The sequence below is a fragment of the Amphibalanus amphitrite genome, unplaced genomic scaffold, assembly GCF_019059575.1.
Source record: "Amphibalanus amphitrite isolate SeventyFive unplaced genomic scaffold, NRLGWU_Aamphi_draft 000435F_arrow, whole genome shotgun sequence".
Taxonomy (NCBI): Eukaryota; Metazoa; Arthropoda; class Thecostraca; order Balanomorpha; family Balanidae; genus Amphibalanus; species Amphibalanus amphitrite.
In genome coordinates, this window is record NW_024881929.1 from 127,474 (window position 1) to 180,414 (window position 52,941).

General features: G+C 47.7%; 6 protein-coding genes across 27 annotated transcripts; 3 read left to right on the forward strand and 3 right to left on the reverse strand.

The window, feature by feature from the left end:
• Positions 1-664: 664 nt before the first annotated feature.
• LOC122391386 (DAZ-associated protein 2-like) lies at positions 665-12,361 on the reverse strand. Of its 11 annotated transcripts, none has more exons than XM_043385206.1 (5): positions 12,286-12,361; positions 4,593-4,625; positions 2,421-2,509; positions 1,979-2,170; positions 665-1,482 (listed from the first exon to the last, which is right to left on the reverse strand). In XM_043385206.1, exons 1-5 carry the CDS (start codon positions 12,344-12,346, stop codon positions 1,300-1,302), a joined length of 558 nt encoding a protein of 185 aa, XP_043241141.1. In that variant the 5' UTR covers positions 12,347-12,361; the 3' UTR covers positions 665-1,299. The 11 variants fall into 11 exon arrangements, with proteins under 11 accessions (XP_043241141.1, XP_043241144.1, XP_043241142.1 ...); XM_043385209.1 differs by lacking the exon at positions 12,286-12,361 and adding an exon at positions 9,174-9,296; XM_043385207.1 differs by lacking the exon at positions 12,286-12,361 and adding an exon at positions 7,745-7,848.
• On the forward strand, positions 6,356-9,145 carry LOC122391387 (protein NATD1-like). Of its 4 annotated transcripts, none has more exons than XR_006258339.1 (5): positions 6,356-6,530; positions 6,862-6,926; positions 7,726-7,944; positions 8,283-8,395; positions 8,647-9,145. XR_006258339.1 is itself a non-coding variant. In XM_043385217.1 (3 exons), the coding sequence occupies exons 1-3, from the start codon at positions 7,794-7,796 to the stop codon at positions 8,761-8,763; spliced, it is 381 nt and encodes a 126-aa protein (XP_043241152.1). In that variant the 3' UTR covers positions 8,764-9,145. The 4 variants fall into 4 exon arrangements, 1 of the variants encoding a protein (XP_043241152.1); XR_006258338.1 differs by having other exon boundaries at positions 6,516-6,530; positions 6,846-6,926; XR_006258337.1 differs by lacking the exon at positions 6,356-6,530 and adding an exon at positions 6,630-6,663 and having other exon boundaries at positions 6,846-6,926.
• An 831-nt stretch (positions 12,362-13,192) lies between the features above and the next one.
• Positions 13,193-18,202, reverse strand: LOC122391382 (smad nuclear interacting protein 1-like). Its single transcript, XM_043385194.1, has 4 exons — positions 17,733-18,202; positions 14,831-15,289; positions 14,489-14,575; positions 13,193-14,232 (listed from the first exon to the last, which is right to left on the reverse strand). The coding sequence occupies exons 2-4, from the start codon at positions 15,286-15,288 to the stop codon at positions 13,392-13,394; spliced, it is 1,386 nt and encodes a 461-aa protein (XP_043241129.1). The 5' UTR covers position 15,289; positions 17,733-18,202; the 3' UTR covers positions 13,193-13,391.
• On the forward strand, positions 16,230-23,474 carry LOC122391383 (ankyrin repeat family A protein 2-like). 9 transcript variants are annotated; one of them, XM_043385198.1, is made up of 7 exons: positions 16,230-16,248; positions 18,952-19,125; positions 19,604-19,736; positions 21,127-21,245; positions 21,626-21,730; positions 21,957-22,104; positions 22,706-23,474. In XM_043385198.1, the coding sequence occupies exons 2-7, from the start codon at positions 18,955-18,957 to the stop codon at positions 22,792-22,794; spliced, it is 765 nt and encodes a 254-aa protein (XP_043241133.1). In that variant the 5' UTR covers positions 16,230-16,248; positions 18,952-18,954; the 3' UTR covers positions 22,795-23,474. The 9 variants fall into 9 exon arrangements, with proteins under 9 accessions (XP_043241133.1, XP_043241134.1, XP_043241135.1 ...); XM_043385199.1 differs by lacking the exon at positions 16,230-16,248 and adding an exon at positions 18,079-18,190; XM_043385200.1 differs by lacking the exon at positions 16,230-16,248 and adding an exon at positions 18,079-18,129.
• LOC122391385 (cancer-related nucleoside-triphosphatase homolog) lies at positions 22,997-25,279 on the reverse strand. Its single transcript, XM_043385205.1, has 2 exons — positions 24,815-25,279; positions 22,997-24,640 (listed from the first exon to the last, which is right to left on the reverse strand). Exons 1-2 carry the CDS (start codon positions 24,894-24,896, stop codon positions 24,144-24,146), a joined length of 579 nt encoding a protein of 192 aa, XP_043241140.1. The 5' UTR covers positions 24,897-25,279; the 3' UTR covers positions 22,997-24,143.
• A 5,186-nt stretch (positions 25,280-30,465) lies between these two features.
• Positions 30,466-51,445, forward strand: LOC122391388 (neuronal acetylcholine receptor subunit alpha-10-like). Its single transcript, XM_043385218.1, has 9 exons — positions 30,466-30,786; positions 39,316-39,476; positions 39,692-39,736; positions 42,419-42,528; positions 42,835-43,015; positions 44,343-44,449; positions 44,661-44,908; positions 45,285-45,414; positions 50,355-51,445. Exons 1-9 carry the CDS (start codon positions 30,711-30,713, stop codon positions 50,821-50,823), a joined length of 1,527 nt encoding a protein of 508 aa, XP_043241153.1. The 5' UTR covers positions 30,466-30,710; the 3' UTR covers positions 50,824-51,445.
• Positions 51,446-52,941: the final 1,496 nt, after the last annotated feature.

Sequence of the window (52,941 nt, forward strand, 5' to 3'; positions counted from 1 at the left end):
GGCTTCAAGCGCATCTCGTACGCTTACACTAAGAACAAGGTCACTGGAAAGTGGACTAAAAAGCCGCTCCCCGAGGAGGACTACCTCAACAAGAGGCTCCGAACGCCCGACGGAGGCTACGTCTTCTTTGACGAGGAGCGGTTGTGCTGGCGCAAGGCCAAGGTGGACGTGCCTGAGGAGAAGAAGCTGTCGTTCTTTGGACGCATACGTGAGTACCTCTTCGGGGAGGACGATGATGACGAGGACGAGCAGACTGAGGTGCGCGCCACGGCGCAGCACTTCCAGACGGGCTCGGCACAGTACAGTGCCTGGCAGCAGCAGCAGCAGATGCAGCAGCCCGTGACGCTGAATCCCCCCGGATCAGGGCCCGGCAGGGGAACGCGCAAGCGGGGCTCCTACAGACCGGGGCTGTGGAGGAGGATAAAGCGCTTCTTCGCCTCGCTGTGCCGCTTCCTCAGGATCTGTTGACTGTGCTTACTTCGTCAGAGGTATCAACCGTACCAGCGTGATCTGTAATACTTTTTGATAAAGCTGGCGAACGGTGTCTGATGAAACTGTATCCGCTGTGTGTCGAGTGCTTTTGTGGTGTGTGGAAACCATGTAATGTGTTTTCCCATCGAATGAACTTTGTCTCTTGTGCGTATAAAAGAAACGATGCCCGAGGTTATTTTCTGGACTTGCCATATATTTATTGAATTTAGCGATCTTCACACAAGTAGTTGATCACAACATCTATGGACATTGGACAAGCTTAATATATCACATAAAAATAGTAGCTCACAAGGTGTAGCACAATGCAGTAAATGACAACACAGAAAGTTTAGGCACCATGCAGCGGACACCGCTGGTTCACCGTATACAGACGCCTACTGCTTGGACGCCGTGCACTGCTTGCCACCAGAATACTGCGGGTGCTGAAGATGTCAGCAGCACGCATGATTATACAATCAGCTAACCATACAGCGACCTAATAAAATGTAAGGAGCATTGATTCGTCAAATGCGGTAACCAATGCCAGTAACCTCCTTCTAACCTTACAGGACCCAAGTCTTTTGGATCAAAGTTTATAATAACTAGGTACTGGCACGAATTACATCAGCTATTAGCTAAAATAATATTAGTTCATTATAAAAATAAATCTGGATCACACTAATCTATTTTCAATCGACGCGATTTATCCGCCCCCTCACACCCCTGCTGGACACAACCTCCATCACCCGGCAGGACTCGGCGCATGCTGCGCATCCCAGTCCGCCGCGGGACACAGCGGCACAGCCGCTGGATACTGAGGCCCGTGCACTACCAGAAAACGGCGCCGCCGCCCGCACCCATGCCCCATTTGTCGTTCTTTTTCTTGGAGGCGACCACATTGGCGCCGCTCATGGCTGCCAGCTGCGCTACGTTGGGCGCCACGCCCGGCGGCGGCGGCGGAATGGAGGGCCGCGTGCGTGCGTCGAACCGGGCACCGGCGTTGAACGCGCCCTGAAACGCCCGAAGTCGATAAACGGTGCCTCGCCTGGCCCAACGTGGGTATCTATTCTGTTGTTGTAACCACTTATGCTAGCTTTGGCAAGAAGTTTCATATCTATATTACACTTTTGCAAAAGCGTTTCGTGTTAGGAATTTCAATGCATTCTTCTCGTCATCAGTTTGAAAGTAAGAATGAATGAGCGTCAAGAACAACCTTTCGTACTGCTCGGCTGGAATGGACCTTAAGGGCCATGCGACCCATACAGTTTATTTGAGTTCCGTCGGACTAAGGAAGCAAGTTGAGAGTAAGAGTGGACAACTACTTAGATATCTGCTGCAAATACAGAATAACGGGCTTAAATCTCAACCCAATCAGCCAGTAACTATTTGATACGTGACATCAGAAACTAGCCATGCTCTCTGAGTTAAAACCTCATATCCCAGAAGAGAGATTTCCATATCACAATTGATTCGTTTGAACCATCGCCCCATCGTCGTTTCTACTCACCATGACGTGAACCTGCGAGCCGGGTCCGACGGGGATCATTCCCGGGGCCAACTGGAACGCCGCCTGGGCCGGGTACGCTCCCTGGCCGGGGTGGGCTCCGCCCTGGGGCGGGTACCCCACCGGCGGCGGGTAGCCGGGAGCGGCCGAGTACGGCGGTGGCGGCTCGTTCCACGGTCCGCCCTGGGCGCCGGGCTGCCAGAAACGACACAGCACGTTGACAGGAGGGACGGCAAAACGGCAAAGACAGATACCGACGTGAGAATTTTGTCGTCGCTGTTTTCTTTTCGGCTATGACGTGAATATAAGTCGAACATTTCAATGTAGTTTCATTTCATCTGTACTCCAGCTCAAAAACAACAAATAAACTGACTATCATCGAATGTAACTGAACAAATGTGATGAGACATATGATAAATCCAGTGACGCCCGTCCATATGCGTACCTGTGGCGGTCCCTGGACACTGTAGGCTGGCGGTGCACTAGGATACATCCCCTGCGACTGTACCGGGTAGGGCACTCCACCAGGCACACCTGAAACCAGCACGACACCGCTGAGTCCGAGTGTCAGAACCTCACACTCCACCAAATGATAGGGTCAGCATTTATTGTGGTCATAGAATAGTGTAGGAACATGCAATATGTTATGTGTGGTCACTAACTACTGGTCAGGTTCATTTTGTGGCCTCTCGCCCTCTCCATTACAACTAAACACAAACAGACAAAATGATCTGCCCCTTATTTGGTTGATAACCATTCTGATTTCTGAACACTAATCAACATCATGTAAAAGGTTAACCCGCGCCCCGTAGGGGGGGGGCCGAAACGGCCCCCCCCTGTCCTTTTCGGTCGATATCTCCTGAACGGCTGGAGATATCGCCACCAAACTTTCAGGACCCCTCCGGGCATCAATTTTACACATTGTGACAAAAAAAAATTTCCAGAGGCTATGATAGGTTGGCCACAAATGACGTCAGAGTGACGTCATGTTCTGTCATTTTCGACCGAAAAAAGACCTTCGCGAGAAGACCTGTCAGGACTACAGCTTTGAAGATACAGAAAAATGATCAAGACATAAAAGGTGTAGAATTGACAGGGCTACAAAACTGCTATCTCGAATTTTTGAAATTTTTGAGTTTTGACCCCCAAAAATCAAAAAAGCATTTTTTTGGATATATTCGCCAAAAAATCCAAAAAAGTTTTTTGAGTTTCGAAAAAAACCGGAATATATGTGATAGTGCCTACCGTCTTCTATCCACACACCAAATTTCAGATCGATACCTCGTTTTTTGGCCAAGTTATAGCGAAAAAACTGTTCAAAAATGATGACGTCAAATTTTCAAACTCAATTTTTGGCAATTCTAGAACTCGTAGAGCAAAACGAAGACCACCATTAGACTCCCCGTGACGAGCTGCATCGAATCGATACCCAGTTTATGCAAAAATATCAACTTTGAAATTTGACCTAATTTGACCTGACCTTGACCTGACCTTCACCAAAACGTGACCTAGGCTGGCCCCAAAGGCTGCCTAACCCACATAATCGCATTTGTCATGTAAAATGGACCATAAAACATGTATCACACGACACATTCATATTGTGACCCCCGGTGACCTGACCTCGCTGTGACCTGACCTGGTATCAGTGACCTCAGATAGCAAAGTATGTGTTTGACGAACAATGTACCATCGATGGTTTTCAATAAATTACCAATTTACTCGCTTTCACAGCACATTTCTTGAATTGCCTGTGAACGGTGAAAATCTGACCTTTGACCTGACCTGTGACGTCATCGGTTTGACCTAGGTCAATGAAATTTGGTCACAAGGTAGTTCCCGGGTGGGGCTATCGAACGACGTTTGAATTTTGAAAATCGGCCGGTAACTTTCCGAGATCTTAGGGGGGGCCGAAACGGCCCCCCCCTACGGGTGGTAGGGTCCGCCGGTAGCCCTACGGGGCGCGGGTTAATATTGGATACTGGGTCAAGATATTGCAAATGTGACTCCTTTTTATCTCCATGAGGTCATCTTAGGTCATAACAGATCACCAGCAATTTTATCTCCATGAGGTCATCTTAGGTCATAACAGATCACCAGCAGTTTTTCAATATCTCTTGAAACTTGAAAGTTACGCTCTACTGCTAAGTGATAAAAATGCCTTGGATATGTTTTGTTCATTCACATGTATGCAACATCACCTTTGTCTTTCCATATATGACACCAATTTAACATTATTGATAACAGCTCTGTTAGGTAGCAAAGGAGACATGGAAAACTTTGTGCAAAAAGTCAAAATTAGGGAAAAGTTGACCTGTGATGAACTCTGGCGACTAGACCTTTGAGTTTGACCTGACTGAAAGCAATGACTAAAACACTTTCTTTGTTATTTTGACACCCTTGCTTGATCCTAACCAAGTGACCTCGCATGTGCACAAAAGATGTGCATGGGAATGCAAGTGTGTGTAAAACAAGAGGCACTGTTTGCAATGGCTCTATGTTTGCAGAACTGTACTGTCTAGGTGTGTTTAAGCATCCCCATGCAGGAGGTGGATTTATGTTTGTGCAGACTCAGACTCCAGGCCTAAGTGGGCTCTCTTAGAGCACAAAGATGACTTGCCTTTCTTTCCTGACATTTTCAGCAGTGTAAGACCTGAAAAGATATCATGTCAGTGAATTTGTTATTGCATATCAAAGAAATATATTTACAAAATAATCATAATAACCCGTATGCTCTAGGACTTGACAATATATTGATATTATGATAAGTTAATAACCTATGTTGACATTAAACTCACCCCATTGCCAAACCAAAGTAGGGGAGGAGACTGAGAAAGGGGGCCATCACCACGCTTCAGCCCTTCAAGTGATGTCAGCTCCTGCTTATGGTTTCCAATTTGAATTAAAGTTCTCTTTCCAGTTGGTTGAATGAGCCAAACCAGGGTTTCTGCCTCCAGTCAATGGCCATTGCCTCGTACCAAAGGGACAGGCAATTTACCACGATATTCACTGTATATAGACAGAACTCGATATTCTTATCTTCCCCCAACATTCTTAGGCTTTTTAAACATCATTTTAATCCATAACTTTTAGAAACTGTATTTAAGCACTGTCATTCTTGCATTCAGTGGTAATTGCATGTCCAACCAAATTTAATGTTTCTCTCAATCTTGGCCGCTTTTCATGAATTAGGAATCAATAATGAACTAAAAGTTTCCGACCAAAATATTTTTTTCTATGAATGTCCATTCGGTAAATGTCAAGTTTAAGTCCTAAGCAGATTTCATTGATAAATTTTTCATATTCTTACATTATTTGACATCCTGAATCCAAAAATGATACTCATTTGTCTCGCAAATAAAAGAAAAAACATAATCAAACCTGACCTAACCTTACCTACTTACCTATAACCTACCAACCTACAACTTACAAACCTACCCTAACCTAACCTACAAACCTACCTACCTACAACCTAAAACCTACAAACCTACAACCTAACCTAACCTAAAACCTAAGATTTTTGCTGTTTCATATTCGTATCAACAGCGTCACAATTGTAGTTAGGACCTAAACTTGACATATACCGTCCATTCACTGTTTACCTGCAGGTTGAGGTGAGAAGATGACAAAATAAATTGATCCCTCTCAAACTATATACGCTCAACCAAGGTATATAAAAACACTCAACCAAATAACCCTACGCTGCCTACGCTGCTAGAGTTCGTAGAACAACGTGAACTGGCGCATTAGTTACGAATACAACTGTCAATTGCATTAAAATGCAGCCATTATTGGTGATAAGCCAGCCACAAGCCAGCAGGCAGGGTAGGAAGGTATCAGTTTCGTCTAAACTAATTACCTTGCTTTACGCAAGACAGAATTTGGAATTATTTCAGGCAGTTATTATCATTTATATGTAATTTAGATGCAATTCTCTACATACCCTGGCAGGGCTCATTTTTTAGTTGTTAGGTACATACCTATGTAATGATTTTTGGTGTTCTGGGTTACACAGGCTACCTACCCAGCATAATAGAGTATTTTGCAGTTACTGTTGGTGTACCCATCTCAATTTCAGTCATATCTATTGTAAAACTGCTCAATTTAGTGTTGCCAAGTCCAGCCTATAGTACTTGGCATTATCAATGTTGTTAAAGGGACCCTCCCACCTTCAAATAAGTTAATGAATTGGCATGAAAGTGATGTCCCTTGGTTCAGAAAGAGCGAAAACGAATATCTACCAGATTTCACCGAAAAATATTCACTGGTTTTCAAGATCTTAGGCTTTTACTTTTGTTTACTTTTTGGGATCTCCCCTGTTACTAGCGACTTTATTTGGAAGCAATAATTTGGCAGCCCTAAAGTGCGGCAGACGTTGCGCGCAAAGCAGCGTATACCACCACGTGTTAACGATGGTTTTAGTCTAAGATTTAAAAATCGTTAGATCTCCGCTGACGTCACAAATTCTAAGGGGGCATTCCAATGCATTAGCCCCTTAGAATCCGAAAACTGCAAGTTTGGAATTCCATATCTTCGAATTAAAGCATTTTTCGATGTTGTGAGTGCCCAAACCGGTATTTGCAGGCCATGGCCACCAATTTGGCTATCTCAACTCAAAACTAATGTTAAGGTGGGAGTGTCCCTTTAAGTTTGATTGATTTTGCAAATCACTGCACAAACCAAGGCTTAACGTAACCATGGTTATGAATAATTAATAGATAATTGATTATTGATTAGATAATTCATGAATCATTAAGAGATAATTGATTATTAATTAGATAATTAATGCATAAATGTTTAGGACTTGCAGTGTTAGGCCATTACCAGATGCATCTCTGCCCTCTAGTATTGCACCCTGTTAACTATTTCACAGCCAACATTTCACTCAGGAAGAAGACTTTAAAGAGGCCAGAGGTGCATTCTTTCCTGGCCAAGCAAGTCAGCACTGGTGCCAGTAAGTCAGATCCAGTTCCACTTCCTTACAACATTTGCGTATTTTCAGCTATGTTGTTGATTGCAAGTTGTGTGCACACTACGCTATTGACAAGAAGTTTGGCCTTAATGTTAAATATTAATTGGTTACAAACAAACCCTGAATCACCAATCCCAATCCATTCTAAGATCAAATACATCAGATTTTATAAAAGTCCTTCCTCCTTGTCTATTATTATAACTTATAAGCTCCAGTTGTGGCACAAGTAATCCTTTTGCTGAAAGGGACATATTGGACAATGATGTAAATGTTAAAAAACAAACGAATTTGTACAAATCGAACCTATTCAAAAACACACAAAGCTTTTGGCTTCAACAGCCTTGATCATTGTGCCACAGGTAAGGTATAATCGGTACAAAAATGACATTACCTATGCTACAGTGATCAAGGCTGTTGAAGCCCAAAGTTGTGTGTTTTTGAATAGATTTGACTTGCACTAATTGGTTTATTATTTACATCATCCAATCTGTCATGGAAAATCAACAAAGGAACATATCATTATATGCATGCTATCATCCTTCTGTCCAACTCCTATAAAGGAACAATAACGTTTGCATGGTGAAGGTTGAAGTCTCCTGATTCATTCAATTCAGTTATGTTTAGGATAGGATGAAAAAGAATAGATGTATTTGCTTGTATTTGATGTATTTTAATTCAAATGACGAACTGAGTGCTACTGTTGTAACTTGTAAGCTATTTGCATAGTGACAATAAATCATGTGAAATAATAAAATATGTTGCTTGTGTGTCAATGTGTCAGGAAAGCACGTTCATCTGACCTGAATGCTGAGCTGCTGACAGTTGTCAGCGACGGCCGCACCCGGCATCATGCTGACCCGTGCCGCCGCTCGCGCTGGACGAGGTCAGATCCAGCAGTCCCTCATGTCCTCGGCTGCATCAGACCTCTCGGAGCGGCAGCAGCTGACCGTTAAACACGACTTGGACAGCTGCGAGCTGCTCATCGAGATGCCGGGCTCAGGTGAGACCAATGATCCCATCAGGCCTGCCCGGTAGCAGAAGGAACTATTCCGTTTGGCCATTGAACGTACCGCTGTTGGCAACTTGATAGGCCGATACGGGGACGGAACGTCGTGTTGCAAAAATATGTGTTCACAATAGAATCTACTATCTACTTGTCTGTAAGTGGCGACTTCAGCAGGAAGCCTCTCCACCATAATGTACATTTATACCGATCTAAAACCGTAACATGTGTAACTTAGTTGTAGTGTACATGTGTAGGCTGGGTAACATGTGTTTGGTCTTTGCTTTTTTCCTCCTGTACGATTTATGTATTTGATTTTGTAATGTTCACAACAGATGCGAAAGCCTACCTGCAGTACGACCACGGACCGGACGGTGTGGTCGACCTGCAGCATACGGTCGTCCCGGAATCCTTCAGGGGGAAAGGTGTCGCCAAAATCCTTGCCAAGGTATTCTGATTGAATTCATGCTTTGCTATAAAATGAGATGCAGATAAAGATCTGCTAGCTACTCACAAAGTAGACATTGAACGTACATATCAACTATTTAACATCTCCACTACTGTTGCTTAACATCTTAACCACTCGTATAACATTAACAGTATCGAAAATTGGACAGGGAAGAAGCGTGTTTTCAGCTTACCTAACAGGCTGTATCTTTCTCTCAATTAAGATCAGCGCCCCTGACTTTTTCGTTTCAGGCTGCATTCGACTATGTTGTGGAGCAAGATTTAAAAATGAAGCTATCCTGCTGGTATCTCCAGAAATACATCAAGGACAACCCGTCGTCGGAGCATGTAGCTCGAGTGGTAGAATAAGCCATGTCGGCTAGTATGAAACGTTGGTACCTACGTCAGGCTGTGTTCAGCGACGTTTGATCAGCCGTCAGGGGCGTGCAACGGGGAACAGTGAACTGGGATTTAGTTTCTGTTTATAAGGGCTTGACGTTACTTAATCGGCACCCGTCGTGGTGTGTTTGGGAAATGACTAACCTTTAGGTATAAGGGCGTGTTTTATTTGAATGCGCCCAAATGTATATTTTTTTATTCAGTTAGTGTACAGCAACACGAAGAGCTGACGTCAATATGGAACGATGTCAGGAACGGCAGAGAAAACGAGGCACAGTTGTGTGCAAGGCGCAGAGAGTGAAGATGGACCTGTTTCTGATTTTACACTGGACAATATATCGCTTATGAAGAAGCTCGGGCTTCTTTTCCACCTCGTTTACCTCGAATCCAAAGGGCACAGTACCTGCAGGCGGTATGCAGTACCAGTGTTATTTGCTACGTGCTAGGTACTAAGAGAAGTGCAATACGTTGTCCGCCGGACGATGCATTATGTATGGATCACGCCCCTAATATGCTACATCGCAACGGGTGTTTTGCTGTCCATTTCAAGGTGACTGAATGGAATACATACACATATAGAAAAGAAGGTTTAAAGTCGATTTAAATAGCTATGTGGCCGATTCAGTTGTGTTACACGGTGATTCATTCATTTTTAACAAGTCTGAAATTATCTTAAAGGGACACTCCCACCTTAACATTAGTTTTGAGTTGAGATAGCCAAATTGGTGGCCATGGCCTGCAAATACCGGTTTGGGCACTCACAACATCGAAAAATGCTTTAATTCGAAGATATGGAATTTCAAACTTGCAGTTTTCGGATTCTAAGGGGCTAATGCATTGGAATGCCCCCTTAGAATTTGTGACGTCAGCGGAGATCTAACGATTTTTAAATCTTAGACTAAAACCATCGTTAACACGTGGTGGTATACGCTGCTTTGCGCGCAACGTCTGCCGCACTTTAAGGCTGCCAAATTATTGCTTCCAAATAAAGTCGCTAGTATCAGGGGAGATCCCCAAAAGTAAACAAAAGTAAAAGCCTAATATCTTGAAAACCAGTGAATATTTTTCGGTGAAATTTGGTAGATATTCGTTTTCGCTCTTTCTGAACCAAGGGACATCACTTTCATGCCAATTCAATAACTTTTTTGAAGGTGGGAGGGTCCCTTTAAACGACAAAGGCATGAGCACCTAGGAAGGTCTAGTAAACCGTGAAACATGGGTGGAGAACCTGCCCCGGCCACCCCGGCCGTGGCCGGGGTAACTTTCAGCCGACCCCGGCGCGGCCGGGGTAACTTTTTCCTCTTTTGTAAATCCTAAAAGCTGTCTCCATACGAAAAAAAACTGCCATCTATAAAAGCGTCTCGCATTATTCTTATCTACCTTGAAAAGTTATTGAAAATTTACTTTATTTTCATTTTGGAGCTTCTATGTTTTTAAGTCTTTTCACGGAGCCCGACGTGTTTCATCAAACAGAAGTAAATCATATTTAAGGGCCGTTATCGTAAGATGGCACTGTAATAACATCACAAGACAGGACGAGGGTAATATCAGTGAGATAGAAGGACGAGCTGCTGGGGCTCAAGGCTCCCCCAACTTAACCCGGGCCAGGGTGGTGACTGGTGGCCTTATCCCGCGCCGTGCTGGGGGGGGCGTTTTTACGCCCCCCCCTCAGGTTTTTCGCAAATATCTCAAAAACGGCGGCGCGCAGCGCCGCCGTTTTTGGTACACGTGTTCCTACATCATTTCCGCACATGTTGTGAAAATTTCAGACCTAGGCCGTTCAAGGTCAGGTCACCAGGTCACGTCAAGTGACCTTACCTCAGAAAAAGTTCAAAGGCTCGCTATAGCTACACCGACTGAACGATCACTTTGAAACTTTCAGCGATTGATATGAGTAACAGTATGTATAAAATGTATATCTCGGATTTTTTATATCTGTGACCTAAGGTCAGGTCAATTTTGCGACCTCTCCATTATAAGTCAATGGGAGAAAATTGAAATGCGCCTCTTTTGGACGAATATCGTTCAAAACGCTCTCAAACATCGGTTCATAGGTAAACATGACACACTGAATAGGAAAAATGCACCTGTGACCCCTCTGTGTGCCCCTGAGGTCATCTCAGGTCATGAACGGTCGCCAGCAGTTTTTTGGCTATAACTTTTGATAGAGACGTGCTAGAGCGGTGAAAACACGTCAGATGTGTTCAGCTCGACGATACGGATCGACTGATATGCAACATGACCCTTTTCGGTCAGGTCATGACCTTGACCTGAGGTCAAATTTTCAAAATGACCTTTCAAGGTCAACGAATAGTTCATTCGACGCGTCTCGACGAGAGAAACACGATGCTGGCAAAAGTAATGTCATGGCGCTTATGAGTCAAAAGTTATTGACGAAAAAACGTTTTTCGTAAAAACGGCTATTTTTGGAGTTTTTGCCCTCTGGAGGCTAAACCGTTGACCTGAGGTCAAATCTGAGGACATTACTCAGAAAGGTCTGTAAAAGGGCTATCGAATGCGCTTTTCCGCGGCGCTGTAGCTCTATCGGTTCCCGAGATAGCCGTTGGCAGTTCCCAAAATGTTGAAATAGTCAACATTTTACCTTTGGTGACCTCTGGTGACCTGACCTTTGACCTGACCCAAAAAATGACCGAAGTGTTTTCGTCCTTATTTTTGACGCTCTTTCGATTGCCGCTTACCGCGTGTCGCTACGTGGCCCAGGAGCCGAGTTAGACGGGGGGGCGTGAAAACGCCCCCCCCCAGCACTCGGCGGAAAGTTCAGGCCACCAGCACGGCGCGGGTTATCGTCGGAACGACGTTTGAAAGAGCGACAAACGTGATCAGAGAAATCTGGTCATGTTTTAGGCAAGCTCAATAATAAAATCACCATAGATCATCAAAAGCCAAATTTCTTTGAATTTAGCGTTCTCCGACAACTTTTCTCACAGTTCATGAACATAACGGAGCTTCAACACTGCAAACAAAACATTCGATTACTCGTTTAAGGCTCGGTCGCGAATAATATTTCAGGTGCGAGCTCAAATCAATAAGGGGGTCAAAACGGTCAAATTTGACATTTTGTTTTGTGTGGGGGTTGCAACTTCCAAGGAATAGGTAAGCTTTGCATAAAGGGCATGACGGCATTTTTAGCACGATCATCCAGCAAATTTGACCTGATGACCTGACCTAGCACTAGGTGACATGCGTCCGAAATTTTAAGGCGTGTTGCAAAATTGTTGTTACAATTACGAAATCTTCCGCACCTGCGTGCAGCAGGTTTCCCTAAAAACGTACAAACGGCAGACATCCATTATTCTATGCCACAGAATAGGGGTTTGTTGATAACCGTTGACAAATATTTGAGCATCATCGTCTTTCTGACTTTCGGTCGCCGGCCGGGGTAACTTTTTCAAACATTCTCCACCCGTGCCGTGAAAAATAAACATTTTATATCTTCGGTATGGAGCCCTTTCCCCGGGTAGTCCACCTGACCTGAACGTATGCTGCTCCGCTGACAGCAGTAGTTTTCGGCGACGGCGGTAACCGGTACCATGCTGACCCGTGCCGTGCCGCCGCTCGTGCTGAACGAGGCCAGATCCAGTAGTCCCTCAGCGGCTCTTCGGTTCTGTCAGACCTCTCGGACAGGCAGTAAATGGCCGTAAATCACGACGTCAACAACTGCGAGCTGCTCATCGAGATCGAACTACGATGAGTATATGTTTAACGCCACATTCACTAACGATATCTGTAGTATTCATTTGCTACATCTGGGTCAACACTCAACAGCAGGGCTGCGGAGTCGGAGTCGGAGTCGGTCGGAGTCGACAGTTGTGACCGGAGTCGGAGTCGGAGTCGATTTTAGAAACCCGAGCCGGAGTCGGAGTCACCGAAAATCTGTCGTGTCGACTCCGCAACCCTGCTAGGTCTGCGGAGTCGGAGTCGGGAGTTGGAGTTGGTCGGAGTCGACAATTCTGCCCGGAGTCGGAGTCGGAGTCGGAGCTGGTTTTTGAAAGCCGGAGTCGGAGTCGGAGTCCCCGAAAATCAATCGACTCCGCAGCCCTGCTCAACAGAATATAGCCGACAATCACTTGAGTGAGCTAACTTTCAAGGCATTCGAAATAATTTAGATTTGATCACTAATTAAAAAAAAAAAAAACGCTGAAAGAGTCGCACAATCGACATGGTACCGTCTGACCGATTTATAAACCAATTTAAGTAAAAATGTGTCATCATCCAGCATCCATGTGCCTTGCCCAGTATCCGCATCCGTATGACTTGAAACCGAAACCCCTAACACCGAAGCGATTTTGGTCAGCATTTCCATACTGACGGAATATCAGTCCGACTACCGCCGCTCAATTTATCATGTAATGCAATGCAACGCTCATCTACGCCAAACTTACATTATGGTCCAGTGTATTGTCACGTTCCGCAGTAAATAAATCATCTGACATTTCGATTTCGTTTTCAATGCGGTGAAACTCACACTGACGCTGCTTAGAAAACAATTGGACGGCCAGGACGCAGCCCTTTCGCCAGCGCCGCGCTGTGCACCGCCCGGCTGAGTCGTCTGCGACAGGTCTCTCTCTATGGCGGCGTCACTGTTCGGCGTCACTGCTGTCCGCTTGGCTGGACTCGTGCAGCAACACGTACTCTCGCGAGCTGAAGCCGAATTTGAGCACATCGCGTTCCATGATCTCCACGTACCTCCTGGGATCGATGCGTTTGTTGTTGACGTACGTGCCGTTGGCCGAGTCCAGGTCGATGATGTAGGGTCGGATGACGCGCGCCGTCGTGCCGTCCGACCGTTCGGCGGTCGTCAGTCGGTACTGCAGCGCCGCGTGCTGCTTGCTGCACGACGGGTGGTCGATGGGAATGTCGGCCACCTTACGGTCTCGGCCGAGTAGGAAGGCGCTCTGACGGTGTATATGCAGCGTCGGCATGGTCTCCTCGCCTTTGAACACGTACAGCCGCCAGTGTTTGCGCGGCTTGCGGGCCTCGGGAGGTTCGGTGTACTTGACCACCACGCCGTTACAGGTGTTGGTGTCCTCTATCAGCTTACCGCTGAGGCCGAAGTTGGGGAGCTCCTTTTCGGCGGCGGGTTCGGCCGGCTTCTCGGCGGTCTGCTGCAGACCCCAGCGCTCGCCGCCGCCGTCGGCCGGCGGGTCGTCGTCCCAGCGACACCGGCCCTGTCGGCCTCCCGGCTGCTGCTGCGGCCGCCGGCCGGCCGCAGGCTCTCCGCCGCGCTCCCTGTGCCGGTCGCGATCCCTCGCCGAATCTCTGTGGTGACTGCGGTCCCGCGTGTCGTCTCGGTCGCGCCGATGGTGTCTCCGATCGTCGTGCCGCTCCCTGCGGTCGGGGCGTCTCCGATCGTCCTCGGCTTCAGAGACGGGCTCTTGCTTCACCCGTACGGCACCAGACGGACTAGGACGCTGCCTCCTGCCAGAGAACACGACATCCGGACCAATGTCAAAACCCTCATTCACAGTATTGTCACCCAGCCATTGAAGTCATCGACGTTCGTTAAGTTGATTTAAATACCATCGAAACCAGCTAATCCTTTATCAACCTGCATCATTCTGCCAAGGCAACATTCACTCATGAATCGCCGAAAAATGAAAGCCTCATCACAAGCCCAGGAGGCCCGAGTGGGACAGGCATACCTAAGCGGGAACGCGTTGCATGCGAGCCTTACCGACGATGGTCGTCGTCTCGACGACGTGCGTCTCGTCGACTGGAGTCTCGGTGAGAGTGGCTATCGTCCACCGACGGAGGCGACGCCCTACGCCAAAAATAGGGACAATAGTCACCGAAAAGCAGATGTCGAGCTCGCGAGCATGGTAGAGTAGGCAATCATAGCAAAAGTAAAGTACGAGGAGTACAGAGTCTATACGCCCTGCGGTTAACGAGTAGGTACGATGATAAATATGATTTTACAACATAGCTGAAAAGATTTACAAATATATGGACGTTGGGAAAACACGTGTTGCTTAAGAGACCGCGCGTAAGTCATAAAGTCCGTGGCCTATGACCATACCTGCGCCGGTGTCCGACGTCGCGGCGCGAATCGGTGTCCGTCGTCTGCGAGTCGGACGGGCGGTCGCTGTCCTTTTGATGTCCAGCCTCGTGGCGTCCCCTCTCATCATCAACTGCTGATTCCGATTCCAGGCGCTCCCGCTTCACTCGGGACTTTTCTGCGCCCTTGCGATTGCGTTTTCGCCGCTTTTTATTTTCCTTCTCGTATTCTCCTGCAGCAGAAGAATCCTCGGAGCTTGAATCGTGTCTTTTATTTTGTTTTTTCCTCTTCTGCTCTTTTCTTGTGCGTTCTGTATCAGATTCATTTTGGGAACTTTCAGAGCTTTGTCTCTGCTTTCTTTTGTACTTATCTTTACTCTTCAATGAGAGTGATTTATGTGAGCTTGATGAAGCATCACTATTATCACTGATTGATGCTGAGTCTGAGCCTGATGATGACTCTCTATCACTTCTTCCCATGCTGAAAAAAAAACATGATTTGATTCATAAGCAGATGGTAACAAAATGCATAAGCATATTGTTAACTATTTTATTACAACTCAAATGATTGTAAACAATTGGCCAACATCTTTTTTCTAACATTGATGTTCAAACTATGTTGTTAAGTATGAAATAACCATTGCAGATCTGATTTGACAGGCATAGTTAAGAGGAATGCTTTGGTAAAAAGCCTTCCTTTACATCAAAATTCAAAAGGACACCAGAAAATGATTATATTTCAAACAAATAAATCATTCATTTAGCCATTTAGCCTCATGCTCATTGATCAGTCCAGGCACAGCACAGTTCATTGGGTAAACACAGCATGCAGCAGACAACTGACTTGCTCGAAACTCACTATTGATATCAAGGGAAAAGCTATGTACCTAACATCAATCAAACTTACTTGAGTACCTACCTCACAAATACGCAATGGACATTTAAGTAGCAAAGTTTGCTATCTGATTCATGAAAGGTAGAAGAAAGGCATTTTTCGAAGATTACTACACACTTTACCTATTAACACTAACTGCATTATACTAGTTGCCTGAAGCGAGTTCTAACATCTGGCTACAGTGGCTTAATCCTCTCTGATGACAGTCCTGTTACATGCCAAGATGTGGGCATTGAATACTCTGTCCAAACCCAACTCACAACCTAAACCTAAACCAAAACCAATACCAAACATTGCAAGCTGAGGATATTTAAAGGCCTTTGGATAATGGATATTCAATTCACCTACAGGTCATAGGTACATTTAAAAGCAACAGAATGAGCTAACAAACATGTAAAAATATAGGTAAACCTAACTACTCTACTTTTCCCATTTATGCATGCTTCATGGAATTGTAGGATCCTTTCAAACTAAAAAGAGCCTCAGCAAGCACCATTATTTCTGGTGAAACTCACTTCAGATCACGGGGATAACCGCAACAAAGGGTAAGAGTTTAGCAGGCGTCAGTTTTTTAAACCAAGTAGAGGCGCCGTTGGTTAGGTTGTAGGTTTAAGGCTGTAGGTGTTAGGTTATAGGTTGTGTTTTTGGTGTGTAGGTTATAGGTTGTAGGTAAGGTCAGGTTTGGTTTGATAAGAAAGCATCTCTGAGTCAAACACCACTCCACGGTTGCAAAAAAAAGTTTGATACCTGCTTTATGCCTACCCAGCAAAGCATGTGAACCTTGCACGTAGACAACAAAAAGCTATTGGTGACGCATACCCCACCATTGCCAGTGTAGGTACCAGCTATTTAACCCTCGCCCGCACATGGGGGGGGGGGGGGGTGGTTGCCACCCCCCCAGGCAGTCTTTCTGCTCTGCACTCAACATTTTTAGAGCTAGAAGGCTGATTTTTCGTATAGCTGCTCGTCTATCCTTTCTTGATGTCCACTGAAAATTTCAAGTTTCTGTGATTTTTGGTTTCGGAGATATGACCTTGTTTTTCAGGTCATGTCATGACCCAAATGGCCAATTCTCAACATCTTGCGTTTGCCATGGGCCTTGTGAGCTTTTGACACCCTGATTTCGGCCTTTTTTTTGCCAGTCTTACCTCCCACCTATCATGGAACATGTTGTTCGACGATGTACAGGGGTCAAGGTCAGGGTCAAGGTCAACCTAGGTCATCTAAGATAATTGTGTTTTAGGCAAGCTGAATTTACTTTTTGTGAATTTTTTTGACTGCATTTTTGGTAAAAGCTTCTCAGATCATGATTTCATGTGATATGGACCCAAAAACAATCGGTGCACACATCAGTATACACACAGACACACACAGACATACAAACACATATAATTGACCTTGACCTAACTTGACCTGAAATGACCTCAGCAGCAAAATTCTGGTCGGATAGTGTGACAAAGTGGTTCTAGCTAGCTTGGCACCAGAAAACAGCATCGTCATCGGTATTTGATAAGCAGCGCACTTGATATCCAACGGTGACCCAAAACAGCAACATTTTTTAGTTTGACCTGACCTGGAAGGTCAATGACTGACCTGAGAAGGTAAAACTGGGTATCATTGGATTCGTCTCTTCCCAAAGAATCTTTTTGGTCTTTACTGCTAAGCTCTATCTCCAACAGGAACGAAATGGCGCGGGGGGGGGTGGCAACCACCCCCCCATGTGCGTTCTAGGATGGGAAAATGGCATGTGCGGGCGAGGGTTAATAATATAGATTGTCTGCAATTTATCTTTGATGTGATAATTTTATGTCCATATAATTGTGCTAAATAAGAAGCCTTTCCTGGCACTATTGGAGGATGAAAGCGATCATATTTGTGCCCGTTTACCATATAAGCCAAGATATAAGCACTTTCGAATGACAATGCAGACAATTGCGGCGCAGGCCCAGCAAAATCGTTTTGACAATGAAAACGCAGCCAACAGCGGCAGCATGAAACCAAGAACAAATTACGAGTCGGAACTACTCACTCTCTGCGTGATGAAAGACGACAGTAAAATATATAATATATATAATAAAAAAATCGGCACCAAACCACCCCCTCAGACAGGCAAAGCGGTTATTTCAAGGCGCCTTCAAAAATGAAAACTTTTGACGGAAAAAGAAGGGCGTGCTGACGTCATAGGTTTTTAATGTGACTCGTTTTTTTACATTTAATTTCATGCTTATTAATTTTGTGAAGACGTATGAGCTTAAAGAAAGTTAGATTCCTAAAATAACAACTTTGAAATAATCGGAACCATACATTTCTGAAATGTGTGAGATTCTGATTTGCTCTTCTTCATATTTTATGACGTCAAAATAAATCTTTGCTTTACATTTTGAGTTACACTTGCATTTGCATTACCATTATTTTTTTCGCAAAAGGTGAAATAAATTATATTATTGGTCTTTTATCCCATTTTCCCTTGTTTTCTCTGTATTACTGGTAAGAACAGGGTATAGAACAACGGTAAAAACAACCCATACCCCAGCATAGACCCACTTGGGTGAGGTCTCTGGATGTATGTATGTTCAATGTTGGCTTATGCTGAAGCAACTCAAACTGTAGATATTGTATGAACTGTATTTCTAGAAAATAGTCAATAAATTTCATTCTTTAGGTACCTATATTTAAGGTGAACACTTTCATATGTAGTAGATTGCCTGACTGCCCAGCCAGCAAATTCTCAAAGCTGGCAACAGATTTGACAAAAAGTCCAACCAAGGGAACCAAGGTCCAACATAATAGTCCAACCTGAAGCCGGAACCAGATTCTTTGCAGTAACTGCAGTCTGCAGTCTGCGGTAGGTTATCATAAAACAGTGCTGCACACAGGCAGAGTGCTCCAGATAAAATGAGATCATGTCAAAATTGCTTTACTTTGCAGTGTGTTTGGCAGTCTTATTTCCCTCAAGGAATCCCAATGTTTTGCCCTGCCTTATTGTTATGTCAGTGTCCATTTTTCCTGTGTGCCCTTTTCTCTTTTCCTGATGTCTCTGTCTGTGTTCTCCCTTTTTTAGTATCTTTTTTCTACTCTCCTTTCTTGTCTCCTCTTTTCCTTCTCCAAATCGCATATTTCCCCTCCTTTTTCAATTTTCTCTCTCCTGATCAGCTGCCAGAGTCTTATCCCCTATCACCCCTAAGTGTCTCTTGTTCTCACCCTCATCACTTTGCCATGTTATATTTCACTCAATATTCCTGTTCCAGATAATGGATGAAGCAATGGGTGATGCAGCAGGTCATTCTCCTGGCCATGAAGCATTAGAGCAGATGTCATCTCACTTGGATAGTGTCAAAGTAAAGGAGGAGGTCCGTGTTAAAAAGGAATTTAAACTGAATGATCTGGAAGGACAACGCCGCAGTGCCTTCATGACATATAAGGTAGGTATGACCTTGATAAGCATTTCACCTTTCCTTTTTAATGTAAATACTCTAAAAAAAAGCATTTAGTGCATGTTACAACTGATAATGGATGTTCCCTGATTGAGAAGTTATCTGCAATATCCCCTTGTTGTTTCCTTATCTATGCACAATTTTTGAACACTCTTTAAAGGAAATGTCTAGCTCATAGCAAATCATTTTTTTTTACATGACAACTCTCCTTAAAGTTAACTATCCCTTGATCCCCTCCACTTAATTTTAACTTGGTAGGCACTCAAACTCCAAAGTAACTATGAACAACGATCTTCATCACTGCATGGCATCCCATTTTTGGCAAACATGCTGCTGCCAAACCCTGGATGCTGCTGCCAAACTGTGGACAGATCAACACATAGTGTTGTGTGATCGGTGGTTGGCATAAAATGTGGCATTTATTCTGGTTTTGCCGCCGGTTTGATACACGCGGTGTCATCCACAGCCGGCGGCCACCATTCTCACCAATCTGCAGCGGGGCAACGTGCAGGCCGAGGTGCCCAGCGTGGAGCCCTGTCAGCTGACACTGCACCAGCGCGCCGGGATGGGCGACCTGACGGCGGCCGACCTTCAGGACGGTGAGGCGGGGCCACCGGGCCCATAATCTCCGGCGTGCGGATCTGCACTTAGCTACATTTCCGTTTTATCGCTTGCAAACCCAATACAAGGTGTCATATTATTAACGTGCTGAGTGAATTAATTAGGCTTTTAAGTGTTGCGGCGAATTGAACTTCTGAGTCTCAAAGCGTTAGTGTCATAGAGGCGAATGATGTCTCGGTCGTATAGCTTGAAAGAATGAATTCCTTTCTTTAACCCGCGCACCGACGGGGGTCTGCGCCAACTTCGTACCGACGGGGGGGGGGGGGCGGATGACCGCCGCCCCCCCCCCCTGAGATCTCGAGAACGAAGCAAGATAGCGACAAGCGGTAAACGGCATCGGATACGCACGGACAAGGTCTACAATTTTTACAAAGGTCATTTTCAGGTCAGGTCAAAGATGACGTCACAGGGGTCGAAAAAGTCAAAATGGCGGCGCTAGATAAGGAGAGAGTTTTTCTCGAATAACTTTCGAATTAGTCACGATAGGAACAAACTAAGGGCATCATCGTGATCCTCTCGTCAATCCGCATCGAATGATATATATGTTGACCTCGAAAGGTCAAGGTCAAAGGTTGACCTCAGGTCACGTGACCTCGAGGTCATCTTGTATATCATTCTATGCGTCTTGACGAGCTGAACACAATGAGACCATCCGCGCGGCTGTATCTTGTTCCGGTACGGAGTTATTGGCAAAAAACCTTTGGTGACCTTTGATGACGTCACATGACCTTTCAGCTGCCCAACAGCAAAACAGACCAAGGTAGTGAAGGTTGATCGTATATGAAGTCATGTATGATATATGGGGCCATTCCGACCCGTTTTAGTGGTAAAAACAGGGAGCTGATTTTTCCCCCATTGACTTATAATGGGGAGGTCGCGAAATTGACCTGACCTTAGGTCACCGACATCAAAATTCCGAGATATACAAATTGTGGCTACTAATGACCTGATAACATCCTGCGGCTGCGACTTTCAAAGGCCTCCAACATCTACTGTAGCTCTGGCACGGTGACAAAGTTGCAAAAAAGTGACTTGAGGTTGGGTCATTCAAAGTGGCCTGGTGACCTGACCTTCAAAGTTAGGAGGTTCAAACTTGCACACCATGTGTAAAATTGATGAGGGAATAGTCGTGCCAAATTTCGCGGCGCGTAGCGCCGCGGTTTTCTCGCTATCCGCGAAAAACCTCAGGGGGGGATATCCGCCCCCCCGTCGGTGCGCGTGTTAAACGGACACTTCGTGGCTGTTGACACTTTCCTCTGCCGTTGTTTTCCCGTCTCTTGTCAGTTTGTGTAAACTGGTAAGTTATTGCTGACGTTGCCGTGGCGCTTGACGTCTTTCCTCACGATGTGGGCTGCCTCATCTCCGCAGTGGCGAACGTGGACGAATCTGACGACATGGGCTACAGCGCGCTGATGTGGGCGTCCGCCTACGGCCAGGTGCCCACCGTCCGCCTGCTGCTGGAGCACAAGGCGAACAGCGCTCGGCTGGTGAGTGCGCCCGGCTCGGCGGCAGAGCGTGCACCGCTTGCCATCGGTACCATGACCTCTGTGTGTAGGGGGGGGGGGGGAGTGTAGGATAAAACAGAATGTCTGGCTAACTGGCCATCCAGGGCTTACCAGCGAGACAGCGTAACATTAATATTGTCCATCAATTTGACGGTGCTCTCCGGCTGCTTATTTCGTCATGAACAGCGATCGTAACATTTTGATGTGTGTTGAATTGTGCGATAATCCGAGCTCTCAGTATAACGACCTCGTCCATCTGACCGCGATCACTTCCATGTGACCGTGACTACCACGTCTGACAACCACATCAACACCATAACCGTGACAGCCACCGTGACAACCATGTCTGTCTGAGCGCGCAGGGCCCGGACGGCGAGACGCCACTGATCCTGGCCACCAGCAGCGGCCACTACGAGATCGTTCGACTGCTCATCAACGCCGGCGCCGACGTCAACCACGCCGACGAGGTGAGTTGGAGTTACAGTGTACAATGCTGAACTGATGCTTGCCGGCTGTATTTCAGGTCAGTTCCTGGGGACTCAAAGCGCATATGAGGTTTGTCTGCATCGAGACGGCATCCATCCCCATGTCCCCCCGCTGTGACAGGACTGCTATGCCTCGCTGCACACGCGGGACAAAGTCACTGTGTCGCAATGTCGCTATGTCCTACTTACAGTACCACTATGTTCGCAGAACGGCAACACGGCACTAATGTACGCCGCCTTCAGTAATAGTCCGCACGCCGTCAACGAGCTGCTGTTCAGTGGCGCAGACGTGGCCGCCACGAACATTAACGGCGAGTCAGCGCTGTCCATCGCCGTCCAGCGCGCCAGCCAGCTCGGTGAGCGGCGAACGGGACGTGCCAGGCCGAGTCGCACGGTAACCTGCTGCGGCGGTAATGGGGATAGCTGATTGGAGGGTCATTGGTGAACGCAGCCGGGGCGGTCCAAGCACCAAAATTGATAATTAGGTGTTTACAGCCCCCCCCCCCCCCCAGCTCGTGACATCGGCGGTATGATACAAATCGGGGTTTGATGAAAAACATGGCTCAGAGACGCCTTTCCTCATGCTTCTGCCAGTGGGCAAGACAGGACCATGTCTCTCTTTTACGGTCGTGGTATTGAGACGCAATTACGCAATGTAAGTGACAACAGCTTTTAGAGATGGTTCAGTGTTAGTGATATCGCGAGAGAGCTACGCAGTTCAGTGGACGAGGATAGTGATTTGAGAGGATGAATAATAAATATTAAGAGTAATGGGAAATCGGTTGTACCGGATCTCAGCCCTGCACAATATATGTGGACAAGACCGGAACTTTGATGTCATACCCTGTGACAGACCGAGTCAGTCTGGATGACGTGATGGCCCACTATCCATCTGACCCGCTGCCCGTACTCTGGCGCACTCTCTATCTGACGCGCTGTCCTTGCGCACATTCACAGCTCAGGTGGTGCTGGAGCGGTACCTCATGTCCAAGGTGCTGCCGGCCCTGAAGGACTCGGTGCCAGACACGGTTGGCGAGACGAGGTGACCCTGGCAGTCGTAACGGGGCGGCGTCACGACGACCAGTGAGACCGTAGGCAGCCGGCAGGAGACGTACTGAGGGCACGGACACCCAACCGTGATACGGTTCAAACGGGGTCGCTTCGAACGGGTCTTAGTCACCGTGCACTGTGGCACAAGCGTCCTGTCATGGCGCGTGTGAGTCCCAACAGATGTCCGAATTATTAAAAAAAAACATTTCTTTAATGTGATGACGTAGTATTCATGTCTTATAATCATGTTACAAATGTCGTTAATACTATTTTAGTTTGTGACATAGCAGCATGTTGAGCTAACATTTATCATATACCCAAATGTGACGGTGATTAACTGTGCGGTAGTACTGACAAAAAGCAGTCTGTTTGTGAGCTCGATGTTCAGTCTCGTATCTGCAGATTAATGAGGGGTTCTAAGCGAGATGCGAGTTGCTGGGTAACTGATAGGCGACAAATCAACGTTTTCACGCGAATCATATTTTATTTTTAGCATGTTCACTGTCCAATAGTGTGTTTCGTTGATTCTGATATTGTCTGGGACTCTGCCAGCAGAGCTGATGTGTGTTTGCTGTCTGTGATAACATGTGCGAGACCGCTTGCTAGTTGCTCGGGTCAGCGGAAAACTTCGGGTTACGATGGCATCGTGATGCGAATACAAGTTGTATGTATGATACTTTTAGTGTTCAGGTATTGTAAGAGGTAACACATTCACGTGCTACTTCTCATCCATTGTCAAATGAAGCTATCTAGTACTGTTTCCCTGCTGAAGAACGTCAAGATCGGGAAATTTGACCTTATCGACGTTAGGCTACCTGAACCTTGGCCCAACCTGAAAATTACAGAAGTGCTGTCTTCATATTGATTTTGACGACCTTTGCGAATGCCTCTTGTCGCTTGTCGCTACGTTGCTCAGGACTGAAGACGTTGAAGAGGGTGTGACTGGTGACCGCTCCCTCCCACCCTCACCCCGCCTGGATGAGTTGTGATCGGAGCAAAGCCTGAAAAGCCGTCCTACTCCACACTACTAGCCTTGCTTGAGTATGTATCCTATGGAAGCCGACGCTGCGATGTGCTCCAGTACTCCTCTCAGTCTTGTCTTCCGTCGCCGCGCGCCAGCGCTCAATAAATTGGTATTGCAGTGTTTATTCCCTTTGGGAAAATCACTGGAAGCCATTGAAACGATAAACGATTACAAAAGTACTGGGCAGTGAGCAGGTCTCCTGTCCGTTCCTCTCCGGACCACAGCAAAGCACTTATCACAATTATTAGTAATACGCAGCTGTCATACACATCACTGCGATGCGATGCCTCTCCTAGGCATCCTCCCCGAGTGTCCGGCCCGCTAGCTCTCGCTGCTCCGCGCCAGTCTGTCCCTGACGAACCGGACCACCTCCCCGACAGCGGCGGCTCTGTTCTCCCGGGTGACCTCTAAGAGGCGGGCGTCGCTCCTGGCGCGCAGCTGGGCCAGGAGACCGCTCTGCGGTCGGCCTCCGGCCACCGGTATGGTCGCCACCAGCGTCACACCCGCGGCCGGGTCCAGCGCGGCGCGCACGGCGCTCTGGAACCGGGAGCTCAGCAGCTCCATCTTCCCAATCTCGTCCAGCACCAGCAGTCGATGGCCACCAGCAGCTCGTGCGGAGAGCGCTGGCAGTGCCACCCGCTCGAAGGAGGCGACGTCGACAGCGTACTGCCCGACCATGGGCCGCCGGGCGCCGCCGCCGCCGCCGCCACCACCGACTCTCGCCAGCGGCGCTCTCTCGCCGCCCAGGCTGATGACGTCGAAGCCGATCCGGCGGCCGTCTTTGCGCACCTCCTCGGTCACGAACCCCGCCGCCGGCACTGGCAGCAGGAGGGTGCCGGAGTTACCAGGGCAATCAGAGGCACTATGAACCAGCTTAAGGTGTCATGCCACTTATTCATTGGGTAGGTACTAATGGCCTGGCCATCCCCTCATTCCTGAGAAATGACACCGTCCCTGACCATTGACTCGGATTGGAGCGAATCTGAACTCACCTCCGCTGAGCTGCTCCAGGGCTTTCTGCACCACAGTCGTTTTACCGACACCAGGCACACCAGTTATCAGAAGGTGGTTCATAGCAAGAGATGCTGTCAGACAGCAGACTTAAAGGCAGAGTCTACACTTATCACTTAAGTAATATCCTTCTGAGATTACTGAGCTACGACGGGGAATACCTAACCACCTGTCAACTACAAAAAAAAATCAAAAGCGTCTTGCTACAGTACAGCAGTTTATATAGCTTTGAGTACAGCACAGCAAACTCAGACCCTCCCACTGACCACTGTATTACTATTAACAGCTGTATGATCTCTAAATCAGTTTTAAAACTTTTTATGATAATGCTTGAATTTGATGCATTTTAAAGAAATTGAAATGAAGTGATATAAGATCCCTTTCTCTGAATTATATTAACATAAGTCCACTAGAGCAGCTCGTTGCTTTTTTTGGCTTGCTCACTGAACTCTATAATGGGCTTGCTGGATGTTTATCGTCTTTCCTGCGCCAGCAATGTATAAAGAAGTGAATGCGCCCATATGAAGGGAACTGGTTTCCCATGAAGAAAAAACTTCACCGATGCCTTAAACCGAACCGCGCACAGTGATGCAAATGGGGTTCACGAGTGGCCATGAATACCCAAAAGTCAAGTTTACCAAATCGAGTTAATTGCGATATGGCCGAGTAGACAAATGTTTGGGGCATCTAAAATCACATGGTTTTCATGTTTTTGTCAAAACCGGCCTCGTGTATAATCGTCAGAAGTCGTGACATTTTCTAGGTCTTAAAATGACGGTCAGACACTCGCAAGTTCAAACGCCGCTGGTTTGCGTTCATTTCGTACAAATTGAAAAAATTATGCATGAGAATGATCCCCAAAGCCTTCTGCTTCTAATGCCGGGTCACAAAAAGCCGTATCTCATTCACTTTGGCGGTAATCTGACTATTTATCATTATGTTGCAATCGCAGTTTTTTACTAAGAAAAAAAAATGCTTTCGTTTCACCTACAGCACTTAACACAGTGTGTGCCCGTTAGTTCACCATACCATAGCCTTCCCTAATCATTTCTGAGTCGCATCGTGAAAGAATTAAGGCGCTAGCACAGGGCTGACCGGCGCTACAGAGGTTTTTGTCCGGGCTGTCGGGCGCCTCAGTGGGCGCGCAGTGGTCGGGTGGGTGCGCACCGCCCGGCGGCGGCGCGGCCGCCCGGCCCCGCCCGCTGCGCCGCGGCACCCGACCGTGCCGGACGAAAACTTCTGTAGCGCCGGTCAGCCCTGTGCTAGCACCTTAATTCTTTCACGATGCGACTCAGAAATGATTAGGGAATGCTATGATATGGTGCACTAACGGGCACACACTGTGTGAAGTGCTGTAGGTGAATTGAAAGCAAATATTTTTGGTAAAAAACTGCGGTTGCAACATAATGATTATCTGGCCACCATCAGTCTCAGGGGCCTCCTTTGGCAAGTATTGATAGAAGGGCCTCTCAGATCACCAATCTCAGCGGCTTGCTCTGGCTAGTATAAACAGAAGAGTATCTCAGACCATTAATTTCAGGGTCGTCTATTCGCTACTTATGAATAGTAGGGGCTCTCAGACCCTCAATTTCAGGGACCTCCTCTGCCGATTATGAATAGTAGGGCCTGTCAAACCACCAGTCTCATGTGCCTCCTCTGGTCAGTATGAAAAGAAATGCCTCTCAGACCATCAGTCTCATGGGCCTCCTCTGGCTAGTATCAATAGAAGGGCCAGTTAGACCATCAATCCCAGGGGCCTCCACTGGTTAGCATAAATAGAAGAGCCTCTCAGACCATTAATCTTAGGGGGCTTTTGTGGCCAGTATAAATAAAAGGGCCTCTCAGACCATCAGTCTCGGGGGCCTCCTTAGAACAGTGTGGATAGAGGGGCCTCCTCAGATTCACTAGGACCTCTATGACCACCAGTCTCAGGGGCCTCCTGTGGCCAGTATGAATATAAGAGCCTCTCTGACCATCAGTTTCAGGGGCCTCTTCTGACTAGTGTGGATAGAGGGCCCTCCCAGACCACTGGTTTCGGGGGCCTCCTGTGGCCAGTATGAACAGAAGGGCCTCACAGCCCATCAGTCTCAGGGGCCTCTTCTGCCTGGTGTGAATATGAGGGCCTCTCAGACCATCAGTCTCAGGGGCCTCCTCTGCCTAGTGTGAATATAAGGGCTTCACAGGCCATCAGTCTCAGGTGACTCTTCTGACTAGTGTGGATAGAGGGACCTCCCAGACCACAAGCCTCAGGGGCCTCCTGTGGTCAGTATGAATAGAAGGGCCTCTCATTTTTATCAGTCTCATGGGCTTCCTCTGCCTGATGTGATTATAAGGGCCTCTCAGACCATCAGTCTCAGGGGCCTCCTCTGACTACAATGTAGATGGAGGGGCCTCCCAGACCATCAGTCTCAGGGGCCTCTTCTGACTATTGAGGATGGAGGGGCCTCCTCTGACTAGTTAGGGTAGGGACTAGGGGGCCTCCCAGACCGCCAGTGTCAGGGGCCTATTCTGACTAGTATGGATAGAGGGGCCTCCCAGACCGCCAGTGTCAGGGGCCTCCCCAAACCAGTGTGGATATTGGGGCCTCCTCAGATCCACTAGGGCCCCTCAGGCCACAATTCTCAGAGGCCTCTGCTGACAAGTATGGATAGAGGGCCTCCTTGGACCCGCTAGGGTTCCTTGGAGTCCGTGCGTGGGGATTCGTGGAACTTATTTTTACCGAGTTTGTTTATTCTGGAAGGTGACGACGTCCTCTCAACTCGAGACGGGAGGGCCTCGAGTAAAAAGTGGGGGGGGGGGCCCTGGCACGTACCCAGGATTTCGCCCAGGAGGGGGCCACCTGCTTCCGAAGGGGCCCTTAGGTCACCCGGGGGCCCCCAGGCCGCCCAGGCGAACAGGGGCCCCCTTGGCGACTAGGGGCCCCAGGCGATCAGGGGCCTATGCGACCAGAGGTCCCCATGCGACCAGGCCCTGGCTACCAGGGGCCCCCTAGGCGACCAGGGGCCCAGGAAACCGGGGGCCCTCGGATGACTGCAGGGGCCCATCGGGTCATCAGGGGCCCCTCGGGTAACCAGGGGCACATAAATGAAACTTTGATATCAGTTTTTCTTCCTAGTAAAAGACGTTTTATCCAGTGTTTGAAAAAATATACCGGGGCCTGAGGGGCCCCCTGAGCGCCTTCGGCGCTCAGGAGGGGGCCATGGCCCCCGTGGCCCCCCCCCCCTTGGGTACGTCACTGGGGGGGCCAAAACACATGGTTGGCCCCCCCCCACCTCAAAAAGTGGGTGGGCACTTGCCCACCTGGCCCCCCCCCCCGGTTCCTACGCCTATGTTAAATGATAAATAGTCAGATTACCGCCAAAGTGAATGAGATACGGCTTTTTGTGACGTGGCATTAGAAGCAGCAGGTTTCGGGGATCATTTTCATGTATAACTCTTGCAGTTTGTATGACATGAACGCACGCTAGCGGCACTTGAATTTCAAGTACCTGACAGTCATTTTACGACATCGAAAATGTCTCGACTTCTGACAATCCTACACGAGGCCAGTTTTGACAAAAACATTAAAATCATACTTTTTCAGACACCCCAAACATTTGCCTGACTGACCATATTACGATTTATTCGATTAAGTTAACTTGAATTTTGGGCCTTTTTCGTAATTATGGCCACTCGTGAACCCCATTTGCATCACTGTGCCGCGCCGGGCCGGGGGGCGTTTGAACACCCGTCCCCCCCCCCTGCGGTTTTTCGCAGATTGCTCCACGCCGTTTTTGGCACACCTGTTTGTGCATCTTTTCCGCACATGTTGTGAAAATTTCAGACCCAGGTCGCCTTAGGTCAAGTCACCAGGTCACGCCAAGTGACCTCACCTCAGAAAAATAAGAATGCTCGTCATAGCTACACCTACTGATCGATTGCCTTGAAACTTTCAGCGGTTGATTAGAGCAACATAAGGTATCTATAAAATCTTTATCTCGGAATTTTGATATCGGTGGTCTAAGGTCAGTTCCTTTGCGGCCTCTCGATGAGTCGATGGGAGAAAATTGAAAAGCGTCTGTTTTGCACGAACGCTATTCTAGACACTCTCAAACATTGAGATGTAGGTAAAATTGACGCACTGAACCGAAAAATGGCAACTGTGACCCCTCGTTATGTCCCCGAGGTCATATCAGGTCACGAACAGAATCTAACAGTTTTTCACTAATAACTTCCGATAGAGGTGTGCTAGAGCGCTGAAAACACCTTAGATGTGTTCAGCTCGACGTTGCGGATCGACTGATATGCAACATGACCTTTTCCGGTCAGGTCATGACCTTGAACTGAGGTCAAATTTTCAAGTTGACCTTTCAAAGTCAAATTATAGTTAATTCGACGCGTCTCGACGAGAGAACACGATGCTGGCAAAAGTAACGTCATGGCTCTTTTGAGTCAAAAGTTATTGCCGAAAAAAAAACGTTTTTCGTAAAAACGGCTATTTTTGGAGTTTTTGCCCTCTGGAGGCTAAACCGTTGACATGAGGTCAAATCTGAGAGCATTATTCAGAAAGGTTTGTAAATTGTAAAAGGGCTATCGAATGCGCCTTTCCGCGGCGCTGTAGCTCTATCGGTTCCCGAGATAGCCGTCGGCAGTTTCCAAAATGTTGAAATAGTCAACATTTTATTTTTGGTGACATCTGGTAACCTGACCTTTGACCTGACCCCAAAAAATGACTGAAGTATTTTCGTCCTTATTTTGGACGTTCTTTCGATTGCCGCTTATCGCGTGTCGCTACGTGGCCCAGGAGCCGCGTTAGAAGAGGAGACACCCCCCCCCCCCCCCGGCCCGGCGCGGAATCTCGGAGCACCGGCCCGGCGCGGGTTAAGGCGTGCAAACTTGAACTGCAAAGCGCACTAGGCACTACTGCACTGCATTATATATTTTAATTGATTAATTCTATCCATGCTGCCCGTGCCCCAATTTCAATTATGTAAATGAGCTGTTGAACCATCACATTCACGGATCCGCTTACAGCTTATCTCTAGACGGCTAGAGTTCAACAATTGTCAAGTCTGTCCACAATCACATTCAGCCAGAGCCTGCATTACCTCAATTCAGCCAGCCTGGACCAGATTCACGACACCTGTGCAGGGGCTCCGCCACAGGGGGGTACGCGGGGGTCCGGGGCATCACCTGAAACTAAGTTCCCATCATTGATTCCCATCATGTCACACTTTGCACGGACTTGGAATAGGTACTTACCTACGGTCCGCGCAGTCTCGCCATCGCGGCGTCGCTGTGAGAGCGGCGGTGTCGAGAGGCGCGCCGACTGCCGGGCCGTCCGACCTCCGCCGGCCGAGCCGAGCCGTCCGTCACACCGACCGGCAGAGGCGCGGGGACTGCGGTGGGGGTAGGACCTCCCCAGGGCAGTACCGCTGCGGTGGGTTAGACCTCCCCAAAGGAGTGCGGACCTTACCTCTCCCAGAGGAGTGCCGCTGTGGTGTCGGTAGGACCTCCCTAGGGGAGTGCCGCTGCGGTGTCGGTAGGTCCTCCCCAAAGGAGTGCGGACCTGACCTCTCCCAGAGGAGTGCCGCTGCATGGTGTGGACCTGACCAGTGACCTCCCCAAAGGAGTGGGCGCTGTGTTGTGAGCCTCACCGCTGACCTTTGAGCTATAGCCTCAATAGGACTCACCGCCACGGCAGTCTGGATCGCACACCGACGCCGTTACAGCAAGCATAAGCCTGGACCGCCATCAAACTCACGCGACAGAAGCAAATCGTCTGTAAAGGACTTGAAGCCCCGTAAAGACACCGCCACACTCCCGATGGACGGTTCGGGTACATCGGTGCCGCTGTGACAGATCTTCTGCAGGCGGCACCGGTGACTCCAGTCGAAGATGGGGCCGCAGAAGAGACGGGTGACGTCTGCGGCTCTTCTGGTGCTCCTCCTACATCCTGCATACCTCGCTTCAGGTGAGCGTAGGTCAAATACACCTTTTTACGGCCAACTATAGAAATAGTGCACACGCAGTTCAGTAATAGTGCAACCGAGTTCGACAGTTCGGCATAGTACACCGCTAGGTCGGCCGAGTGCGTGATATTCGGTAATAGTACACACGTTTCAAAAACAGAGCATTCAAATTAGAAGAAAGTACGTTTAAATTAACCCGCGCCCCACTGGGGGGGGGCTATTTATAGCCCCCCTCCCGTTTTTCTGCAATAACTTCCAAACCGCTTGACGGATCGACGCCAAACTTTCAGTACCTTTGGTTGCATCAATTTGACACCGTATGTCAAAATTTGAACTTCGTAGCTACCATAGGTCGGCCGGAAATGACGTCAGAGTGACGTCATGTTCGTCCGATTTCGACGCAAAACATTGAACCACGGCAATCGCTCCCAAGAGCTCAGTTTTTAAGCTAGCTCCAATTTCTTTGCATGAAAGGACTCAGAATTGACCGCGCTATCAAACTGTTATCTCGGATTTTCAAAATTTTGAAAATTTTGAAAATTTTATATAATAATATTCAAAATTTATATTTTTATATTTTTTCAAAAAGTTTTTGACTTTTTGGAAAAACCGGAATATATGTGACAGAACGCATGATTATGACTAACTCTAGCAAGTTTTAGCTAAATATCTTCAAAAATGGCCAAGTTATACGCATTATTGCAAAAAATCACAATTATCAATTTTTCAAATCAATTTTTCAGTACGTATTTGACATCGTACACCAATATAAATGGCACCATCGTGTTCCTGAGCTCAAACTGCATCCAATAGACACCTTTTTTGTTGAAAAATTTTAACTTCAAAATTTGACCTTTTTTGACCTGAAAGTGACCTGACCTAAGCTAAATTCGACTCAAAATGACCTCGAAGGACACAGACGACATCAAATTCGAAATTTATGGCCTAAATGGACCATAAAACATGTGTCACGTGACCGACGCATGATATAATATTTTCGTGACCTGTGATGACCTGACCCTGACCTGAAAATCAAGGTACAAGTTTGGTACCCTCAAGGTATCTAGAGCATCTGTTCACGAGTGTGGAAACCAAAAATGAGCCTGATCTGACTTGTAAGACGGCGGCCAGAGCCCAAAATGTGAACAAGCCAAAGTGCTAATAATTTTTACTTTGACCTGACCTGTGATGTCATCGGTGACCTCGAGGTCAATGAAATTAGGTTTCGCTCGACAGTTTTTCCGGGGCTATCAGACGCCGTTTGAATTTTGACGATCGGCCCAGTAGTTTCGGAGTTAGGAGGGGGGGCTATGAATAGCCCCCCCCCCCCCCCCCCCCAGTAGGGCGTGTTATACACAGACCCCAGTGGGGCGCGGGTTAAGTCAACCGTAGGTTCAATTTCGTCATAGTGCACGGTTATGTCATGTGGCATGATATTCAGCGTCTCGCAAAGCAAAGCAATTTAGGTGAGGCTCAAGCGAATTCGCTGCTGGATTGGGAAATTATTTTAGAAAGCCCCTATCTGTGCATGTCAAGAGTTGCGCGAATCTTGGTCAAAGAGCTGTTAAAACGCAGCTTCAGCTCTCAGGAACTAGCTTATCATTAGTCTCGCTCTAAAAATTCGGTGACACGGTCACGTGGCGGTCACGTGGCATTGCCTGAATCGGCCGCATAACTTCGTTGCTGGGTTCAAAAAGATCAGAGATGCTATAGATTTTTGTCATCCCCTTTCAGTATCGTGGCGGATTACATTGAACAAAGCCGAAAAAAATATTGCTCATGCCGAACTTGAAAGCACCCGACGCATTAGGTGCACTATGTTTTATTGAAGCTAAGGCAGCCAGATGACATCTACATTACATACCCTGGCTACCTTTTGCACTAAGAACAATGCAGCTGGCTGCGTGACTTTTTTGGCGTTGCTGACTACCTACGAGTGTCATTGGAGGCTCAGGTAGCGTGAAATGTCAAATAAAAATTGTTGTTTCTTACAAATTTATGCAATGCCGGTCCTACTGAACAGTGCCTAAATTCTCAATTACATGCGGCACCCCGAAATTGAAACAATCTGAAGAATGATATGTGCTATGTTTAATATGCCTGAACCTGGGCCACTTTTACCTGCATTACGACGAAATGGCTGCACTATATGACGAATATCGTGCCGCGACTCAATGACAGTATATGATTGCACTATGCCGATACTGTCGAAATCGCCTGCACTGTTTCTGAAATGTGTGCACTGCCGCCTTAATTGGGCGTAAAAAGGTAGGATATACCTAGGTAGGAAACTTGCACAACAATTCGAATCAGGGTGGGCGTTCGTGCTGACGTCCACGTATTTGTCATAAGTTTATCGTCAACTTTGTTTATCGCAAATTTCGGTATCAATTGTGACTAGGCATCACAAATATTCTAGGTAGGTAAGTAGGTAGGTATAGTCTAGTTGGAGCTTAAAATTCAATTAGGGGCGAAACGCCGACGGAGCTTGTACCCAAGATTACTTTACTCTTGTACCTGCCCCAACCTCTTTTTCGCTCCTCGTCCTCGTACGTGAAGCAGTAAGGTCTTAACTTCTCAGGGGAAAAATCGAGCGGTTGCGGCCTGTGCCGTTACAAGCAGCGAACTGTATCCCATATACTATGTAAAGGTCTGGGAATGACCAGTAACCATGGGTGGAGAACCTGCCCCGGCCACCCCGGCCGTGGCCGGGGTAACTTTCAGCCTACCCCGGCGCGGCCGGGGTAACTTTTCCACTCTTGTAAATCCTAAAAGCTGTCGCCATACGAGAAAAGAAAACTGTCGTTTTTCGGACGTTGACTGCCATGGGCGTAATACTGCAACTCAGGAAGGTATTTACACTATTTAGGTACTCAACTTACCATGCGGTGGCGTTGAGCCCTAGGACCCGCGTGTGGTTGGCAATGCCAAGATTGCTCTCAAATCGTGTTCAGTTTCGAAAATTTGGCGCGCCTTCGGCGCACTTTTTTAGAACCACTGCTTGACTTCACTGCCTTCGACCGGCCTGCCACAAACCGCAACCATACCGTCAGGGCGTAGCCGTCAGGATGCTCATACACCGAGCGTCCGTCACGCTGCGAGCTCGGACTGTTGTAACCGGAACGCGTGCTCTCGCCACGCGGAGTCCAACGCTCAATCGATTGAGCTACGAGACCGGGACCGGTCGATATCCCTGGATAGACTCCCTGTTTGTCTTATAAGAGGTTGAGCCACCCAACATTGAAAAAGACTGTGTCACTGGATGTCAGTGACCCATTTTAGTGCTTTGGTTCGAACGTTCAATTTTCTCTGTAAAGCTCCTACGAAGTGAGCCGTCATCTTTTTGTAGTTATTTTGAGACACAATAAAAAGCTGAAAACGCAACATTTACTCATAATGACTCATGATAGGTATGGTTTGGATATGTTGTGAAATTGCATAAGTTTAAGTAAAAAAATCACTTAAAAGAAAATCGCCTTTTCAATCATCGCCAACAATGTTATGAATGATACAATGTCGGATACAACGCTCACCATTGAACAAACACAACGTCCATTATTCCATTTCCATGGGTCAGAATAGGGGTTTGTTTATGATGATCGTTGACAACAACGTGAGCTTAGTCGTCTTTCCGACTATCGGTCGCCGGCCGGGGTAACTTTTTCAAACATTCTCCACCCATGCCAGTAACCTCTAAAGGTGCGTCAAAAACTCGACGGTCTCAACGGAGTGTGCTAAATGTGAGCGCAAACAGCCCAACCGTTCTCGAGGTGTAGAAGCGGCATCCTGCACGTGTGCACGTTCAAACTGGGCTCTAACTGACTTCTTCCCGGCACCCTACTTACCCGTCCCTAACGGTGTATGTGTGTACCAAGTTTGAGCGCACCCGTTTCAGCAACTCTCGAAACAAACTTGACACCTCTTTGTTTTTGCGCGTGGCATGTTCTTTGTGCATTGTGGGGGGTCACCCACATGCATCGAGGGTAGTCCGATGTTAGGTAGAGTGGATGCAACTATCTTACAAAATTATAAATATACTGCAAGGACAGACTCAGGGCTGCGGAGTCGGAGTCGGAGTCGGAGTCGGAGTCGGTCGGAGTCGACAGTTGTGACCGGAGTCGGAGTCGGAGTCGGAGTCGATATTGGAAACCCCAGCCGGAGTCGGAGTCGGAGTCACCGAAAATCTGTCGACTCCGCAGCCCTGCCAGGTGTGCGGAGTCGGAGTTGGGAGTTGGAGTCGATCGGAGTCGACATTTCTGCCCGGAGTCGGAGTCGGAGTCGGAGTTGGTTTTTGAAAGCCGGAGTCGGAGTCGGAGTCGCCGTAAATCCATCGACTCCGCAGCCCTGTGCAAGGTAATCGGCCAAACCGTTGCAGGAATGTATAAGCCTCTCAAAAGCGTTACAGCCCGGGCCGCTCCATCTGAGTTTTTTCGGTTACCTTCCCTCATTAAAATAGATTAGCTTTGTGTTCGTTCATAATAAGTAAGTAGATGGCTGCAAGAAACACTTCTTTTCGTTGTATTCTATGTATATTGTATGCTGTAGAAGCACATATGTAGTTTATTTTCATGATTTTTTTGTAACTTGTTATATGAAAGAACCGTCTAAGAACCCCTCCTCCTAAAATTGTTTTCCAATTCGCACTGCTCTTGGTAAGTAATTCAGTTTTCTTGTTAACATAAGCATATCAGATCCAAGTGACGACTAAGTAGTTAATTAATGTCGTTGTTATGACAGATATGAATTTAAGAAGTCACATAAAAACATGTTTTGAGCCATTAAGTCAACCCAGTAATAATGGTGTTCAACAAACTTTGCCAGTATTTTGCTTTATCAGTACCTCTACCTATATGTTTCACCTGTAAGCTGTATAAAATCACAGAAATAATTGTGTTTTAAATACGAGCATGGGACACCTTACCTATACCCTGGGCGTCTAAGACGGTTCTCCTTGATCACGATTACCGTTTGCCATATCCATTAGTGTTTTCATAATAAGCCACCTCGCGCCGCCACCCACAGTTCTGCGTGACTCCACATGTTTGTGAAGCCAACTTTCTCGGCTGTTAATTGCTGCTGCCAGTGGCACTTGCCATTTATTAACTCCTGCGCAGTAGCGGTGGAACACCTTCAATTAAGGGGGGGCGGCACTGCCGACTTTTGGTCCCATTCTTTCCATACAACGCCCATAGGGCTAATAATAAAATGGCAAAATCAAGGGGGATACGGTGCCCCGATGCCCCCCCCCCCCGCTCCGCCGCCTATGCTCCTGCACGGCTTTTTCCGATCTAGGATTGTTTTTTGACCATCGCTCCACCAGCTGCGATCCCTAAACAGTGACCAGCAGTCTCTCGTGTAAAAATCTCTGGGAGCAGCGACAAATTAGATTAATCGAGAAACTTGCCAACAACAGCAAATTCTGTTGCACTAACTTCCTAACACAATGCTACAGCTGCTCGGTATAATATCTAAGTTAATTGTCACGGTAGATTTTAAAGTGAAGTGAATACTACTTAAAAAATCTAAATATATCGCAATCTAGGTACGCACGTACTTTGGTGCAGGAAGTTTCTGGACGACAACTCAAAACAGCATTACGCTAATTTGAACTGAGGAATCAATGTTTTGTTGCTCATCAAAAGGTAGGTAGGACGTAGGTCGTAGGTATGTGATCACGTGCTGTTGATTCTCAATGCGGTTCCATATCAAACCATATTTGATTTTTTATCGTGCACATCTCGACCCTCGTTCATGGCTCATCAGCCATGCGGAAATTGGCAGTCGGCCCTGCGGTCTGCCACCAGCAAACAATGACATGGGCCGGCCGGCCGCGCCGCCAAAGGCCCGCTGCCGGACCTGCGCATTGTTGGCATTGTATGTCTGTGCAGAACTGGCCTGCAGAGTCGGTGCTGCTGCCTCAGAACGCCACGCGTGGCTTCATGGTGGTTATATTATCGTGGTTTCACAATGCAAAACAGAAAAACTTTCACATGCAGACCCACCCATCTCCAACGTAAATATACGCCCTCCCACTGAACCCTTATCATTATTTATATGATATAACACAACAGAGAACAGTGAATTAGCCTGATATCGTTACTTATAAACAGGAAAACGTTCGACATGTTTGATACCCGCTCTACTTATGATGTCACAAAATAAACGTCTTTAGGTAATTGCATCAAAGCTCTTTACGAACGGTGATCAAAGTTATCTGCGATGCTCCTTAGGGTCAGTTGCAGGATAACAGATAACAGTGCAAGATAACAGATAACAGTGCAGGATAACAGTGTCGTCCATAAGTCATAAGTCAGTAGTCACAACCGTCGTTTTCTATCATTTCTCTCTTGTCGACAGAGTTGGGTTTACATGCCGTCTATTGGCCGATAATATGCGGGAGCCGGTGGCGCCCGGCTGACCACCGTTACGGCGCTGCTGACCGGCGCGGTGGCGGCTCATGAATTGCAACTGGGCCGCCGGGCTATTGGAGCGGTGCTGAGTTATCGTCCACGTCGGCAACGCTAAAACTCCGGGACCGGCGCGACCGACCGTCGACGACAGGGCACATAAAAAGAGCCGCTGTGTGTATGGCAGCAGCGGCCGTCCTGCGAGCCACCGCAGCGCGGCGTGTCGGTATCCCTCCATCACATAAAATGAGCGTGGAAGATACGCCATAACTGATATTTAAGATAAGCTCCGGATTACTGGAATGACGAAGGCGAAGCCAAGGCCGTGCTAAACAGAGTAACACCTACCGGCCGTGAACTTTACCGACAATAGAAAATCCCGAATTATAGAGAAAATTTAAAGGCAAAGTTTAGGACACCGGTAGCCCAGCTTGGTCGTATTGGTATATCTGTCCCCGAATTCTAGGGGCTGCGGCTGTTCCCAACAACCGCACATCATATCTGTCATGAGTCCCTGATTTTAACCATTAGAATGACTCGAGCCCTCGCAGTATCAACGCCAGCAGTCCAATTTCGCGCCAGCTGAAGCAAGGGAACAACGAAGCCTTTCTACTGGCTAGAACGGGCCTAGATCTGCCACAATATTTTATCCTACAAATGCGTAAGTGTTCCGTGGACGTTATAACTATCGTAGGCTTCTTTCACATCACTGCCATGGAGAGCCTATGGAAGCTGACAGAATCTCCGTTCTATTTGCTGTGAGAGAGTCGGCTGACAGCCCCGTCTCGCCGGCATGGCCGTAGAGGCCGGGAGGGGAGCGGAGTGGTGTGATGGATGCTGTCGCCTTTCGGACGTCAGTTCCAATCCCATCACATCTGACCCGCTCTGAAGGCCACCTCGGCGAGCGCTGCCGAGCATCAAAAGGCGACGCGTCGCCGCCGACGACCGCCATTACTTCTATTAAAGCTGCCCTAGACGGAAAATCCCTTACAGTGACGCCGATCGTGACGATATCCGTCGCCCTAGCCTGTCGTGCTTTCCTGTATTTAAGGCCTTAGCTGGCGCTCATCTGAGTAGGTCAGACGTCGTGCAGGAACTGAGATAAGCTAATGAACTACAGTATCGTGGGACGTTGGCATTGAGCTGTTGGTTTGACATCTGGCAGCCAGTCAGACGCTACAGATTCATTGCCAAACATTTGGTGCTAAATGGCTGGAGTTGACTATTGTATTCTGTTTCCATTATTACGGAGCGAGCAAAGCGAGCGTAGTCTTTCCTTAGATTAACGGAAATTTCTGAGTATGAGCGGCCGGCCGGCCGTGCGGACGCTTTTGCGAGGCTTATATCTCAGCAACCACTTGACCGATTTGCATGCGGTAATTTTTGTAGGGTAGCTTCATTTCTTCTACCAAGTATTGTACTATTCTTGATGCATGTGGGTGACCCCTTATGCACGTGCCACGTGCAAAACGAAGTAGTGTCAGTTTTGTAATTGTTGCAATATCTCAGTAACTACATACTTGGCCGATTGCGCTGAAAGTTGGCATGTAGGTAGGCACCCACTAGGCACTGCAAATCTATGTGCCAGAGTTGGGGTGCTGCTGCACGTGCGCACGTGCAGGGGTCGTTTCCAGTTCTCGAGAACGGCTCGACCGATTGCGCTCAAATTTGGTACACAGTCAGAGATCGGTTAGTAAGGTGCCGTGCAAAAGTCAGTCGGGACCCATTTTGCACGTGCGCACGTGCAGGGTGCCGCTTCCAGATCTCGAGAACGGCTGAACCGATTGTGTTCAAACTTGGTACGTACATCGCTAGAGACCGGGTAGTAGGGTGCCGTGCACACTGCACAAGTCATTTGGAGGTACCCCTCGCAATTTCTCACGTGCAAGGCCCACCCTCTCGCTCGCTCCGTTAGTCGCCCCAAAAGGCGTTATACTGGTGGATATGTTCAAAACGCACCTATGCTTGCAGTTGAAACAAGTCATTTTCCAACATACCTGTACTTACCAGGGGTTTATTAGTTGACAAACGCGTTACATAGTTTAATCACGTCTTTCATATAAATTTCTCTCGTCACTCACTGAACACCGCCCCACCTAACCAGTTGCCTTCCTGTTCGTCCAGGTCGGATGGACTCCCACACAACCAGCGCGCGAGAGAACGACGAGAAGCGACTGATGGACGTCCTGTCTCGGGGCTACGACCGGGACGTCCGGCCCGTGTTCAACGCGTCGCGGGCCGTCATCATCAAACTGGGAATCACTCTCACCCAGATATTCGATATGGTAGGCTCGCGTGCACAACGGTCGTCGTATACGAGTACAATTTGCTTTGCTGCTCTCTTTTTTGCAAATGGTACCGAAATATAAAAAAAATGTTCTCTTCCTACTGACGATTTATCATAATGCATTGAAAGAGGCAGAGTGGTTATGTGCAACTGAGTATGGACTAAGGATGTAACCCTTGTTTGATTTCACACTTACGACAGCTTCTTTTTCAGGACGAAAAGAATCAAGTGTTAACTACGAATGTTTGGCTTGACCAAGTAAGTCGAGCATAATGAGATTTGAAAAAAAATCCGCGCCGGGGCCAATGCGGACGCGTTTTTATGCCCCCTCTCCAACTGTTTTTTTTTTTTGCATAGCTTATGGATAGTTGGCCAATTACACCAACTAAGTAAATGATTCCTTTGAAACTTTCCATTATTGAATAGGTCGTTAGGATATAAAAGCCGCCGGTATATTTCTTTCCAAGGCCTAACCCGCGCCCTGCTGGGGGGGGGGGTGTTTGAACACCCCCCCTTGTGGTTTTTCGCGAATATCTCAAAAACGGCGGCGCGGAGCGCCGCCGTTTTTGGTACACCTTATCATACATCAATTCTACACATGTTGTGAAAATTTCAGACCAAGGTCATTCAAGGTCAGGTCACCAGGTCACTTGAAGTGACCTCACCTCATAAAAACTTTCAATGTCTGTCATAGCTACACCGAGTGACCGATCGCTTTGAAACTTTCAGCGATTGCTAAGAGCAATAGCATGTACAAAATGTATATCTCAGAATTTTGATATCGATGACCTAAGGTCAGGTCAATTTTGCGACCTCCCCATTATAAGTCAATGGGAGAAAATTGAAATGCGCCTCTTTTGGATGAAAGACATTATAAACACTCCCAAACACCGAATTACAAGTGGTTTAGACACACTGAACTTAAAAATGGTGTCCGTGACCCTTGTTTATGCCCTGAGGTCATCTTAGGTCACGAATGGTATCTAACAGTTTTTCGCAAATAACTTTTGATAGAGGCATGCTAGAGCGATGAAAACGCCTTATATGTGTTCAGCTCGACGATACGGATCGACTGATATGCAACATGACCCTTTCCGGTCAGGTCATGACCTTGACCTGAGGTCAAATTTTCAAGTTGACCTTTCAAGGTCAAGTTATAGTTCATTCGATGCGTCTTGACGAGAGGAACACGATGCCGGTAAAAGTAAGCTCGTACAAGGCTTGGGTCAAAAGTTATTGCAGAAAAACTGTTTTCAAAAAAATCGGCTATTTTTGCAGTTTTTGCCCCCTGCAGGCAAAACCGTTGACGTTAGGTCAAATCTGAGAGAATTACTCAGAAAGGGCGTTAATAGGGCTATCGAATGCGCTTTTCCGCGGCGCTGTAGCTCTATTGGTTCCCGAGTTATGCGTTGGCTTCTTGGAAATTTTCGACATTCGACCTGGAAATCGGCGAAATTTTGCCTTCAATGACCTCTGGTGACCTGACCTTTGACCTGACCAAAAAATTGACCGATGTGATTTCGTCATTATTTTTTACGCTCTTTCGAACGCCGCCTTCCGCGTATCGCTACGTGGCCCAGGAGCCGAGTTACAAGGGGGGGTGTTCAAACACCCCCCCCCCCCCCCCAGCAGGGCGTGGAAATCCAGGACCCCCAGCAGGGCGCGGGTTAACATGTTTCCAGCTACTTACACCTAATTGTAGAGAAAACGTAAAAAGATCCTGATCGATCCCCTGCGTTATCGTATGTTACGATCGCAATATGAGACATCTTAGACACGTATGTTACGATCGCAATATGAGACATCTTAGACATGTCTCTTCAAACCGCTACAGAACTTGCGTTATAGTCATCAATCTTCAGTGATATATGTTATTTGTAATGCCCCATTAGCTTTTCAGGATGGAAACATAGCACATAGGGGAAAGTGGGGTAAGACGGTCAAGGTAGGTAAGACGGGCACCCCCTCTGCAGACCAAACCAATAGCGCTACGAGCGAGAAAAATTAGGACCAGAATAGCCTTTCCCACTACACACCGCCATTGAAGTCTGGTGAATTTGTGTTCGGTCAATAATCTTTTATTTTGATTTCTTTAAAACACTCATTTCATTGAAAACATTCATAATGTATTGTGCAAGCTTTTGTGTGCAGCACTATAGAGTTAAAAACTGGCAATCACTTGTGGCACACTCATATGCCTCCAGTGTTCATTCACCGCGGATTTGCTTTGTCTGCATCAAATTGTCCACAGAGAAAAATCGTGCTGAACTTCTGACATTGAGTTTGGGGTAAGACGGGCAACTATGAATCCGATGGGTCTGTAATGGTAAAAATATTTTTGTTGCTGTAGGAAAAAAAGAAGCATTTCTGATAAGAATATGTTCGATTCCGATACTCACAGACATGTTAGCAATATTCCTTCGGCACAGTTTATTCTCGAATAATGAATGTGAAAAACGGCTCTACATGGCTTCTGAACTAGGGCCTATATACGAGTATACGCCTTCTGCACGAATCTCGTATACTGCCATTTCCGAAGCACTTGAGACCAACGAGCGACTGTATCAATGCGGCTAATCTCGGGCATTTGCTGCGAGCTGTGCTGGTCGGTGAAAGAAGCTGGCCGTCTTGCCCTACCCATGTGACCGTCTTACCCCATGGAGTGGGGTAAGATGGGTTTTTGCAAGGTTTTGCAAAAATAGCTGCAGTTTATTTGTTGAGTCAGGTCTAAGTCTCATCTTCTGGCAAATGGAAGTAAAATGTCTGTAAAAGGTTTTCACTCAGTTTCCCGTTTCTATGATGTTTCTAACCGGCCGAAAAATGGCTCCAAAGTTAAGGTGCCCGTCTTACCCCACTTTCCCCTATGGGCGATGGGAGCTTATGTTTTCTCTGTGTGGTGTGCATGACTGTTGCAGCTAATCGTGTTTTGATTTGTCTCAGGAGTGGGAGGATGAGCTTCTGACTTGGGATCCGCGTCAGTTTGGAGGTCTTTCCGAGCTGCGTGTGCCCTGCCACAGAATATGGCTGCCAGACATTGTGCTCTACAACAAGTGAGTCCATCTCCATTTACGTCGCAAGTTTGTCTCAATCGAAACCTTAATTAATTTGACATGTAGTGCCTATACCTACACAACATATAGCCGATATGCAATGCATGATCGGTTAAATTATTTCCTGGCTCGGTTGGCATTACTTGCATTGTAAGTATTGCAGTGTATCATAATTTAAATATTTTATTTCTGTTTGTGACTTGTTCGGGCCTTTCCTTGAACTAAAATCAGTGATCATGCGGGTGCTCGTTAGACGCATAAATCGCGCTTCCCGGCATCCTCTGCACTCGACCTCGTTTGTTTCAGCGCGGATGACTACACGCGAGGCTACATGCAGAGCAGGGCCATGGTTCACAGCGACGGCCGCGTGTTCTGGCCGCCGCCCACCAAGTTTCGCTCCACGTGCGCCGTGGATGTTACCTACTTCCCGTTCGACGACCAGACGTGCATTCTGAAACTGGGCAGCTGGACCTACAATGGCTTTCAGGTGAGAACGAACTTACTAACAGTCATTTTTTCGCTCAAATAATGATTCAAAAAGCCAACACAAAAGTTCCACGGAAACGTTATACATCTGAACAGTGTGTCCCTCTGCTCCGTGTAAGGTGTACTGAGCTCTGCCGCGATGGAGCAAGCTCAGTTATCTGGGTGCAATATCCAGTCCTAGTCGTACAGCAAAGCAATAGCATCGGAGCTAATGTCCGCCCCCATGTAGCGGTCGTCTGAATTTCAAAACCTGCCGATCCTGGTCTGAATCTCACTTATGACCAGATCAGTCATGGAAGCGACCTCTGAAATCGGGACTCCGTGATCCGATTCCCAGTCGGATACTGTTCGTGAGCGCCATGGAAACATAGCCTGTGCTGGCTGAGTCTGTACCTACACTCTACAGTCTGTCACCCGCTGAGTTTGCCCTCGCAAAGTTTGTACCCGCATTCTGTGCCTATGTAGAGTCTGCTCTCGCAGTCTGTCCTCCCAAAATCCGTCCTTGCGTCGTGGTTGTCAGAGGGAACCGTGACTCAGTCCCCCGCCGGCGGCAGGAGCTGGAATTGGAGCTCGTTAGCGCCCGCAGGCCAGCCGAGCGCTGATTAAAGTGAGAGCGCCGCCGCGCCGGTCCTGCTTGGCGATGCCATTATAGATGTGCCGGCCAGATAGACGAAAACTACTTAGTTAGATTTCCTCTGGCAACATAATGAAGAGACGTCACGTCCGCAGAGGTCTAATCGCTTGCAGTAGGTACTTGATGAAAAATAAGAGGCGACATAAATGTGGCGAGGTTCGCGGTGGTTCTCTCATTTGCATTTACTCAACTCTTTTTAGGTGCATGTATCGGCAATAAATGTGTCGGGATAAACAGCTAAGTGAGCACAAATGAATGAATAACATCTACACCTCACTAGTCTCTCACAAATAGGTCGTTTACAACGGCATTACGTTGGCGTGAGCTTAGTTCTCCTACGCACTTCTGTTGCACTTATTTGAAGATTATTTCTGTAGGAAGGCATAATGATAATCCCGTAAGCTCGAGGTCAGTCGCAAGCCAGCAAGCTGCTTTACGGTACCGTCTTTTCTAGGTCCTCCTGTGTGCCCAACTATGAGCGCGTTGAAGCATGTGACATGATCTAAAATCTCCTCTGAAGGTCCAAGCATGCAACGATCTCCACAGTTCGGGAAAATCAGCTTACCAGCATCAAAGTTGGGGTGTTAAATTTGTTGCATCTAAACAAATATTGTGCCGTAGACGTAACGTCATCAGCTTCACTCCATTCCGTCTTGTAGCTGTAAGGGTGACGGCCTGCCGCCCGCTCCTTCAGGTGGACGTGACGAACCGCACCCAGGAGGTGGATCTATCCAACTACGTGCCCAACGGCGAGTGGGAGCTGCTCGAGGCGCGCATCAACAGAAACGTCGTCTATTACAGGTCAGACGGACCGGTCCTGCTCACCACAGTTTCTTGTTCACATTATCGTTGCGCGTGCGTCATGAGGTCAGTTTTGACGATCCTTTCGTCTGATGTCACCTGATGGCCTACGACATATGATGTCTTACGTCACCTGATGCCTGACATCACCTGTTATTAGAAATAACCTGTGCCTGACGTCAACTGTTGTCTGACATCACTGCATTCACAGTTGCTGTCCGGAACCATTCCCGGACGTCACCATCACGCTTATCATCCGGCGGAAGACGCTGTTCTACATGTACAACATCGTGATGCCGTGCATGATGATGTCGGTGCTGACGCTGCTGGTGTTCTGCATGCCGCCCGAGAGCGGCGAGAAGATCTCCCTCGGCGTCACGGTGCTGCTCGCCTTCAGCGTCTTCATGCTGGCCATCGCAGAGAAGATGCCGGAAACCTCCGACAGCATTCCGCTCATAGGTGGGAGTGACATCGCCAGAGATGGCTTCCTTGGTGATCGCACATGAAAATCTGCTCGATTGCACATGTCATGGAGCTGCCGATTGTTCAGTCACCATGGTCAAAACGGGAGATATGTTTTGATGAGCAAGAGAAATACGTATCGCAACATGAATTCTTAACCACCTCTCGGTTACTTTTCGCACTTATATTCGCACTTTCGACAAATATCGGTTGTTAGAATTACAAATTAGCTAGATGCCTGCGAGGGCTGGTAGTGTCTCATGATAAGAGTTGACTTGGTAAATGCTAAGACACAATATTATGCGAGTCATTTAGCATTGACTGGGGTTCGCCTGGCTGCTGTCATGATCATCACGACTGCCATTCGTCGCAGGGATTTACCTGACTGCTGTGATGGCTATCACGTCTGTTTCGATCGTCATGACCGTTGTGGTCCTCAACCTGCACTACCGTGGCCCGGCCAGGAACATGTCACGGTGGATCAAATACATCACGCTCAAAAGGTAGGTCCGTACCAGTCGAATTATGTTTAGATAACGGCAGACCTACACGCTACACAAATTAACAACTGGAATGCAAGCATGTAAAAAAAAAAAAAGATTTTTATTCCGTCATGTCCGTTTTGAGCCGGAAAAATTGTCGATCGCAATAAATTGTTCGGCGATGTGACCGGAAACCATCGTCCTATCACCAGTCCCCTGTTCTGCACCCATCCACGTTATGATCTTACTATTGACTCTCCGGTTGGGTGATAGCACAATAACAATCGATAAAGGAGAAAGATTGGTGTCTTTGCGCGATCTGTTTCCTTTTCATTTGCTAATGTATGTTTTGTATCAGCATTAGGACGTTCAGCTAGCGATCGATTGAATGAATACCGCGGTTAGGATGTGCAAAAGGGAGAAGGATAGCCATACGCATTGAGTGCAGTCTTTGGCTGATTTAATCATAAAAGTGAACTATTTTTATTGCTGACAGTAGGTAATCGTTAGCGTGCAGCAGCGTACACCCACGATATTTGCTCTTTTGCAGTTTGAGCTGCTGAGAACTCGACACAGACGGTTGTAGGAAGGCAAACAACTGCGTAAAGTCATTGCGAATGCCTGCCAAACGCCAACTGAATCAGCTGCGATAACTTATTTCCAAATCATGAATGAACCGGCAATGTGGCAGCCTGGTCTTTCCAGCCTTGTCACCAGGGACGGCGCCACAGGGGGGGCAGAGGGGGCAGCCGCCCCCCCAACTCTGAACACTGGGGCCCTCTTTCAGCCAGCAGGTCAGGTATGGGCGGAATACTCTCTGACTGTGCAGAAAGAAGACTTCTGGGCAGAGCTGTAGAAATGACTTCAGGAGTGGGGAATTAAGCCAAAAGGGGCCTTCTCAAGGTGCCGCCGCCAAGATAAAACTTACGGGCTTTGGCCCATGTTTTTGGAAAAGGGCCCAATTAAGCACAAAAAAGTGAAAGAAAATCATTTATTTTGTATCTTGGGTGATTGTGGCCCTGTCCTATCTTCCCAGGCTGTAGAAACGGCCCGGGCCAAAGAGGGCCCATGCCACGTCTGAGAGGGCCCATTCAATATTGAAAGGGCCCAGGCAAGGTCTGGGAGGTAAGTAACATATTATGTCTGAGAAGGGGAGGGCCCATACCAGTCATGACAGGGCCCGCAGCGGTGCTCAGATGGCCCTTGGAAGGAGTGCGAGAGCCTGTAAAATGCCTGAGAGGGCCCATACCAGCCGTGACAGGGCCCATATCAGTACTGAGAGGGCCCATAACAGTACTGAGGGGGCCATCGCAAGTAATGTGAGGGCCCGTACCTTGACATATTACTGAGGGTTATGTCAGTCAATGACAATCATGGAAGGGCCCCCAGCAGTATTGAGAGGACTGTTGCAATGACTAGGAGGGCCCGCACCATACCTGAGAGGGCCCATACCACTCATGCGAGGGCCTGCAGAGTGCAGCAGTACTGAGAGGGCCATTAAAAGGTCTGGTAAGGTCCTTAGAATGTCTGAGAGGGTACATAGCAGGCCGCCTCAGGAGCCCCCTAGTAGTATAAAAAGACCCATATCAAGCCTCTGAGGGTCCCTACCAGTCAAAAAAGGGCCTTTACCGGGCTCCAATGGCCATGCCAAACTGAGGATCTACCGAACTTCAGAAGGCCCATACCAGACCTCAGGGGCCCCAACTAGGCTTCAGAAGGACCATATCAGGTCTCAAGGGGCCAAGCCAGGTCTCTGAGACCTCTACTAGGCCTTAGAAGGTTCATAATAGACTTAATGGGGACCAGGCCACAAAGTGCCTATACCAGGCTTCAGATTGTCCATACTAGGCCTAATGGGGCGTAACAGGTCTCTGAATGCCCATTCAAGACCTCAGAGGGCCCATATCCAGTCTCGGGGGAACATAGAAACTAGGCCTCATAGGGTCCCTATGATATCGAAATCGCCCGCGAGTACGCCGCACTAAACCCTGACCGCCGGTCAACCTTCGGGGTCAACCGTACCATACTTGAGAGGGCCCATACCACTCATGCGAGGGCCTTAAAGGGACACTCCCACCTTAACATTAGTTTTGAGTTGAGATAGCCAAGTTTGCGGCCAGGCTCAGAAACCACCATTTACCCTGGTCGCAACCCCCGCAGCTTTATGGTGTTCAAGAAATTTCTTCCCTTTACTTGCAGGGTGGGACCAGCGTGGTCCCTATCTCTCAACCATTACGGGAATCTGATGACGTATCAGGCTTTCGAACGTCCGTTAAATGTTTGACTAAAACGTTTTGTAGCACGCGGTGGTATATGCTGCTTTGCGCGCAACAAATGCCGCACTTTCAAATAAAGTCGCTAGGAACAGCGGAGATCCCAAAAAGTAAACAGAAGTAAAAGTCTAATATCTTGAAAACCGGTCAATATTTTTCGATGAAATTTGGTAGATATTCGTTTTTGCCCTTTCTGAACCGAGCGACATCACTTTCATGCCAATTCATTAACTTTTTTGAAGGTGGGAGGGTCCCTTTAAGGTCAACCTAATCGCATTACCCCAGGCGCCGCTCCTGTGTCATGTGTGTAACGGTGTTTTTGGGCCGGCCCTGTCGAGCCGAGCTCCTGTTTGAGCCACTCTGTCCGTCCGAGTCACTTTCCAGCCGGGAGGCGGGGCATGATAAACTCGAGTATTGAAAACACGCTTTTGTTCAGAATTTTGGCTGCTCAGGCTGATTCAGGTTGTTTACGTGGAATTCGTTGGTCAGGATAGTAAACAGCTTCCAACAAAAAAGGTTACCTACAAGGCCCTAAATACAGTTACCTATTCATGTTACCACACGAACAATGTCTTGCCTGTTGTCGAACGGACCCCCTCGGTTTTTCGCGAATAACTCGCGTAAAGAGCGGCTGATCGAGACGGAACTTTCAATACCTTCGCGTTGATCAATTTTACACCTATCCTAAAGATTTAATGATCCTGACCCTAATGAACTTTAACCTGTGACCTACTTTTTTAGACCATGTTTGGCTGGAATCGCGATTCAGCGTATGTCGGCTCGCATGAGCCGCGCGTTTGCAGTCTTTTCGTGGTTTCAAGCGTTCAAACATGGGATATGATGCTGCTTCCATGAATTAGGGTGGGTGACAAGGTCACCGGAAGGTCAGGTCAGCTCATTGACCTTTGATGACCTCGGTTCACTTTGTTCGAGTTTTACATGTTTATAGGCTAGTTTTTTGAGCTGAATTCAAATTTAGCAGCCATTTGAACATTTACGAAGTAATTTTGGTGCTTTCGTAACATGTTACGAAGCTGTCAGAGGCGGTTGCCACCTACTTCGAATACGCGGCAAACCCCTTACTGGTTGAGCTGACTTGACCTGACCCGACCTGGCCTAAATAAATGCATGAAGATATCGTCTAGGTTCATCACTTACATGATATTCGTGATCATCACCTCGAAAAAACCATAGCAGCCATCCTTTACGACGTTCTAACATGTCCCGATTTTCCCGACTTTTGGGTCATTGGCCTGACCTGGAAGGTTACCCGATGACCAAGGACCTTAAAATTGGGTATCATCGGCTTCCTTTCGTCACGGGCAGCACGCTCGTTTTTTTTCTGCGAAGGTCTAGCTTGATCAGGGGCGAAACGGCAAGGGGGGCAACGGACTCCCGCCCATACGTTCGTGGCTAGAAAAACACCAATACGGGCGAGGGTTAAGAGTGTGTCTTTTAACACAAAAGTTATTGTGTAGAAGGCAACGGTGGTGGGAATGGTAGGTCAAGGTACAAATAAAGGCTTGCATAGTATTGACGGTATTGACGATATTTCGGAAAGTTTGGGCCCCCATCTTGTTTGGGCCCTTTTTCTGAAAACCTGCCCCCGCAAGGCAAAATCCGTGGCGCCGTCCCTGCTTGTCACTATTCATGTCTGAGTAGGACAAAGATGTGGTACGTGTTTAAAGCTCGTTCACACACAGTCAACCTTGGTGTCTCAATATCACCGCAGAATTTATGGGCTTCAGATCGGCGCCATTGGCCCTAACCGTGGTCTCATCAGGCTGGGATCGAGTACAATGAAACTAATCAAGACTCGCTCCCGCGGGCCCGCTGCCAGCCGATTCGCGTCGGCAGGCGGCGGTCGGCCGGCAGGGGTGGCCGCGGCCGCCCCGCCGCGCTGTTTTGCGCCGGGTGACCACAGCAGAAGCCATGGGCCGTAACCAGCATCTGGCACGCGCCGGGCGCCGGGCCGCCAGCCTAATGCGGCTGTTGTCTTCCTCCGGCCACTGACGACCCGCCGAGAAAGCGATTATCCATCTCCCTAACAGGGCGATCGATTGTGATTAATCATCGGTGGAGATGGTCCATAGAGGGCCTTTCCGACAGTCCATATAGACGAAGCATGTTATGGTGTTTGGCGACATTCATGGGCTGACCAGCATTCCATCATCCTTACCGCAATCGTCGTATTCGTTTTGTGATGTGGCGATCAGTAGTGGAATCCTCGTGGTTCCATGATCATCAAAAATGTTTTACGGCCGTTGGGTGGGTAGTGGATACGACTTGAAATAGTGATTAGTAGGCACAGGCTCAAAATCAGTCCATGATCGGTTCAGGATCAATTCAGACATCAGAATTACGTTTATACAGCTTTGTACATTCAGAGTGCGCAAGCCTAAATTTCTGCCATTTTTCCGGACAGTGTTGGAATAGTGTCATCCTGTATAATATCGGGCGAAACGTCAAGTTTCAAGTTCAAATTGAAAACTTCATAAAAGTTATATGTCTTTAGTCGGAAATAGATTACATGTGCGCCAGTCATTTTTAGGTTTCTATGCGTTATCAAATGTGAACTGAGACAGATTGAAAACTAGCGACATCGGCAGAACTTTGCTAGACAGTAGACTTGTCTGACGCGCGTCTGGGAAGACCCATACTAACCGTGCATGTGTCTGTATGTTTCAGCAGCGGCCATCCCTGCCGCAGGGGCAGCTCGAGGCGCTCACACCGGGACGGCCGCTCGAACCGCAGGGGCCACCGCGGCGCCGGCGGGCCCACCCAGGAGCGACTACCCGCCGACGGCTCGCCCGTGGCGCGCAGCGGCTGCAGCAAGTCGGGCACCGTTCGGCTGCCGCTCGACCCTCTGCAGCCGGCCGGCGGCGATGGGGCCGAGCCGCTGGGCGAGCTCGGTCACGGCCTGGTGCCGCAGTCCAACGGCGGCCCTCCGGACGGGCCCGGGCGACCGGCGCGCACCGCCCGGCCCCAGCGGGACGGCGAGGGCGGCGGCTCGGCGCGCGACCAGTGGCGGCGCTCGGCCATCGTGGCCGACCGCGTGCTCTTCTGGTTCTTTTTGGTCATCACGACCTTCTCCAGTCTGTTGTTCCTGGTCGTGCTGCCCGTCTACAAGCGGAGTCTTTACCAGCGACCCGACTGAGCTTATCTCATGGGTGGACACCGTCGCGTCGCTTTGACAAGAACAACGTTCCAAATCGCGTACATACCGTGATATGTTTCAGGAGAGATGTCCAGCGCACACTAGCGTGAAAGGTGTTATCAGGATAGGACAAATTAGCCTACTTGAAAAACATCCCGACAGCGGTAGGTCAGCCGAAGTACGAATGAGAGCTAGAACCGAGAAGAGCTAAATAATGCCTCGGGTGAACCTGCATGGATGCCGCTGCGCAGGTCATTGCGGTACGAATGGAAGACCAAAGAAACCCAGCGCTTGGGCTCCTCTTGCTGATGTCTTATCTGATGCTTGACGGAACCCCCAGTCCAGGAAATTGAATAGCACTGCAATGCCAGTTTTGTCAGACATGCGAACTGCTTTTGGCAAGCAGAAAGCATGTGACCTAGTCGCGTGTATTTACAACTTTCCTATACGCATGACCTTGACCATGACAATGAACATTGATCATTCTCCTCCGCTTACAGACTTTGATAACAGTATAGTGAAGATAATTTATAGACCGGAGTCGGTCAATGTTTTGCCTTCTCAAAAGCTGAAATGACTCTAACCGCATACTTCATATACGAGTATAATAAGAAAGCCCATAGATCTAAGGCGCTATAACTCGTTTTCATATGGCAAGTCGATAGCCGTTTTCACGACGGCCATCTGGTACACATTTGGTGCACATTTGGTGCAGATTAGGTGCAGAATTGGTGAAATTAGGTTCAGTGTATCTCTTAGAAGCCATCAGCTAGGGTTGCACTCATTGCTTGTATGCCTCCTTTGTCATGTTATCAGAGAGTATCATCGATTAAAACACTAAAATAAATTCATAAAATGAAGATATTTGCTGTAAAAAGGATAAGGTGCAGATTTGGTCAAATTAGGTGCATTCGCCGGATATTCAGATATGCATTCAGGTGCTTCTTAAGAGCATGAGTCGTTCTTCATCGTATATTGCAATTCATTCCCAGCTGGTTTTAATATTGCTAGACTGATGAGTTTTATAGAAGGAAGAATAGTTATCAGGATGACCAGCGTACCTACATACCTGTCGCCTGTCGGGATATTGGTAGGTCAGAGAATGGTTCCGGGTTCGTCTGTCGTGTCTCGGCCAACCACATGGAAGTGAGGCAATGCCCACTCGATCCCATTTCTGCGTATACATCCCCGTAATCGAGCGGACTTTTTAATTGTTTTCAGTGATAGCTGGTCGTCTAGCTTAGTTTTCCAACTCCCACCCTTTCATTGTGTATTACTTGATTCCATCAAAAACGGACAGAAATGGACATGACAGCTATCCTCGAGGTTGAGAGTAGCATTTAATCTCAAGACATCCTCAGGTTGTTATAGTCGGTTGCGTATATTTCAATGCAAACCTGCTGTGCAGCTCTTCGATTATCGGAGCCGCTGCTGACGAACCACGGGTCGTCTATGACTGAGGAATAACATAGGAGTGAGGAGGAGCATCAATAAAATCGTGGAATTCGTCTTGCTGTGTTTCTTGTCACCCTCGCCTGCATATTGCCAGCCATCCTGCTGTATAACAGGGTTGTGCTTGACTCATGAGTCGAGTCAGAAATTTGACTCAACTCTGACTCAAATGAGTCAGATTTGAGTCGAGTCGGATAAAATGCTGAGCTGTTGAGTTGAGTCAGAGTTGAGTCAGACAAAAATATTAAGGTGTTGAGTTGAGTCAGAGTTGAGTCAGTAAAATAACTTTTGACATTGAGCTGAGTCAAAAACATTTAGGAACATGAGTCAGCTGACTCAACTTTCTAGAAACAATATATAGTATAAGTTTTTCATTCTCCCCCGCTTAACAACTTAGGCCTAGCCCTGCTGCCGGATTTTTTCACCCCCCCCCCCCCGCTCAACAACTTTTTTATCTGAGTCAATTTTGAGTCAACACACTTCACTCAACAACAAAAAAAAATTGAGTCAAGTTTGAGTCAACTCATATTTTCATTGAGCCGCTTGAGTCATGAGTCGAGTCAAGGGAAAAAATCAGCTCCTTGTTTGAGTCAGAGTTGAGTCAGGGCATTCTGAAGCTGAATGATGAGTCGAGTCGGCAAATTTTTTTGAGTCGAGCACAACCCT

Coding starts and splice junctions, on each gene's coding strand:
- LOC122391388 (XM_043385218.1), top strand. CDS start 30,711: ATGGGGCCGCAGAAGAGACGGGTGACGTCTGCGGCTCTTCTGGTGCTC. Junction 39,477..39,691: donor TCACCCAGATATTCGATATG/GTAGGCTCGCGT, acceptor CTTCTTTTTCAG/GACGAAAAGAATCAAGTGTT. Junction 42,529..42,834: donor GACATTGTGCTCTACAACAA/GTGAGTCCATCT, acceptor CGTTTGTTTCAG/CGCGGATGACTACACGCGAG.
- LOC122391387 (XM_043385217.1), top strand. CDS start 7,794: ATGCTGACCCGTGCCGCCGCTCGCGCTGGACGAGGTCAGATCCAGCAG. Junction 7,945..8,282: donor CATCGAGATGCCGGGCTCAG/GTGAGACCAATG, acceptor TGTTCACAACAG/ATGCGAAAGCCTACCTGCAG. Junction 8,396..8,646: donor TCGCCAAAATCCTTGCCAAG/GTATTCTGATTG, acceptor TTTTCGTTTCAG/GCTGCATTCGACTATGTTGT.
- LOC122391386 (XM_043385206.1), bottom strand. CDS start 12,346: ATGGTACCGGTTACCGCCGTCGCCGAAAACTACTGCTGTCAGCGGAGC. Junction 4,626..12,285: donor GCGGAGCAGCATACGTTCAG/GTCAGGTGGACT, acceptor ATATCTTTTCAG/GTCTTACACTGCTGAAAATG. Junction 2,510..4,592: donor GAAAATGTCAGGAAAGAAAG/GCAAGTCATCTT, acceptor TGCTGGTTTCAG/GTGTGCCTGGTGGAGTGCCC.
- LOC122391383 (XM_043385195.1), top strand. CDS start 18,280: ATGTTGGCTTATGCTGAAGCAACTCAAACTGTAGATATT. Junction 18,319..18,951: donor CAACTCAAACTGTAGATATT/GTATGAACTGTA, acceptor TTCCTGTTCCAG/ATAATGGATGAAGCAATGGG. Junction 21,731..21,956: donor ACGTCAACCACGCCGACGAG/GTGAGTTGGAGT, acceptor CTATGTTCGCAG/AACGGCAACACGGCACTAAT.
- LOC122391382 (XM_043385194.1), bottom strand. CDS start 15,288: ATGGGAAGAAGTGATAGAGAGTCATCATCAGGCTCAGACTCAGCATCA. Junction 14,576..14,830: donor GACGTCGGACACCGGCGCAG/GTATGGTCATAG, acceptor TTTTTGGCGTAG/GGCGTCGCCTCCGTCGGTGG. Junction 14,233..14,488: donor CGAGACGACGACCATCGTCG/GTAAGGCTCGCA, acceptor GTTCTCTGGCAG/GAGGCAGCGTCCTAGTCCGT.
- LOC122391385 (XM_043385205.1), bottom strand. CDS start 24,896: ATGAACCACCTTCTGATAACTGGTGTGCCTGGTGTCGGTAAAACGACT. Junction 24,641..24,814: donor CCTGGAGCAGCTCAGCGGAG/GTGAGTTCAGAT, acceptor TCCTGCTGCCAG/TGCCGGCGGCGGGGTTCGTG.